Source organism: Arachis ipaensis, chromosome B5 (genome assembly GCF_059453495.1).
Source record: "Arachis ipaensis isolate K30076 ecotype BB chromosome B5, ASM5945349v1, whole genome shotgun sequence".
NCBI lineage: Eukaryota > Viridiplantae > Streptophyta > Magnoliopsida > Fabales > Fabaceae > Arachis > Arachis ipaensis.
This window is the reverse complement of record NC_142440.1, coordinates 136,977,315-137,049,403: the sequence shown is the minus strand read 5'-3', so window position 1 is coordinate 137,049,403 and position 72,089 is coordinate 136,977,315. Positions and strand designations below refer to the sequence as shown.

General features: G+C 33.8%; 1 protein-coding gene across 2 annotated transcripts; it reads left to right on the top strand.

Moving 5' to 3' along the window:
- Positions 1–17,280: 17,280 nt before the first annotated feature.
- LOC107644064 (putative cyclic nucleotide-gated ion channel 20, chloroplastic) lies at positions 17,281–29,181 on the top strand. Of its 2 annotated transcripts, none has more exons than XM_016347850.3 (13): positions 17,281–17,640; positions 18,284–18,795; positions 19,939–20,130; positions 20,324–20,422; positions 20,766–20,903; positions 21,649–21,897; positions 22,252–22,494; positions 22,927–23,072; positions 24,098–24,175; positions 24,535–24,664; positions 24,970–25,216; positions 25,338–25,500; positions 28,834–29,181. In XM_016347850.3, the coding sequence occupies exons 2-13, from the start codon at positions 18,304–18,306 to the stop codon at positions 28,934–28,936; spliced, it is 2,280 nt and encodes a 759-aa protein (XP_016203336.1). In that variant the 5' UTR covers positions 17,281–17,640; positions 18,284–18,303; the 3' UTR covers positions 28,937–29,181. The 2 variants fall into 2 exon arrangements, with proteins under 2 accessions (XP_016203336.1, XP_020980126.1); XM_021124467.2 differs by having other exon boundaries at positions 17,332–17,640; positions 18,291–18,795.
- The last annotated feature ends 42,908 nt before the right edge of the window (positions 29,182–72,089 follow it).

The window sequence follows — 72,089 nt, the reverse complement described above, 5'->3', positions numbered from 1 at the left end:
CTTTATTATAGACTTCTTGTTTATGATCTATAATATTTTTTCCAAAAAATTCTTTATATAGAATCATCATTATATATAATATCTTATCATAAGCTGTTGTTTTTGTTGCTAATTCTTCTATTATTTGGTTTTCTATTGATGTCATATAATCTCTTATAGTTCCTTTAGTATGAAACCCTATGTAATTCCAAATGTCTCTTCCAGACAATTCACTAAGTTTTGGGTTGGTAAAGGCTTCTAATAAAAAGGAATTTAACCAGTTTTCGAAAATTTCTTTTTCATTCTTTTTACAGTCTAAATCGAGCATTCTATCTCCTTCCATTTCCTGGATTTTAGGAACATATTTTGATGGTATTTTTGTATATTTTGAATCTTTATTTATAAATCCTTTTTTAAAAGCATAATTATCAAAACCTGTTTCCCATTTAAATTGAGATTGATTATCCTTAGATGTTCCAGCTTCATTTTTTACTTGTATTGGAATTGCTGGTTCTTCGTCACTTGAATAATCTAGGATGTGTTCTTCATTTTCTATATTTTCAGGATTTAATTCTTCTTCTATTTGAAATCCCTGTTCCATAATATTATTTTCTTGAGCCATTTTTAATTGTTTAAAAAGCATTGTAACTTCTTCTAATTTTTCTTCAATATTCATAATTTTAGTGGTGGTTTTACTTTTAAATCTGTTATGTTGATTTGAAATTTTTCTTTTTTGGGATTCTCTTTTTCCTTATTTCTCTGAAGTTTTATGGATACTAAAATTTCTTCAAGCATGTCTATTATAGAATTTAATTGTGGGTTAAAGGTATGATAAAGATGTGGTGAATCATTTCCATGGTAACATTTTTTAGAAATTCCGTGTGAAAAATAAGTTTTTTCAGGTTTTTGAAGTCCTTCAATAAAACTTATAGTAAAATAAAGATTTTGAGAGAAATCATTTTGTATTGATTTTAAGAATTCGGTGTCATTACAGTTAACATTAGTTAAAATCATTAATTTTTGATCTATTAATTTTGATAACTTAATTATTTCTTCTCTTAAATCTTCTAATTTACTTTTTTCCATTAAGTGACGCTTTTCTTTGTGAAGAGTTATGGTTTTAAATGAAAAGTGTGGCTTTAGAATGTGTGATTTAGATTTTGCCACGTAGACAAATCTTTAAATCTGTACAGATTTAGATTTGTACCATATAATTTTCCATTATGAAGAACTGGTGGTGCTCACTTTACTAGCAACTATAAATAATTAAAATAATACAAGAAAGATCAAAATATTTTGTAATGGTTACTTACCGTGTTTGTTGGAGAGAAATCCCAATAAAATATGTAACTAACTTTATATTGATGTTCTTTTTCGTTCTGATCAATAGAGTGAAGAGGGAGTGAAACAAGATGAAATTAATTGATGAGTTCCAAATTAAATTAGTGATGATCAAATATTATTAATATAATTAATTACAAAATTATTAATTCGATCTTTAATTCATATGTGCTAATTAATAATTTTGTTACTTGCAGATCTTTGTTTTGGGCCGAAAAATAGCAAGTCTAATGGAATATAATATTTAGCCTTGATGCAAAATTATTTTGATTATGGTGGCTGAGACAATGTTTTGTTAATTGGGCCAGAATGAATGCAAACAAGCCTAAAATAACATCTTGGTGCAAGACCAAAAGGCTTGGTTCGAATTAAAAAAGGAGAAGGAGAGAACTTTGCATGCTTAGTTCGGTTACCCTCTTTCAATCTTTAGATGGATTTCAAATTTATTCAACTTGCTTTAATTGCATTGGAACCATAAGAGAGAAATAGTAATTGATTTGATTGTCATCATTAATGACACACGCTACTAAGCAAAAAGGAAGTGGGAAACTTAATTCATTTCATTCTCTTTCCTAGTTACATTGAAAGTGTGTCAATTTCTCTCTTCTCTCTCCTTTCTCTCATAACTTTCGGTCATGTCACTGAGAAATGGAAGAAGCAAGTTATCAGAAATTAGCTATGTAGCAGTGGAGCTACAAGTAAGGAAAAAGCCATTTTGATGATGGCATTATCAGAAAGAAGATCCACAGTAGGGTGTGGCTGAGATCTTTGCCACTTATGGTAAGAAGTGGTGAGGAAGTATCAAGCTGTCCATACCCGAAAATGGAGAAGATCAACTCGGTCAGAAGAAGAAGATCCCTTGGAAGCATGGCTCGTCTCTACTTTTGATCAACCACCACAGGAGGTAGCTACTGTAACTACGTGGAGGATGAGACAGAAGATAAGAGCAGGAGGAGCTGTCAAGCATCAAGGACTCATCAAGGGCTAGGAATACTTCTTGAGGAGCAAGTCAAGATGGAAGGCCCGGATTGATGAAGATTGGTGTAAAGGGATGACACAGAGGTAATTGCATGTTGGGTTTTACATTTGGTTTCCTCTCCTCTCTCTCTCTGGCCGAACTGGTTTTTGGTTTGAAGAAGAAGAAGATTAGCTCGGTTTAAGAGTTTCAACTTTGGAGGCTTCCCCTTCAATAAATAAGGGAGAACAGCCAAGGCTTGAAGCAATGAAAAGAGAAAAAGTACAGTGTTTTATAGCTACCCAAGCTAACAGAAGTTCTTCTCCTTCAATGTTCTTCATTTTGTATTTTTTTTTTGTTTAATTTTGTCTGTCTTGAGTCTCATGTAAAAAGGCAAACAGTAAGGTTTGTAAGAAAAAGTCATAGAGCAGAAAAAGGCAGAGTGCACAAAATTAAAAGAAAAAGCCATAGATGTCCTTAGAGGTCCTTTATACATCTGTGTTGTGTTTCATGATTCTGTGGGAATTCCCTTGCAAGTTGGGTTAGCACTTAGCAGTTAAAAGCTTTGTGGGTTACCAAGTCAAGTTCTGGATTGGGGTTAGATTCTGGACTTGTCCCGGATAGGAAGGGTAGTTCCTAGAGAAAATTGGTGTATGTAATCATGATTATAGTGAAATTCCATCATTGTTGTGATGGAGACTGGATGTAGACTGCATTGCACTTAGCAACTGAACCACGATACATCTTAGTGTGATTTTCTCTCTCTTCTACTTCATTTCTGATTCTGCTGCATAGGAGACAAAACTGAAAAATATCTCTTGGATGGTTACGAGAAAAAAAGAAAAAGTCTCTTAACTAGGCACGAGACAAAAATAAAAAATATCTCCTCAAGTGTTTTAAAAGGATAGCAAGTGTTATTAAGCAAAAAAGGGGCTAAGATTCAACCCCCCCCCCCCTTTCTCTTAGCCACTGATAAAATATCAATTGGTATCAGAGCTTGGTCTAAAAGAGATCAAGCTTTGCAGTTTGGAGAAAAGATCCAGATGGCAGAGAACAGTGGCTTTAATCTGGTGTCCTACAATTTGACAGAAGGACAGTCAAGCAACAGACCTCCTCTTTTCAATGGGAAGAACTACACCTATTGGAAGGAGAAAATGAAGATTTTTGTGCAAGCAGTATATTACAGACTCTGGAAGATCATCTTGGAGGGTCCTCAATTTCCAACCACCACAAGTGCTGAAGGAGTAGTCTCTCTTAAAGCCGAAGCCAGTTGGACCGAAGAAGACAGAAAGAAGGTGGAGCTCAATGCCAAGGCTATCAACTTGCTCAACTGTGCAATCAGCTTCGAGGAATACTGACGGGTATCACGATGCACAACGGCAAAAAAAATTTGGGACAAACTTCAAGTCACTCATGAAGGAACCACCATAATGAAGAAGACCAGGATAGACATGCTAAACAGAGAATATGAAATGTTTCCAATGAAGGAAGGAGAATCAATAGATGAAATATTTGAAAGATTCAACATCATCATTGTTGGCTTGGATGCTATGGGAATCAAGTATCCAGAATCTGTGCTTGTGAGGAGAGTTTTGAGATGTCTCACAAAAGAATGGAAAACTAAGGCATTAATCATATCTGAGAGTAGTGGTCTTGATTCCATGACATATGATGACTTGAGAGGAAATTACTTGCTTTCGAAAACACTTACTTGAAAAAGGATTCAAAAAAGAAAGGAATAGCTCTTACATCTGTTATTAACCCCCTGGATGATGAATCCAGTAATAATTCCTCTGAAAATGAATTTATATTGTTTGCCAAAACATTCAGGAAAATGGTGAAGCTCAAGGAGAGAAGCAAGGGAAGCAGCTCAAGAAAACAAAAGAAAGATTTCAGTAAGGTGACATGCTACAACTGCAAAGAGAATGGGCATTTCAAATCTGGTTGCCCTAAGTTGAAGAAGGAGGAGAAGCCAAAGAAGGGAAAGAAAAAGGGACTGATGGCTTCTTGGGAGGACTTGGAAAATGACTCAGAAGATGATGAAGAATCAGAAACCAAGTCCCAACCATGTCTCATGGCAGATCACGTTGAACAGGTAGTCTTTCATAACCCTGACACTGAAGATCTTCATCTTATGATAGACCACCTTTCTGAAAAAATTAGATGCTTCTTGCTTGATGACCAAGATCTTGAATCACAAATCACCATTCTTAAAGTTGAAAATGGTTTTCTCAAAGATAAGTTAAGGGAAGCTGAAAATGCCGTTGAACTTATTGAAGAAAACAAGCAGTTGAAAGCTCAACTTAAAAGCTGTGAATTTCACCATTCTGTGACTGCAAATCTAAATTACTTTGAAGAAAATGATTAGTTGCATAAAGAGATAAGAAGACTTAAAGAAGACTTAGCCAAGTTTACTCAAAGTTCTGAAAATCTAAATCAAATCTTGGCTAGTCAAAAACCTCTTTATGATAAAGCTGGTTTAAATTTTCATAAAACTTTGAAATCTGTTGAGAAATCATCTTTTGTGAACATGGCTTCATCTTCTAATGATACAAGGTTTCAAAACCCAACAAGCTTTAACAAAACAGCAACTCCAAGGTTTTGTAGATTGTGCAACCAGAATTGTCACTTTCCCATTCAATACTTTTTTATTGAAAGAATGATTGAAAACAAAGTTTGTAAAGTTGTTTGTGATTACAATGGCTTGGGACAAAGGAGATGGTTTAACGTTAAAGGATCCAAAAAGATTTGGATACCTAAGGTCACTTGAGCTCATTTTGTAGGTGTGCCTAGCATCCAAGCGGAAGGACAATATGTGGTACATGGACAGCGGATGCTCTAGGCATATGACCAGAAAGGCAACCTTCTTCATTAAGCTTGATGAGTATGATGGAGGATTTGTCACTTTCGGTGATGACGGTAAAGGAAAAATAGTGGCCATTGAAAAAGTTGGTAAAAGTTTCTCTTCTTTCATAAATGATATTCTTCTTGTTGATGGTTTGAAACACAATTTACTAAGTGTAGCCAATTATGTGATCTTGGATATAAAGCCATTTTTAGAAAATTGGTGTGCTTAGTTATTTGTGAAAAATCTGGAGATATTTTGTTTGAAGCTAAAAGGTATAATAATGTGTATGGATTAACACTTGAGGACTTAAAGGATAAAAAAGTAACATGCTTCACTTCACTTGAATCTGAAAAATGGCTATGGCATAAGAAATTGGGTCATGCAAGCATGTACCAAATTTCTAAACTTGTCAAGAAAAACTTGGTGAGAGGAATTCCAAATATCAAATTTGATAAGGATATTACTTGTGATGCTTGTCAATTAGGCAAACAAGTAAAATCCTCTTTTAAACCAAAAGATGGAATCTCTACCAAAAGGCCATTAGAAATGTTACACATTGATCTTTTTGGTCCCACAAGAACTCAAAGTTTAGGAGGTAAACACTATGGTTTGGTGGTGGTGGATGATTACTCTAGATTCGGTTGGGTACTTTTTCTTGCTCATAAGAATGATGCTTTTCATGCTTTCTCAACCCTTTGCAAAAGAATTCAAAATGAAAAAGATTTGAAAATTGCCCACTTAAGAAATGATCACTGAAAAGAATTTGAAAATCAAGATTTTGAAAAATTTTGTGATGATTTTGGAATTGCTCATAACTTTTCATGCCCTAGAACTCCTCAACAAAATGGGGTGGCTGAAAGAAGGAATAGAAGCCTTTAAGAGATGACTAGGGCTATGTTATGTGAAAATGAGGTTCCAAAATTTCTATGGGCTAAAGCTGTAAATACAGCTTCTTATATTTTGAATAGAACTATAATTAGAAAAGGGTTAAAGAAAACTCCTTATGAGCTATGGAAAGGAACCCCTCCTAATCTTAAGTATTTCTATGTTTTTGGATGCAAATGCTTTGTTCTTAACAATAAAGAAAATCTTGGTAAATTTGATCCAAAATCCTATGAGAGAATGTTTGTTGGATACTTCACCACTAGCAAGGCTTATAGAATTTACCTCAAAGAACATAGAACCATAGAGGAATCCATACACGTATCTTTTTGTGACTCTAATTTAATTCCCAGTGTTGTGGTAGAAGATGATACAGATTGTGAAGATGCTGTCAACAAGAAAGCCAATGAAGAAAATCTCAAATCGGCCCCAATTGAAGAATCTGTCCGTCTAATTTTGTCTCATCAGGATGGATGAGACATTTCTGTTTTATCTCCTAAGCCAGCAAGAGAATCTGGAACAGAACAACCTGCTGAAACTCATCAAAGTTCAACATCACTCCAGAAACCAAGAGAATGGAAGTCCATGAGGGGTTATCCTCATGACTTTATCATTGGTGATCCCTCACAAGGTGTAACAACAAGATCCTCAACCAAAAAGCAAACCGAACAAAGCAATCTTGCTTTCTTGTCACAAATGGAGCCTAATAATGTGAAGCAAGCTCTTGAAGATCCTTCTTGGGTCAAAGCCTTGCAAGAAGAGCTGGCTCAATTTGACATGAATGAGGTTTGGACATTGGTACCTCATCTGAATGGTAAGAAGGTAACGGGTACTAAGTGGGTTTTCAAAACTAAATTGGGAGAGGATGGTAAGGTTGTTCGTAACAAGGCTAGATTAGTGGCCCAAGGTTACGACCAAGAAGAGGGAATTGATTTTGATGAGTCTTTTGCTCCGGTAGCAAGAATGGAAGCAATTAGGTTGCTTCTTGCCTATGCTGCCCATAAGGGATTTAAAATGTTCCAAATGGATGTCAAATGTGCTTTCCTTAATGGCTTTATTGATAGAGAAGTGTTTGTGGCACAACCCCCCAGTTTTGAAGATAAAGAATTTCCAAATCATGTTTTCAAACTTTCAAATGCCCTTTTATGGCCTTAAGCAAGCTCTAAGAGCTTGGTATGAAAGGTTTAGTGCCTTCTTATTGGAAAATCAATTTCAAAGGGGTACCACCGATACTACTCTATTAATTAAAGTATCTAATGATGATATTCTTCTAGTTCAAGTTTATGTGGATGATATAGTGTTTGGATCGGCCAATGAATCCTTGTATGAAGAGTTTGGAAAACTCATGACTAGTGAGTTTGAAATGAGTTTAATAGGAGAACTAACATTGTTTCTTGGTCTCCAATTAAACAAACTCCTAGTGGCACTTTTATTCACCAAGAAAAGTATGCTAAAGAATTAATCAAGAGATTTGGCTTAGAAAATTCCAAACCTATGGGAACTCCCATGTATCCAAACACTAAGCTTGAAAAGGATGATGATAGCAAAGATGTGGATGAAACACGGTATAGAGGAATGATAAGTTCACTCATGTATCTTATCTCCTCTAGACCGGATATAGTTCAAAGTGTGGGTGTATGCTCAAGATTTCAATATCACCCAAAGGAATCCCATCTTTCGGCCGTTAAACGCATCATTAGATATATTAAGGGAACATGTGAATATGGCTTATGGTATCCTAAATCTGATGATTTTTGTGCAGTGGGGTTTTGTGATGCAGATTACGCGGGAGATCGGGTGGATAGAAAGAGCACATCCGGCATGTGTTGTTTCCTTGGAAGCTCACTTAACATGTGGTCAAGCAAAAAACAAGCCACAGTGGCTCTATCCACAGCCGAAGCTGAATACATTTCTGCATCTGCATGTTGTTCACATTTAATTTGGTTGAAAACTCAGTTGGAAGATTACAAATTAAAAATCAATAGTATACCCTTATTTTGTGGCAATATGACTGCTATAAACATTTCAAAAAATCCTGTTCTGCACTCAAGAACCAAGCACATTGAAATTAAATATCATTTTATTAGAGAACATGTGCAAAAGGGTACTATTGATATTCAATTTGTAAAATTCGAAGAACAACTTGCAGACATTTTTACTAAACCCTTGTGTGAAGACAGATTCTGTACTCTGAGAAACAATTTGGGAATGGTAGAATTAAAATCTGTTGATAATATATGAATTTTCTGATTCTGTTTGGTTTTGTCTCGTAGGAAAGCAGGAGACAAATTTCAGGTTGTGATGAACGGGCCATGATACAGGGGGAGACTGAACTGATGTTAATTATCTTGGGCCCCACCAAATCTCTTTGACCTTACTCTGACCCGTTTTGAGTTCCTCAATTTTTTAATCATGTTTTTTGGAAAGTTGTCATATCAAATCTTATAGGAAAGAGTTGTTGTCACATCAAAATCTTTTTCCTTCCCTCATCCCTTGATTCTAGGAGCTAACCTCTCAAGTTTTAATTTTAAAAATTCCTTCCTTGGATAACCGCGCCTCTTAATGGTCCATTACTCATTTAACCTTCTCTCTCCACTCAGCATTAAATGTCCTCATAACCTCCCACCTCTCTCCACTCTCTTCAGCCTCTCTTCATCTTCCCTCTCCCTTCTCCATTTTTGATAACATGAAAAAGAAGGTTGTACCAAAGAGAAGTAGCCGAACTCCTCTCACCAAAAATCCTCCATTTACTTCTACACCCCAAACACATACTCACATCTACATACACTCTACATCTTCTTCATCTCCTTCACTATCTTCCAAACAAACCGAAACCATGAGAAGAAAGGTTATTACCCAGAAAACTTCGTCTCGAAGGAAGATTGGAAAGGACAAAGAACCAGTTGTAGAAGAAGAAGAGGAGTCTCAATCATCTCTGCCTCATTCACCTCCAAAGAAAGCAACTCCTCATGCCTCGGGTCGCAGCTCTCAACGTGGGAAAGGATATACACTGCGCAACACTAAGGAACCACCAAATTTGGAATCACTTGATTTCAAAAACAAATATAACAAGGGCCACTCACACTTTGATCCAGGCAGATTTGACTCATGTGCCTCATATGAGTTTCATAATGAAGTTTTGAAAAAGTGTCACTTATGTGCCTCCCACATAGTAAACTTGGAATACCTTGCTGCAAAAGGAATCAACTTTGTCACTCTCTTTGAAAATCTGAAATGGACTCCTTTGTTCAATATTCAGAAACCTGTGTATCCTACCTTAGTTCGCGAGTTCTATGCGAACATGAGGTTTATTGATAGTGCAATCCATTCCTATGTCAAGCGGGTTCACATGTCTCTGAACAGAAAAATAATAAGTGCTACCTTGGGATATGTTGATGAAGGAGCAGTCGCTTATATGATAGAAAAATGGGATTCACAAGTTGGGGTCACATATCAGATAGTTCTGAACCAAATCTGCGAGAACTTCTCCGGTCTGGATGGCACGGTTCCAACCCATAAGGCTCTTGGCCCTGAAAGAGCGCTTCTTCACAGAATCATCACTCACATTCTGATGCCTCAGAGTGGTTCATACCGCAGAGTAACTATTTCTGATACCTTAGTACTTTTTGCTATTATTACTTCATCTCCTATCTCTTTTGCATATCTCATGGTGAGACACATGTGGGAGTGTGTTAGAAGTAACAAAAAGGCTAATCTTCCTTATGGAATCTTTCTTACATGTATCTTTGAATATTTTAATGTTGATCTAATAAATGAGGATGTAGAAAATAAAGTTTCCACAATAAGGGGAGGAGGAGTTTCGGGCTCTATGAAAGGCGACAAAGAAAAACACTCTGTGCCAACTGCATATTCTGATAGTGATCTCGAAAGCTGCCCTACCGAGCCATCAAAGGTTGGAGAATTAATCAAAGAGGTCATCACTAAATTCTCAAATATGTCAAAATTAATGGTGCAATCCTACAAGGCTGCTCAAAAACAGGCGTATGAGAATGAAAAAGCCTAGACCAAATGCAAAGAAAGAGTCTCTCTGATGCTTCAGAATCTTGAAAAAGACATGGGGGCTGTAGATGAGGATGCTGAATCTGGCTCTGAATATAATCTTTCGGATGATTGATCCATTTGTCACTTGTTGAACTCTGGTTATGTTTTGTTATTTTGATTTTTTGTATGCTGATGGATACTCTGAACCTGTGTTATTTTGTTAAACTCTTGGATATTTTGGTTATATTTGTTTGCATACCATTGTCATCTGTTTTTTGTAGGTTTTCTATTGATGACAAAAGAGGGAGAAAAAGGTGGAAAAATTGAAAGAAACAGGGGGCTGAAATCTTTTTTTGATTCATGATCACCCCTGTGGATAAAATCCATGTTCCAATGATTATGATCTGTTGAAATGTTTGCTATTCTTGGAACTTAATTATGTTTTGATAATTTTCTTATGCTCTGATATGTTGAACAAATGTTGGATAATTTTTTGTTATGCTCTTATATGATTATGTTTGATTGAAAATGTTTTCCTTGCTATAAACTGATATTTTTTCTCTGATATGATGGCTAGAAAATGTTGTTTATTTGATCAAATGATTAGGCAACAAATTTTTTTGGAATTATCAATTGAATTTTTTATTGAAATGTACTCTGTACTCAGGAGTTTATGTTTGTATTGAGCAGAAAATTATTTATATGATAACAAATTAGTTTTGTTTATCACTCTACTTCTGCTCATAAATCAAGCCATTCAACATTTTCAAAATACCATATGTTGAATGCATGGTGGCTTTAGGCTTGATAAAAATATTACAGGTAATGCTTCCCTTGATAAAATGGCATATACTAAAGGGGAGCTATGTAACAATTGGAAAGGGGGAGGAATCCTAATTTTCAATGGGAAAACTTTTAATACTTACTCTTTTTATTTCAATTTTTAATAATGTTTGTCATCAAGGGATAGATTGATGAGTTTGGAAAACTCCAAATTAAATTAGTGAGATCAAATATTATTAATATAATTAATTACAAAATTATTAATTTGATCTTTAATTCATATGTACTAATTAATAATTTTGTTACTTGCAGATCTCTGCTTTGGGCCGACAAATAGCAAGCCCAATGGAATATAATATTCAGCCTTGATGCAAAATTATTTTGATTATAGTGGCTGAAACAATGTTTTGTTAATTGGGCCAGAATGAATGCAAACAAGCCCAAAATAACATCTTGGTGCAAGACCAAAAGGCTTGGTCCGAATTAAAAAAGGAGAAGGAGGAAACTTTGCATGCTTAGTTCGGTTACCCTCTTTCAATCTTTGGATGGATTTCAAATTTATTCAACTTGCTTTAATTGCATTGGAACCATGAGAGAGAAATAGCAATTGATTTGATTGTCATCATTAATGACACATGCTACTAAGCAAAAGGGAAGTGGAAAACTTAATTCATTCCATTCTCTTTCCTAGTTACATTGAAACTGTGTCAATTTCTCTCTTCTCTCTCCTTTCTCTCATAACTTTCGGTCATATCACAGAGAAATGGAAGAAGCAAGTTATCATAAATTAGCTACTGTAGCAGCGGAGCTACAAGCAAGGAAAAAGCCATTGTGATAATGGCATTATAAGAAAGAAGATCCACAGTAGGGTGTGGCTGAGATCTTTGCCACTTATGGTAAGAAGTGGTGAGGAAGTCTCAAGCTGTCCATACCCAAAAATGGAGAAGATCAACTTGGTCAGAAGAAGAAGATCCCTTGGAAGCATGGCTCGTCTCTACTTTTGATCAACCACCACAGGAGGTAGCTACTGTAGCTACGTGGGGGATGAGGCAGAAGATAGGAGCAGGAGGAGCTGTCAAGCATCAAGGACTCATCAAGGGTTAGGAATTCTTCTTGAGGAGCAAGTCAAGATGGAAGGCCCGGATTGATGAAGATTGGTGTAAAGGGATGACACAGAGGTAATTGCATGTTGGGTTTTACATTCGGTTTCCTCTCCTCTCTCTCTGGCCGAACCGGTTTTTAGTTTGAAGAAGAAGAAGATTAGCTCGATTCAAGAGTTTCAACCTTGGAGGCTTCCCCTTCTATAAATAAGGGAGAATAGCTAGAGCTTGAAGCAAGGAAAAGAGAAAAAGCACAGTGTTCTTATAGCTACCCAAGCTAACAGAAGTTCTTCTCCTTCAATGTTTTTCATTTTGTATTTTTTTATTTAATTTTGTCTATCTTGAGTCTCATGGAAAAAGGCAAATAGTGAGCTTTGTAAGAAAAAGTCATAGAGCGGAAAAAGACAGAGTGCACAAAATTAAAAGAAAAAGCCATATATGTCTTTAGAGGTCCCTTGTACATCTGTGTTGTGTTTCATGATTCTGTGGGAATCCCCTTGCAAGTTGGGTTAGTACTTAGCAGTTGAAAGCTTGGTGGGTTACTAAGGGGTTAGATTCTGGACTTATCCCGGATAGAAAGGGTAGTTCCTAGGGAGAATTGGTGTATGTAATCATGATTATAGTGAAATTCCATCATTGTTGTGATGGAGACTGAATGTAGGCTGTATTGCACTTAGCAGCTGAACCAAGATATATCTTGGTGTGATTTTCTCTCTCTTCTATTCCATTTCTGATTCTGCTGCATAAGAGACAAAACTGAAAAATATCTCTTGGCTGGTTACGAGACAAAAAGAAAAAATCTCTTCACTAGGCACGAGACAAAAATAAGAAATATCTTCTCAAGTGTTCTACAAAGACAGCAAGTGTTATTAAACAAAAAAGGGGCTAAAATTCAACCCTCTTCTCTTAACAACTGATAAAACATCGTTAATAATATAAATGGAGGAGTGGAAGAATTTAGTCTTTAATAATTACACAAACGGCATCATTTTATATCAAATTAACCCTTACAAATCAAAATTGCGCCATTTTAAGGGTGGTTAACGTTCTGGATGATTTTTGTTAACGAAAATTGTTAAGTCATCAAAGGAAGGACAAATGCATTTTAAGTTTAAATCTTTCAGGGCTAATTTGATTGAAAAAATTATTTTGGGATAAATTTGACAAAGAGTCTATCTTTTAGGGATAATCTATAGATACTATTTATAAAAATATAGTTTTTTTTTTTAGAGTAATTATCCAAATCAATCTCCAATAATTTTAAAAGCGAATTTTTTAGTCCAAAAAAAAATTAATACACAGATCAATCCCTAAGGTTTTATTTTGACAGAAAAATTAGTCTCTAATTTATTTTTCGGTTGAGTAATTACCAAAATCAGTCACAAAGATTTTAAAAGCGAATATTTTAGTCCCCAAAAAAAATTAATACACAGATTAATCCCTAACATTTTTCTCTGTCATACATAATATAGTCCCCCGTCCATTTTACTTTTATATGTCAACTTTTATTATTATTATTAACTTAGTTTTGTGCATGTGGACAATGACATTAGCATATTAATACACTCTTTTCGTTAAAAAAAGTAAGGTGAATAATGATGCTTTGAAATCCAAATTAAAATATTTTCTTTTAATACAAACATATTTTTTAAAATAGGACATCTTTTAATTATATTAAATACAAAAATATCAAATAGCTTCTTGAATTTCTTGTAGAATAATCTAATAATTTTATTGAACATTATTATTATTATTATTATTATTATTATTATTATTATTATTATTATTATTATTATTATTATTATTGAGTGACTATATATATATATATATATATATATATATATATATTATAAATACATATATAAGAATTTAATGAATAAATTTATCATTATTTTTGTCCAAAAAATTATAGTACAATATTATTGTGCAATTAATAATAATAATAATAATAATTTTATTTTACTTTTTTTTATGAAGGACTGTTATGTACTTATGTCTGACAGAAAAAAAAAGTTGGGGATTGATCTGTGTATTAATTTTTCTTAGAAACTAAAATGCCTTTTTTTAAAATTTTTGGGGACTAATCTAGGTAATTATTCTGCTGGAAAATGAATTGGAGGCTGATGTGTCTGCCAGAATAAAATCTTGAGCTGTTTTTGTGTATTAATTTTTTTAAAGACTAAAATATCCACTTTTAAAATTCTTGAGAACTGATTTAGGTAATTGCTCAACTTTTTATAATGTAATTATGTACTAAATAGCATCTTTATTATGAAATTTTATTTTATTTTTATTTTATTTTAATTTATCTTTCATGATTTGCATGCCATGAAAATTGTTTTTAAGCGAAAAAGTTTCTCCCACACAACTATTTTGATTGAATAACTTTTGCCATTCAATTATTTTTTGAATAAATACCAATATAATAACCCAACTAAACTTGGGCCTCACCATATTATTATTCAATTATCTTTTAACAGAATTATAACTCATTTTATTATATGATCGACTGACAAAGTTTGAAGGCTGTGATCTACTGATCCGTCACTTTATAGCTCGGTTTTTATTGTGCATTATAAGTCATAACTCGACTTTATTTGCCTTCATTCTAAGTTTATAAGGGTATGTCTAAAACGAGCACAACAATTATGTATTTATTGGATGCGCCATATTTATATAAACTATTAGATTTGATTAGATGAAAATGAAAGGCTAATATGAAAGAAGAGCATTGATGGATTCTAATAAATACAGAATATTTTAGTACATAAATAAATGTTTTAAATGACAATACTTTAATACATGATACTTTAAAGGATAACAGAATCTTTTATTCTTAAATAATTAAATATAAAGCATATAAATACAAAAATATGAGTATTTTTTATTTTAAAAAGATTAATTATTATGCAAAAAAATTTTTATGATATTAAAAAATTATATTAAAATAAAATTTTAAACTATAATATAAAAATATAAAATAATTAAAATTTTATTTTATATTATTTGACAAATAATTAGATTATTATATTTAAAATTTATTAACTATTTAACTTTATTAAAGATATTATTATATAATATAATTTTTCATCAAAATATTTTAAAGTATAATTTATTTAAAATATTATATATAATACATAAAAATATTAACCTTTTTATTTTTTTAATTTTTTTTTAAAAACAGAATAAATAATATAATTCTAAAAATATGCTTATCAAATTACATATTTACTTATATTAATAAGACTTAAACTAATCAAATTTACGTAATTAAAAATATAAAATATATAAATACAAAAAATATATTAAACTTTATTTTAATATTATATAAATTATTAGCTCCTCATAATATTATTTTTGGATCGGTTCTTGTCTGGAACCTATCAAATGGGCATCCTCTGCGAAGTCCAACAAGGCTATTGCAAACACCATATAGGCGGTAAGTCTTTAGCATAGAAACTCACAAGAGCAAGCTATTACTGACCCATCATGAACCAAGATGCACTCCGACTCATAAATGCAATCCATAAGGCTTCACCCAAGGACCTAACTTCTATCAACGACAGACCCTTCTCTAGGTGGAACGTTAACTTAATGGACCCATTTCTCGTCACGCTGAGACAACTCATGTTTCTCATTGTTGCAATAGACTACTACATGGATCAAGGCCGAAGCTTTCTTGACCATCACAACCTGAAGGAAGTTCTTCTTCAAACATGTAATCACATACTTCAGTATCTCTCGAGTTGTCATCTCTAACAACAATACCTTATTCATAAACAAGTGCGACACCAGATCCTGAGCATGTTAGGTATTGTAAGAACTCAAATTTTTAAAAATTAAATAATTAGTTAATTATGAATCATTATATTTATTAAAATTTTATTTAAAAAAAATATTTTATAAAAATTAATTAAATAAAATTTTATAATTATTAAAATTTAACTTAATTATAAGTTATTCTATTAGTTTAAACTATTTATTAAAAATTATTTTATTAAAAATATTATTATATAATATAATTTTTTATCAAAATATTTTAAAAATATAATTTATTTAAAATATTATATATAATACATAAAAATATTAACTTTTTTATTTTTTTTAATTTTTTTAAAAACAGAATAAATAATATAATTCTAAAAATATGCCTATTAGATTACATATTTACTTATATTAGTAAGACCTAAACTAATCAAGTTTACATAAATTAAAAATATAAAATACATAAATACAAAAAAAAATAAAAATATTTTAGAAATATTATGACATTTACACTAATTTTTCACACACACATATAAATATTTGAAAATAATAAAAATAATAAAAAAATAAATGATCTTATTATAAATATTTATTTTTTTTGTATTTATATGTTTTATATTTTTAATTACGTAAGTTTGATTAGTTTAGGTCTTACTAATATAAGTAAATATATAATATGATAGGCATGTATTTAGAATTATATTATTTTTATCCTTTTTTTTTAGAAAAAAATTAAAAAAATAAAAAATATTAATATTTTCATGTATTATATATAATATTTTAAATAGATTATATTTTCGAAATATTTTGATGAAAAATCATTTTATATAATAGTATCTTTAACAAAATTAGTTAATTAATAAATTTTTGAATATAATAATTTAATTATTTGTAAAGTAATATAAAATAAAATTTTAATTATTTTATATTTTTATGTTACAGTTTAAAATTTTATTTTAATATAATTTTTTAATATTATAAAAATTTATTGTATAATAATTAATCTTATTGAATAAAAAATACTCATATTTTTGTATTTATATATTTTATATTTAATTATTTAAGAATGAAAGATTTTGTTGCTATTTAAAGTATTTATTTATGTACTAGGATATTCTGTATTTATTAGAGTCTATCAATGCTCTTCTTTCATATTAGCCTTTAATTTTTATCTAATTAAATCTAATGGTCTATATAAATGTGGCGCATCCAATAAGCACATAATTATTGTGCTCATTTTAGACATACCCCGTTTATAATGGACGATATTAATAACCATTATTCTGACTTAATAACCAATGGTCATAATATCAACTTTATTCATCAATTCTATGTCTATAAATTTTTACTAATTTTTTTTACCAAACATACTAAAAAGATCTAAAAGATATGTTTCACTTAAAAAAAATATTTTTTAATCGAAATAAGAAAGCAAAAACGTTAAATCTTAATATTTCTTTAGAAAAAGTTTTTTTTTTTTTATGTTTTGATGCAGTTTTAAAAAATATTTTTAATTTCTTTGTAGCACCTGATAATCAGTATTCACTAGTTTTGTTTATTTATTTATTTAAAAAACCTCTTTATTGAAACAAAAGAAAAACAGAAAAGAAAAGAAAAGGGGCTTTATTCTGCAAAAGCCAATCTAAAGAGTAAAGACCGTCCTTCGTAAGTATGACAGCGTCAATTAAATAGACAACAATGTACCAAGTCACCACACCAACAGTATCACATTCGCACACTGACAAACAACTTGTTTTTCATTCAAGTCTTCCCATTGACTTTGTCAAAGTCTTTCTCCCTCACACTCCTAACGCACCGCACACGAAGACAAGACTGTGTCACTGTCTCCCTCTCTCACACATGTTCATGTTTTAACTCTTTATGTTGAAGGCTCCCTCTTCTTCTTCTCTCATTATCAGCTACCTCCCAATTCCCAATAATGCACGCTTTTAGCTTTACTTGAAAATCTCTCCCCACACCCACAGGTAAGGTCAAATTCTTTCCGGGCTTCTCTTTCTTTTCATTGCATTTCTTTTTCATTTTCTTGTTTCTGGTCATTTGTGGACGAATTATGCTTGAATTCTCCTACTGATTCGTAATTCAGTTGTAACTGATCGCTTTGCTACTCGTAACACTACACAAACACCTATCTATAATTGTAGAGATAGAAAAGATGGTGGGAATTGGGATGGACATTGATGCGTTTGCTTACTCTTTATTTGAAATTAGTGCCTGGATGCTACATGCACTCGAGTTATTGTGTTGTTAATTTAGGTCAATTGTGTCTAGTTCTATTCTTCTAAGCTTCGTCAAGAAATTTTCCAATGTATACACAATTCTACACAGGGTCTCCCTTATGATGCATTATGTTTGGATTTTGTGTTTGAGACAGAAACTTAAACACAGGGAGACAAGACTGAAAATTTTGTAGTCTTTGATTTGGTTTGGTTACTGAGTCGTTAGTCTTTGGCTTTCCCTGCTGCATTGGTTATTTCTGTATTTCCGGTTATATATAATTGGCAAGGCCCCGTTCTTTTCAAATATAAGTTGAATTGAACTGTTACATTTTGAAATAGTTGAGATGATTCATAAATATATGTATTGAATGTGTTGTTTGCTTGATAAAAGATTACAGTTGTCAAGGAAACATGGCTAGCTTTGAGAAAGATGAGGAGCCAATGCTGTTAGAAACACGTGGGCCGCGATCTGATGAACATGTGGATTCTAATTTCCGGAGGCTTGTGACAAGGACACGAAGTGCATCAATGTCGATTCCCATGGTCTCCATGGAATCATCCGACAGAGAAGCTACTTTTGTGGGGCATACTGGTCCACTACGTACTGTGAGAAAAACCCCTTTTCCTCAAATGAGTGGTCCACTCTATCCCACCCAAGGAACTGGAAATCCTTTACAGCGTAGCAGAGTTGTGGCAGGAAACAATGTAGGGGAGAGCAGGACAGAAAGGTTCCGCAACACAGGTGAAAGTCATTGGAATAACAACAATGATAGGAAGAATGAACACTTACTGAGGTCTGGGCAATTGGGAATGTGTAACGATCCTTATTGTACTACTTGCCCTGCTAACTTTAAGGCTGCCCAACAAGGAAATTCAAGAACTTTGTATAGACGTGATCCCGTGGTATCTTTCGTTCTTAAATATATTAATTTCTTGCCACAAAATTATTGTCATGTATTGATATTTTAATCTCAATATGTTTTGTTTTGCTCTATATCTTTATTTTCGTACATGTCTGTGTTCTGAGTTCATTTCAATGATTTTTTGTTACTCTTAATAAATTTATAGGTAATTAGCTAAATTATAGTGCATTATGTGCTTATCAAGTATAAATAGTTTATAATTGCATAACTTTGATGCATTTTTTTTTTATATTTTTTCCATCTCAGTCACATTGATCTGCATTATTTTCCAATTATGTAGTTATGGGTTTCTGAACTTGTATATCATCATATGTAATCATATTCAAATATTTTTATTCTATCAAATCAAGTGATTCATCTATGAAAAACACTCTGTTTAAATTGTGTCCTAAGGCATGAGTTCAAGCCTAGCTTCTAAGGTTCATTTGATATGTGATTTTGGTTTATCATGATACATGAGTAACTAGTGTCAACAGAATTGATTGGATATTTTGGCAAAATATTGATAGAATATCTACCAGTATATTAGCAGAATATTTGCTCATTCAAATCTGCTAATTCTGTGATTGTGCATCTGTAATTATGTAATCAAACTCTGGGATTGTGCAGCTGTGATTGTGTACTTATATCCTAGATTAGGTTAGCCTAGCTATAGGTAAGCATATGAAATTAGCATGTGTTTACTCTATTTAATGCTGTAGAAAATTCAGAATACATAAAAAATAATAGTTTGCAAAATCTCTTGAACCTTAAGAGTAAGACTAATTCTCATTATGGAATTGATTTAATAAAGCTGCTGTGTTCAAGGTGCATAATTACATTTTTTTTTCTATTAAAGTTTAGGATTTAGGGTTCAAGGTACACAACTATTGCTGTTGTTATTATCATTGCTCAATTTGAGGGGCAACAAAGTGTTGTCGATTAACAATTTCTGGTGGTCTTGTTTATTCAATACTTACTTTTCAAAGGCCGTTTTGACAAGGGCCTGTGTGTAGTTTGATCATCTTGTAATCTTTTCCTTTTCCATTTCCCTTTTATGAACATCTATTAGCAATTTAGCATCACCTTTAATAACCAAGAAATTTACTTTCTGTTGTTTTTCTATCATATTTTGTGTTCATAGTTCCATAATGTTCTCTATGGAGATGCCAAGGGTTTCGCTAGAAAAGTTTACTCATTTTTCTCTTCTCATATTCCTGGAGTTATGAATCCTCACAATAAAGTTGTGCAACAATGGAACAAGGCTTTGGCTATTTCTTGTTTGGTGGCAATTTTTCTAGATCCATTATTTTTCTTCTTACTGAATGCGCGGGAGGTATGATTGTTTACCTTTTATTTAACTACAAAATTCCACTAGTTGACACTGATAATCTTTTCTTGATACTATTTGTAAAATGTTTACACCCTTTGGGTGTGGCTGTTCTCCAGGGACCTGTGTTACGGGATGCTTGTCCATCGGGCTGCCCCTTTTTATTTTTAAACTATTCTCTACATTTTTTTTTCTGCAGGATTTGAAATGTATTGTTATCAACTGGCCAATGACAGCTACACTTGTTTTGTTTAGAAGCTTGAATGATGCCATATATTTCTTGAACATTCTTCTTCAGGTAATTTCTAATTGATGATCTGTTTTGAAATATTCTGATAAGTATATTTCAGAAGAGTTTTCTGGCAATAAATAATCGGGTTTAGAAAATCTTTCATCAATCAGAATTTTCTAACCAACGATGTTTGTGTTGCATATACTTACAACGATGTCTCTTATGATATGAGTACTTAATATCTCCTTTACCTCTGAAAGAAGGCTTACATAAAATTTTAATTGATGGCTTGTATGTATTTTGTAGCAATATGATGTGTATAAAAAGTTCCTCTGAAATTTTATGTTATGATAAATATTAAAATGCATTCATCTTGCTTAAATAACTATACCAAGTTGCATGTTTGCAGTTTAGGTTGGCTTATGTTTCTCCCGAGTCAACAGTGGTTGGTGCCGGAGATTTAGTTGACCATCCGAAGAAAATTGCTTTACATTACCTATGGGGCTATTTTTTGCTTGATTTATTTATTGTGATTCCCCTTCCTCAGGTAAGTTTCTTGTCATCATTTATTTCTCATGGAAGCATAGCTTTTGGTACTTCTCTTCTGCATCCTTTTTGCTGGGTTTCTTCTTTTCATTTTAGCTTCATATTTCGGGTCTCCGTTTGAACTTAATACTTATTCGTGTTTTCTCTCCACATCTTTGTTATATGTATTCTTGTTATGGTATATTTTTTTATTGTCTTATATAATATGTATGTAAACGGTTTCACTGTAAACATGATATATGATAGGACACAATGACTTTGCTTGATCCATCTAGCCGATCTCACATAGTGGGATAAGGCTTTGTTTTTGTTGTATAATCGATATCAAAAGAAAATGTCAAGGTCCTTAGTTTGACATTTTGTTGGGATTATCATTTGAATCTATAGTGTGTCAAAATATATGAAAAGGCTAGAGATTCATATATTTTGATGCTACTGTAGAATAATACTCTCAGGAACATCTGTATATTGTTTGTTCTCTTGTTACTATATCCTCATTTCTACTATTACTTGTACCCTGTTATCATTTTTAAAGTTTAAAAGTGAACTACAACTTTTACTCTGCTTTGTGTGGCACTACAAAGAATAAATTGTCTATGAAGTATGAACATGAACATTTGCATGAGAACATGTGATTGGAAGATAAAGGAAAAACGGTTTTTTTTTTTTTTTTTGGTAGAAGCAACTATCGTTTATGATGAAATAATCGATCAAAGACCTCTCCTGACACGTAGTGAATTGTGCAGATAATGCTTTATTTCATTATACCAACCTACTTGGGTTTCTCAGGGGCAAATTATGCTAAGAATCTTCTGCGTGCAGCTATCCTTGCGCAATACATGCCTAGACTATTCAGGTTTCTGCCTTTGCTAATTGGCCAGTCTCCAACAGGGTTCATATTTGAGTCGGCATGGGGGAATTTTATTATAAATCTTCTTATTTTTATGCTATCGGGACATGTTGTTGGCTCTTGCTGGTACCTCTTTGGCCTACAAGTGAGTAAAAACATTGTTAGGCTTCCCCTCTCTTCTTTTATTAAATGCTTATATAGATTCAAGACATCGATCATGAATATAACATAAAAGAAAAAATAATAGAAATATTACCTTTTAATTGGAAAAAATGAAGTTCTTTTTCATTATGATAATTGTGTGTGATGTGCTCAGATATTTAATTCTTCTATTTTATTACAGTTGATTATGAAATTCAACTATTAAAGTTTTTTTCATACCTTGGAACACTCAATCATAAATCATGAATGTATTTAGAATCAAGAATTTGATTCTGTAAATGAAAATTATTGTTCTATTACTAACTTTATACACTTTTTTCCCTCTTACTTGTTCCAGAGGGTTAATCAATGTTTTCGAAACGCCTGCTCTAATTCTACTCTTCCTGGATGCAAGAATTACATTGATTGTGGCCTGTCTACCGACACACCAATTGAGTGGCATAATAATGAAAATGCCACTAATTGTTTGAACTCCAGTTCTGGTGTTTTTGAATATGGGATTTATGCCAATGCTGTAAGACTTACCACAGAAACTAATGTGGTCAAGAAATATGTGTATGCTCTGTTTTGGGGTTTCCAGGTATGCAAATTATGTCCTATACTAGTAAGTTTCATGTGCAAATTTCCATTTTGATTATTTTTTTGGTTTGTCTCAACCTTGGCTTTTTTTTTGTTAACCTATTTTAGTAATTACATGATGTACATTCCTGCGGTGAAAAAAATTGAATAATCCTATTTTATATACATCAAACCCCGTCTTTCATATTATTACTTTTTTCCATCTTTGATCTCTTTCTCTAAAACTCATGACCAGTTCCCTTAGGTTTGAAGGAATACTCGGCACATAGTTTATGTTGTGCTGGAATTTTAATTTAAGAATTTTTGGGGTGACAATTCATGAACGTGTGCTCTGATATCATGCCAAGCAACTTAGATCAGTAGTAACTTAAAAAAAGCTCTATGTGAAGACACATTTGATATTCCTTAACTTGCTTTGTGATCTTTAATACAGCAAATAAGTACTCTTGCTGGTAATCAAACCCCAAGCTATTTTGTGTGGGAAGTCCTGTTCACAATGGCCATCATAGGGCTAGGACTCTTGCTTTTCGCACTTCTTATTGGAAACATACAAAATTTTCTTCAAGGCCTTGGGCGAAGGTAGAACTTTTTTTTCTTTCATGCCTAGTCCCCTTAGTTGTTTTATGACAATATTGCTCATATTCATCTGTTTACCTTAAATTTATCTTCTGTTTACAGTACTCTCCATGTGAAAATTTACGAATGATGTTGGGATTGTGGCTTTTAGATAGTGAAGGGGGAGATCAGAGATAAGATAATGAAATAATATGTATGAAAATCACTAATATTATTATATTGCAGTGTAATACAAAAGACAAATTCCCATTTTTGTTTATAATTCATACCCTAATACTACTGAATAATGAAATAGTCATAAATAATGTCACAGCCAATCCTCAATATCATCTCTAGTAGTCTTTGATATTCTAAGATATATATTATATGCTGTCTTTGTATCTAAGAAATGATACAGGTGGGTGAATAATAGCTGCACTCGTGTTAACAATTAACATATCTAACTAGGGTTTTTTACACCCTGCCATGATTTATAAACAAACCAAACATGTCTAATTATTCATAAATAGCTGACTTCTCGGTTTTCCAATTTGTTCATAAAACCTTCTAGAGTGTAAATCGTGACAGGATTTAAGGTTTGTCTTTTTATTCATAATAACTAAGATCGCTATATGTATTATCTCTATATAGTTGTTCCCCTAGTGGGTTTTATGATCAAATTGAAGAACCCACTAGTCTATGTCAATTTATGAGTATTAAAGGTGTTTGGTTTGTTCATAAATTGTGCCAAGGATGTAACAATTTATGAAGATATTGTAACACCTAACTGGTTGCAATGATTTACATAGAAAGTAAACCGGATATATATTAACTATCTCGTTTTGGACAATTCCCCCCCCCCCCCCCCCCCCAAAAAAAATTTTATTTTAAATTTGACATAGGCTAAAAACCCTATCTGAAGTTATTTGTTAACTCTTTATAAGGCATTTTCTGTTTTCTTGGTCAGATTTTTCATCTGCAACATTAGTGATGAAGTGCACTATGTTTAGGCGTTGTACTTGATATATTCTCTTCTATCTTGCTTACAGGAGATTGGAAATGCAACTTAGAGGCCGTGATGTTGAGCAATGGATGAGCCATCGTCGCTTACCAGAAGGTCTAAGAAGGTACAAAATGTAGTTCTTTTGACAATCATTCTTGCAACGGTAGTACTGTACATTGTCAATTGCTTTTTCTATTCATTCCTCATGAATCCCTACCTCTCTTGCCATAATTCTTTTCTTCACAATGTGCATGAGAAATTCACTATTACAATGACCATAGTTATCATGCATACCAAAATTTTTTAAATTATACTTCTGAGAACTTATTTTAGTTCTTGAAAGAGGTAAAATTGTGGGGCTCTACAAGGATGTATGCTTGGATGCTACGAAAATATTATTCCTCCAATGTTTCATTTATATTGCATGCAACTTGAAGTCATTGATAAAATGCGTAAGTGACACAGAATATTCTTGTATTGCAGGAGAGTAAGACAAGCTGAACGATATAATTGGGCTGCAACAAGAGGGGTAAATGAAGAAATTCTTCTAGAGAATATGCCAGAAGATCTCCAAAGAGACGTAAGACGCCATCTGTTCAAATTTATCACGAAAGTAAGTATTAAATATTCGTGGCATACGACTAGTTATATTCACCAGTGTAACATTCTTACATTTTGAGTGGAATGTAATATGTCATTTAGATGCTTGTTATACTTAACAATCTCAGCTAATATGTATAATATAAAATTCTTTTTTACCTTAGGTTTCTCTACTTACATCCGGCTGGAATTAGACAAACATTGATTGTGAAAACCATTTCAAAGGCTAATGATTTGCATATTCATCATGAAATATAACCATGTATTAAACAACCCTGAAAATTTTGTTTAATGATGAGCTTGAGGGTCTATTTGCAGGTTCGAATTTTCGCCTTGATGGATGAGCCCATCTTGGATGCCATTTGTGAGAGGCTTAGACAAAAGATATACATAAAAGGAAGTAATATCTTGTATCAAGGTGGTCTAGTGGAGAAGATGGTCTTTGTTGTGCGTGGGAAATTGGAGAGCATTGGAGAAGATGGAACTAAAATTAACTTAACCGAAGGGGATGCTTGTGGTGAAGAACTCTTGAGATGGTATCTAGAGAATTCATCAGTTAGCACAGGTATAGTAGATTTTGATGCTATGATAAGTCATGTCTCTTAAATATTTTAAATCACTAATCAGCATCTTGGTCTCTATAAATTAAGAAACAATACGGTTTATACATATAGTTTCTCTTGCAGATGGTAGAAAAGTAAGGCTACCTGGACAAAGGTTGCCGAGCAGCAGGACAGTAACGTGCATAACAAACGTGGAGGCATTTTCACTCCGAGCTGCTGACCTTGAAGAAGTAACGATCATTTTCACTAGATTCTTGCGGAGTCCACGTGTTCAAGGAGCTCTAAGGTCATTCGTTTCTGTTTTTTTTTTTTTAATCTCATTTTTTGCCTTCATATAATCTTTGATTTTTTTTTTTATTATTGTTAGAAATCTCGACCCAAAGGGGAAGATTGTTCAGACAAATTACAAACAACACATAATCTCCAAAAAGATTATCTCCTAACCACCTATTATTCTTAATCACCTAAGGGGACATTTTCCTTAGTCAAACCACAACCATTTCATTAATCTCCATAATGTCCCTTTGGCATTACCATCAAGACACTAGAAGACTAAATATATATGTAAAATTATAGCTACTAAATCTATACAACACACCATTACTAGTTATACCAGATCATACAGAATTCATCACTATTTTTTGCTATTTGTCTCCAATTCTCAATCAAAGAAAATTCCTTGGGCTTTGTCCATATAAACTCGATGTTTCTGACCTCTTGCAGCAAATTCCTTAGCGTGTTTCTTTCAAAGTTTTGTCTCCAGAAACTCCTAGTGTCCTCCCTTTGCCATTTGATGATACTTTCCTCTGCAGTTCTTATTACAAGTTCCTCAGGTTGTCCTAGTGATTCTTCAATGACAAATTGTACGACAATTTCAACACCCTGGACCACCACCATTAACCTGTTACCTGCATATATTAATTCACTTACAATGGCCAGCAACTTGTTATTAGTACCATGAACATATTCACCTACTGCATATCTCTGTTTTTCTGGAATAAATTCAACACATAGCCACCAATGTAATTGATGAGCCGATTGTGCTATACAAAGAGAAAAAGTTGGACTCACTTGATTTTTTGTACACCCAAACTTCTTACTTTGAATCTTTTCCCACTCCTTCCAATGACTCAATATCTCCTCCCATGCCTCCTCTTCCTTCGTTTCTTTCAACTCAAAGACTCTACGATTTCTAATCCTCCATGTCACCCATATAATTGCAAAGAAAAGATTAACCCATTTTCTAAACCCCATGGCCATACCCTTTTGCACACACCAAGCTTCAAAAAACTCTCTAATACTACTCGGACTTACCCACACCACACCCCCCAGCATTAAAGCTAAACACCACAACTTGTAAATGAATTTACAATGCACAAACAAGTGATCCTCAACCTCTTCCTCCGCATTACACAGAATACATTTAGATTCATCTCTACTTATAATATTAATCCTAGCTAGCCTTCCTTTTGTATTTAGTTACCTAGTAAAGCAAACCACCCCATCATCTCCACTCTAGGTGTACCATTCCTCTCCAAATATTGCCAAAAAATGCTTTGATTCTGCCACCCCCAACTTTTCTCCCATGGAGGTACTTATCAGTGATTTCACCGAAAAGCACCCATCCTCAGAAAGAGACCAAATAGTATCATCTTCAGTACCTGCATTAAGAACAACATTATGTAAAATAGTATGTAATTCCTCACAGTGTTTACTCTCCCACTCAAAGAAATGCCTTCTCCATAAAAGGTTCCAGCTCCAACAAAGACCATCCCAGAAGCCACAATTTGAGATCAACTCGGATTTTTGCAAAGAAATAGAATACAACCTTGGAAACTTATTTTTCAGACACCATTCGCCCAACCAGACATCTTCCCAAAATTTTGTTTTACCCCCATTTCCCACACGCATTCTGAAGCCTTTCATTACTATTTCTTTAAAGAAATTGTCTTCATTTACCACTTGTACAATATCTCTCCACGGTCCATTCGATTTTGGCAAACCACTTTCCACAACATGGTTATTCAGATGTCCATCATTACAAGAGATAACTATCTTTTTCCGTAGTGGTTTATTTTCCTTTGCAAACCTCCACCACCATTTGAACAATAATGCCGCATTCTTGATGGTGATATCACCCACCCCTAAACTGCCAAACTCCTTTGGTTTTTGGATGTCACTCCACTTTATTGTTGGCATCTTCTTCCTTCCATCTTTGGAACCCCAGAAAAAATCTGATTGAAGAGAGATGATCCTTTTCGCCACCGTCTTTGGTAGTTTGAACAAACTCAGATAATAAAGCGGTAGGTTATTGATCACCGCTCTTATCATAGTTATCCTCCCTGCCCTTGATAATAAGCCTGATTTCCACTTACTTAATTTCTTCTCAATTTTATCTAATACTGGTTTCCATGTTTCAACTCTTCTCGGATTAGCCCCTAGTGGAATCCCCAAATACTTCATTGGTAAACAACTTATAGGACATTTCAATTCTTAGGCTAGACATCTTGCTTCAGAGTCTGAAATCTTTATTGGAATAAGCACAGACTTCTGATAATTGATTACTAATCCTGACATGATACCAAAGCATGCCAGAATTCTCCTGTAGTTCCTCAAGGTTCCCTTTTCCGGTGAACAAAATAGGATAATATCATCAGCGAATTGGAGATGGGAAAGCGGTGTTTTATCTTTACCCACCTCCAATCCCTTGATGAGACCTTTTTCCTTTGCCAACTCTAACATCCGATTCAACACTTCAGCCACTAATATAAAAAGAAAAGGTGATATGGGGTCACCTTGTCTAAGTCCTCTCTTCATAGGAAAAGGATCCGACGGTGAACCATTGATGATAATCGACATGGCAGCAGTTTTGAGAAGTCCTTGTATCCATCCTCTCCAAGCTACTCCAAACCCCATTTTTTCCAAGATATGATCTAGAAACGACCACCTTACCGTGTCATACGCTTTTTTGAAGCCTAGCTTCACAATTACTCCATTTTTCTTTTCTTTTTTCAGCCATGCAACTGTTTCGCATGCAATGAAAGCATCATCCAAGATTTGCCTGTCCTGAATAAACACTGATTGAACCTCACCCACCAAACAATTCATAACTCCCTTCATTCTCTTGGCCAGAATTTTCGATATGACTTTGTAGATACTTCCAATCATACTAATTGGCCTGTAGTCTTTCATCTCTGAAGGCACATCCACTTTTGAAACCAAGGTTACCCATGTCATGTTGAGATTTTTTGGGAGGTAGCTTGTTCTGAAAAAGTTCAACACGGACTCACTAAACTCAACCCGGATGATATTCCACGTGTTCTTGAAGTTGAACATATATTACTCACAGATGCCTCACGTATATTTCTTTAGTAGACCAAATTTTATTTTATTTATTTATTTTTTAGTCTTAATTATCCTTGTTAGTGAAAGATTTTTGCGGATAAAGTTTCGGTTAAGTTTATTTGTTGTTAAGGTACCAACGAGCATATCAGTAGTATGGAGGTCTTATATATTTATTGATGACTATATCTTTGAGATTATTATCGTAACAGTCTTAGATAGTAAAAGCTTTTATTAAATCCATGACTGAAATTGTTTGATAATTTTGAAATTCTAGATACGAGTCGCCTTATTGGAGATCCCTTGCAGCAAGCCGAATTCAGGTTGCATGGAGATACAGGAAGAAACGACTAAACCGTGCCGCGTCACAACTAGATTAGGGTGTAGATTGTGTTCTATTTTATCAATTTTTTTTTTTTTTTGTATAACCAAGCTGTGTCATAGGTTAATATAGTATGTGTTGCTAGCTACCACGTAGAAAATATTTCTTGTTCACTCAAATGATGAATGAATGCTTCAACATAACATGAGGTAACCACGTGCAAGGGAACAGCGGATTTATATTATTCCAATTCGTTCCTAATATATTTTAACTGGGTGAAGAAAACTTGTTATTTGTGACAAAGGAATAGAGATGTTCTTGCGGATTACATTTGCCTCGGCCATGAATCTTTGTAATGAAACATCGCACCAACTGAAAAACCCATATTATCGTTTGCTTCCAATACTGCTCTCGTTCGGCACACCTTAACAATGGCGACAAGGACATAATTGCCTCACCAGGATGCAAAAACATGTTGACAGCAGCAAGAGACTTCAACTTGATTCATCACATTCACAAAAATATACCAAGTACACCGTCTAATTTGTTTGGGAAAACAAATTTTTTTATTTTCGTTGAGTGTTTTTTGTTATCCGTTCTTTGTGAAGTGAAAGAAAAAAAAATCATGAGAATAGTGAAAATGAAAACCAATGAGACATTGCAAATTACAATTTTATGTAACTCTAGTCTCTGCCACTAATATGACAATTTTCTCTAACCCCATACATCTAAATTACTCCTTCATCAAAACTAACTGCTATTCTCTAACCCCATACAACATTCTAAATCATAATATATTAAACCAACTTGAAACTATTTCATAAAACTAACAAACCTCCCTTAATAGGATATTTAATATTTTTTACATTAGATCGATACCTTCTTAGTAACAGAGAAAAACCGATGCCTTGTTAGGTCTCTCTGGATATCCGCTGGCATATTCTTCATCAGCTCTTCTTCCTTCATTCCTCTTGTTGTAATCCGATTCTGAATTTCAGCCTCTAGTATTCTCCTGCATGACGAAATGAAAAACAGAATAAAATCCTATCATATAAATTAATGATCAATTCATCAAATGGAATAATTAATACAAAAGTGTTCTGCCACACATTGTTTCTCTCCTCTAAGACTTCCATCCACCCGTTCTATTTTCTATAAATTCAATTCATACCTTCTTAATTTTTTTGGTAGGCGACGATGCCTTGACCATTGTTCAACTTCGTTGTATCTAGTTAGCATGTTTGTGTTCCTGCAAACAATATTGAAGCATCAAGGACACTGTAATAAAGATAAAAGTAGTGGAACTTTACTATCAAATAAGATATAACAATTAGAATGAACTTCTAATCTTCATTCTACATAGTAAAGGCCCCATTGAGAAATATTTGCAATATAAGTTACATACTAGTTACAAATTTACAATCAAACTTTAAATCATTATATAGAGGAATTGTTTACATAAGTTGAATTAAAATAAAATTGATGAGTTTTATCAAATAATTAAAATAGTGGAGACACAATATTATTTACCTCCGATTAAGGCCTTGAAGAATGCTTTGTATGTTTCCAATAAAAGATACAAAAAGTGAGAGTCCCATTACTCTGAATGGCTTCTTGCACTTCAAAAATGCATGAGGTTTGAATAGAAATACTGATAATTTGCTGCATTAAAATAACAGTTAGTTATATGACAATTAAGCAATATATCAAACTATTCATGTATCATCATTTAATTAATAGTTAAAATTATTCATAAGTGATAAGCTTTGTGTGTGAAGGTATTCATAAGTGTGCTGATAACTAATTTAACAATAGCATAACTACGTCCTAACAGTAGAGTAACAGCTATCATAATCTCTAACTAACTTTCTCTAACTTGGTTAATATCCCTAACATTGTAAGCAGAGTAGAATGCCGAGGAATCAGAAACTGAAGATTTAAGGAGGAGAAGATAGTGGTTGACAGAGAAGTGAGCTTGGAACTTAGAGAGAGAGAAGTAATTGAATTGGTGCAGCAAGAAAGCAAATTGATTGTATCCACATGTCAATATACAGCTAACTGTCCATTTATAAATCAACTACAATTAACTAACTAATAGCCAGTTATGGATTAGTCTAACTATTTAACCAATTGGTAAAACTACTACTCTCATTGTCTCCCAAATTCGAACTCTTATGATTAAGTTACAACTGTAGCATAAACTATGTATGTGCTTGTATCGACATGAAACTCGGCCACACTTTCATAGAGAAATCAAAGAGGCCGAATGACTTCAAACATGAAAAAATGATCACAAGAGAAAACACTTTGATTTATATTATAAAATTCTTGGCTGTTACTATTCATGTCATATATATATATCCAACCTAAACTGCAACATGAAATGCAACTTGGTAAAATTATCAGGTAGATTCTAACATTTAATTAGTAATTTTTTAGTGGTTAATTACGTTGGATACAGGATTCTCTAAAACCTTCTATTTAGTGTCAAAAGTCTCTTCCGAAAACACATGTTCAAACTAATTTTAGAAAGGTCATTAGTAGAAACTACCTGGAGAAGAATGCTGAATAAATAAAACAAGTCAATCACCATTCTGCCGTAGAAAACATATGTTTCTACGGTGATCGAATTGACTCCGATACATTTCGAGTCTTGCAGATAAGCATAAAAAATAGTGAGAAAGAGAATGTTGTTGAACCATTGGCATTCCCATTAAGAGCATTGGAGTGTTGCTATTCAAAATATGTGAAGACAAATAAATAAATAAATAAATAAATAAATAAACAAAATTGTTGATGACAGTCATATATTTCTAATATTTTCTGAATTTCCCAAATCTATTACTACTAACATAGTCACATGTCACAATAACTAACTTACATAGCAAATAAACTTTATAAACTTAAAATCTCACTGAAGTAGGACATAGGATGCACAATATTTTTCCGTTATCATAAGAGTATAGATATAAATGAATAACATTTGAACCAAAGTGCTTTCAATAGATGTATCATAGAAACTTGATAGCTAAATAAATGAAATACATATTGACACTTCTCATTAAACTATATAATTTATTATCGTTTTTATTTTTACCTATACTTAATTACTTATGAACATGACCATATAATAATATATAACTTTGAAAAATAAAATAAAACAACTATATAACCAAACCGTACATCACTAATAGTAAGTGACACAAAAATAATAATAAAAGCAAACCTACTCATATTTCACATACATGAAAATTATAAGATACTTATATAAAAGTACACACTCTAATCTAACTAATTCATTCAAATCTGATGGTTATCAGTGGCTAAGAGAAGGGGGTTGAATCTTAGCCCCCTTTTCGCTTGACAATGTTTGCTGGCCTTTGAACTTCTTCTGGAAACTTTTTGTCTTTTTCTCTCGTAACTAGCCACGAGACTTTTTCTTTTGTCTCGTCCCCAGCCACGAGACTTTTCTTTTTGTCTCGTCAGTCAGCACGAGATATTTTCAATTTTATTTTCTTGGGCAGTAGAAACAGAAATGGAGTAGGAGAAAGAGAGAATTACACCAAGATATATCCTGGTTCAGCTGCTAAGTGCAAGGCAGCTTACATCCAGTCTCCATCACAACAATGATGGAATTTCACTATAATCATCCTTGATTACAAACACCAATTCTCCCTAGGAACTATCCTTCCTATCCGGGACAAGTCCAGAATCTAAACCCAAACTGAACTTGACTTGGTTACCGCCAAGCTTCCAATGTAAAGTGCTAACCCAACTTACAAGGGGATTCCCACAGAATCATGAAACACAACAAAGATGTACAAAGGAACTCTAAGGACATTTATGACTTTTTCTTTTAATTTTGCACTCTCTGCCTTTTTCTGCTCTATGACTTTTTCATTACAAACCTCACTGTTTGCCTTTTTCATGAGACTCAAGACATGACAAAATTAAACAGAAAAATACAAAATAAAGAACATTGAAGGAGAAGAAATATGTTAGCTTGGGGAGCTATAGAAACTATGTGCTCTCTATTTTCTTTTCCTTGAATCAACCCTAATTGTTTATCCTTACTTATAGGAAGAAGCCTTCAAGGTTGAAACCAAACCAAACCAAGCCAATCTTCTTCTTCTTCAAACAGAATCGGTTCGGCCAGAGAGAGAGAAAAGATAACCCATGCAAAACCCAACATGCAATTACCTCTAGTCCTTCCTTGGTCACCACTCTTCATCAATCCGAGCCCTTCATCTCTTCCTTGCTCTCCAAGATGAACTTCTAGCCCTTGATGCTTCATGATGATAGTAGCTTCATCTGCTCCAATCTCTGCTTCTTCCATCACATAGCCACTGTAGCTATCTCCTGTGATGTTAGAGCAGAATCAGAGACAAGCCATCTTCTCCAAGATCTTCTCCTTGCTGGCCGAGATCTTCTTCTTCTTTTTAGGTATGAAGAGCTCGAGATTACCTCACCAAATCTTACCATTCTTGGTGAGAATCTCAGCCACTACATAGTTTTTGTTTGCTTTTTCTTGCCATCATTTTGATGGTCTTTAGGCGTGCTTCTTCTTCTTTATGGTAGCTTGCCATAGCTTCCATGGTTGCTGAGTGATATGACCGAAAGAGAAGAAAAGCAATTAGAGAGAGAAGAGAGAAATTTGAACAGCATTAAATTAAGAAAGAGAATGAGATTAAATGAAATGATTCTTCCCTTGCTGAGTTGCATGTAGCATTAAGTGCTGCAATCAAATCAAATGCCTTTTTCTCTCTCATTGTTCTCATGCATTTATTAACTTCATTTTAATGAGATTTGAATCCCATCACATGGTGACAATTGAGATCCGTTGGAAGCAATGAAGCAAAACAATTTGCTTTCATTTTTTTTAGCATGATTCGGACCAAACATTGGATCACTTAGCAAAGATCATAGTTGGGCTTGGAGCAATAAGATTCATTCTGCCCCAATAACAAGAATAATAATTCAGCCACAATAATCAAAGCACTTATGCATCAATGCTGAATGTATTTATAAAACACTTGGACTTGCAACATTTTTTTTTATTTTCGGCCCAATGCTAAATCTGCATATGAATTAAGTTAATAATGTTTAGTCATCATCAATGTTAATTTAGAGTTTTTCAAACTCATCAATCTCCCCCTTGATGACAAACATTATTAAAATTGAAATAGAAAAAAATTAAAGATTAGAGTATAGAATACTCCCTTTGAATATTTGAATTTCTCCCCTTTTCTAATTGTCACATAGCTCCCCCTTAATGTATGCTATTTTACCAAGGGAAGCATTAAACCTGTAACAATTCTATCAAGCCTAAGGCAACAATGTTATTCAACATATTCATTATGTAATGTTGAATGGCTTAATTTATGAGCAGAACTGAATGATAACCAAAACTTATTTGTTATCAATAATTTGATTTTCTGCTCAAACATACATAGAACAACAAGGTTGATGTGTCCTTAAAACTGCTTCTCAAGCTACTTGAAAAATAGTTTTCAATCAAACCAGAGCATATTGATCATAGCAGCGAAACAAAACAAGTTGATCATATCAATTATCAAGCAATAAAACAGAACAAGTTGATCATATTAATTATCAAGCTTCATATATCTCAACTTAAAGGAACTGCTAAAAATAAATCCAAAACAGCATTCATGTTATCAAGCATCAAGCATCATAATTATAATCAAACTAATTATCTAAGATAGGCATCAGGCATCAGCAGCAATCAAAAGAAAACAAAATACATTACCAACATGCATTATCAACATGCATTATCAAGTATTAACAAGGGTGATCATGAACTCTCAAAAGAGTTTCATCCCCTATTTTTCAGTTTTCAATTTTCAGAATTATTCCTTCCCCTTTTGGCATCAAGGGGCACCTGCAAAATGATTGTGACATAGCAAACATAATGTCCAAAATATTTTTCAAAAGTATCCACAGAGTATCACAGAGTTATAGTAGTAACAGTATCCAACCAAACAAAACAGAGTATCAAATTGAGCCTAAACATGCCAATATCAAAGATTAAAAAAAAAACAGTTTAATCATAAGATAAATGAAATCAGATTCCTCAGCTCCTTCGTCACTAGTCGCTCCGAGATCCTCCTCAAGACTTTCTAGCATCAAATTGACCCTGTCCTTGCATCTCATCCAAGCTCTTTCATTTTCATAGGCTAACTTGCGTCCTGCCTTATGGAATTGTATCATGAGCTCTGACATATTTGAAAATTCTGTAAGAATTTCTTTGGCAGATTCGGTTGCTTTGGAAGATTCGGGACAACTTTCAAATTCACTATCTGAAGCCACAGATTTCTTGTCCTTTGTTCCCTTAACCGCTCCTCCTCCTTTGATCATTGACACTTTGTTTTCTACTGCCTCATTCAGAAGATCAATTTTGAAATGTTCAAAGATACTAGTTAAGAACATACCATAGGGCAGATTTTCCTTTTTGGTGCTCTTGACCGATTCCCACATGTGTCGAATCATGAGATAACCAAAAGATATAAGAGTAGATGTAACAAGTGCAAATATGATGAGAGAGTCAGAGAATGTTACTCTATTATGGGAGCCACTTTGAGGAGTCAAAATGTGGGTGATGATCCGATGAAGCAATGAGTTGGTGGGACCAAGGGCTTTGTGGGTAGGAGTAGTGCCATCCAAGCCAGAGAGATTCTCACAAATGTGTTGAAGAACAACTTTATAAGTGAGGCCGACCTGTGAGTCCCACTTTTCGGCCATGTAAGCTCTCGGCCCTTCCTCTTTGTAGCCCAAGGCCATCCCAATGGTGGCAGTGTCAAGAGTGATGTGAACTCTCTTCACATATGAATAGATGGTGCCATCAATTAATTGCATGTTGGCATAAAACTCACGAACTAAACCTGGGTAAACCGGCTTCTGGATGTGAAGCAGAGGAGTCCATTGAAGCAGTTCAAAGAGAGGAGATACATTTATCCCTTTGCTGGTCAGAGAGTCAAGGTTGACAAGGTAGGTTGCACAGAGATGACGCTTTTTCAGGACTTCTTTGTGGAATTCATATGAAGTGCAGGAGTTGAATCTGGCAGGGTCATAGTGAGAATGTGTTTTGCTGAATTTGTTCTTGAAATCCAAGGATTCCAAGTTTGAGGGTTCCTTGGTGTTGTGTAGAGCAAAACCCTTTGACTTCTGAGCACTCTTTCCGGGTGTGGCTTTCTTCTGTGGAGATGGTGGTGGAGACGGAATAGGTGATGTGTGAGATTCTTCCTCTTCCTCCACATGAACTCTTTCTTTCTTCTTCCTTGAAGAGGTTTTCGTGGCAATGACCTTCCTTCTCATGGTGTCGGTTTGCTTTGAGGGAGGTGAAGGAGAGGATGATGATGTAGAGTGAATATGGATGTGGGTATGAGATTGTGGTATGGAGGGTTTTTGAGAGAAGAGAAGCCGTTCGCTTTTTCTAGGAGCAGTTTTCTTTTTCATGGTAGTGAAAAATGGAGAAGTGGTAGATGAGGGGGTTGAATAGGAACCGAATGGAGTGGGGAGGAGGGAGGTTAGAGGATCATTAAATGTGGAGTGGAGAGAGAAATAGAGGGAATTAAATGACCATTAAGTGGCGGTTAATACCCAAGGAGTTCTCTTTTATTTGAAATCCATTGAAGAGTGGTTTCTTAGAATCAAGGGATTAGGTGAAGAGAAGGATTTGATTTGACAATAACCACTTCCAATAAGATTTGATGAGACAACAAAAAGAGATTGTGAGTTACATAGAGAGAAACTAACAAAACAGTCAGAGTGGGGTCAAGAAAATTTGGTGGGGCCCATGAAAATTAATTTTGGCGTTATCTCCCCCTTGATCACAGCCCTTCCATCACACTCTTATTTTTATCTCGTCCATTCCTACGAGACAAAACTGGTCAGAATAAAAAAAAATTCACAAGTTATCAATAGAACTTAAATCAATCATTCCCAAACTTTTTCTCAAAGTGCAGAATTTGTCTTCACAGAGGGGTTTTGTAAAAATATCAGCAAGTTGGTCTTCAGATTTCACAAATTGAATATCAATAGTACCCTTTTGCACATGTTCTCTAATGAAATGATATTTAATTTCAATGTGCTTGGTTCTTGAGTGCAGAACAGAATTTTTTTGAAATGTTTATAGCACTCATATTATCACAAAATAAGGGTATACTATTGATCTTTAATTTGTAATCTTTCAACTGTGCTTTTAACCAAATTAATTGAGAGCAACATGCAGATGCGGAAATGTATTCAGTTTCAGCTGTGGATAAAGCCACTGTGGCTTGCTTTTTGCTTGACCACATGTTGAGTGAGCTTCCAAAGAAGCAACACATGCCGGATGTGCTCCGTCTATCCACTCTATCCCCCGCATAATCTGCATCACAGAACCCTACTGCAGAAAAATCATCAGATTTAGGATACCACAAGCCATAATCACTTGTTCCCTTAATGTATCTAATGATGCGCTTAACGGCTGAAAGCTGGGATTCTTTTGGGTGAGATTGAAACCTTGAACATACACCCACACTTTGAACAATGTCCGGTCTAGAGGAGGTAAGGTACATAAGTGAACCTATCATCCCTCTATACCTTGTTTCATCCACATCTTTGTCGTCATCATCCTTTTCAAGTTTTATGTTTGGATGCATTGGTGTTCCCATTGGTTTGGAACTTTCTAGGGCAAACTTTTTGATAAGTTCTTTTGCATACTTTCCTTGATGAATAAAGGTACCACTAGGAGTTTGTTTAATTTGGAGGTCAAGAAAGAAAGTTAGCTCTCCCATTAAACTCATCTCAAACTCACTAGTCATGAGTTTTCCAAGCTCTTCACATAAGGATACATTGGCCGATCCAAACACAATGTCATCAACATAAACTTGAACAAGGAGTATATCATCATTAGATGCTTTAATAAATAAAGTAGTGTCGGTGATGCCCCTTTGAAATTGATTTTCCAACAAGAAGGCACTAAGCCTTTCATACCAAGCTCTTGGAGCTTGTCGAAGACCATAAAGAGCCTTAGATAGTTTAAAAACATGGCTTGGAAATTCTTTATCTTCAAAACCGGGGGGTTGTGCCACATACACTTCTCTATCAATAAAGCCATTAAGGAAAGCACATTTAACATCCATTTGAAATATTTTGAAACCCTTATGGGCAGCATAGGCAAGAAGCAACCTAATTGCTTCCATTCTAGCTACCGGTGCAAAAGACTCATCAAAATCTATTCCCTCTTCTTGATCGTAACCTTGGGCCACTAATCTAGCCTTGTTACGAACAACTTGTCCATCTTCACCAAGTTTATTTTTAAATACCCACTTAGTACCTGTAACTTTCTTACCATCCGGATGGGGTACTAGTGTCCAAACCTCATTCTTGTCGAATTGAGCATGCTCTTCTTGCATTGCTTTGACCCATGATGGATCTTCAAAGGCTTGTTTGACATTGTTGGGCTCCATTTGTGACAAGAGGGCAAAATTACTTGGTTCAGATTGCCTTTTGATTGAGGATCTTGTTGTTACACCTTGAGAGGGATCACCAATGATAAAGTCATGAGGGTAACCCCTCATAGACTTCCATTCTCTAGGCTTCCGAAGTGGTGTTGAGCTTTGATGAGCTTCAGGTGGTCTCACTGTTTCAGTTTCTCGTGCCTGCTCAAGAGACAAAATGGAAATGTCTCCTTCAATCTGACGAGACAAAACTGGGCTGGCAGATTCTTCATTTTGAGCAGATTTGGAATTTTCTTTACTTGTTCCAGCTTCTTCACAATCTGAATCATTATCTATCACAGCACTGAGAATTAAGTTAGAATCACAAAAAGTAACATGTATGGATTCCTCTATGGTTCTATGTTTTTTGAGATAAATCCTATAGGCCTTGCTTGTGGTAGAGTATCCAACAAACATTCCTTCATATGATTTTGGATCAAATTTACCAAGGTTTTCTTTATTATTAAGTACAAAACATTTGCATCCAAACACATGAAAATACTTAAGATTTGGAGGGGTTCCTTTCCATAGCTCATAAGGTGTTTTCTTCAACCCTTTTCTAATAATTGTCCTATTCAAAATATAGCATGCTATATTTACAGCTTCAGCCCATAGAAATTTAGGAATCTCATTGTCACAAAGCATTACCCTAGTCATCTCTTGAAGGCTTCTATTCCTTCTCTCAACCACCCCATTTTGTTGAGGGGGTTCTAGCACATGAAAAGTTATGAGAAATTCCAAAGTCATCATAGAATTTTTCAAAGTCTTGGTTTTCAAATTCTCCTCCATGATCACTTCTCAAATGGGCAATTTTTAAATCTTTTTCATTTTGAATTTTCTTGCAAAAAGTTGAAAAAGCATGAAAAGCATCATTTTTATGAGCAAGAAAAAGTACCCAACCAAATCTAGAGTAATCATCTACCACCACAAGACCATAGTGTTTACCTCCTAAACTTTGAGTTCTTGTTGGACCAAAAAGATCAATGTGTAACATCTCTAATGGCCTTTTGGTTGAGATTCCATCTTTTAGTTTAAAAGAAGATTTTACTTGTTTGCCCAATTGGAAAGCATCACAAGTAAGATCCTTGTCAAATTTGATATTTGGAATTCCTCTAACTAAATTTTTCTTGACTAGCTTAGAAATTTGGTACATGCTTGCATGACCCAACTTTCTATGCCATAGCCATTTTTCAGATTCAAGAGAAGTAAAACATGTTACATTTTGTTCTTTCAAGTCCTCAAGAGTCAATCTATACACATTATTGCACATTTTATCTTCAAATAGAATATCCCCAGTTTTCTCACAAATAACCAAACACACAAATTTTCTAAAAATAACTTCAAAACCTAAATCACACAATTGGCTAATACTAAGTAAATTATGTTTCAAACTATTTACAAGAAGGACATTATTTATACAAGATGAAAAGCTTTTACCAACTTTCCCAACAGCCACTATCTTTCCTTTAGCATCATCACCAAAAGTGACAAATCCTCCATCATATTCATCAAGCTTTATGAAGAAGGTTGTCCTTCCGGTCATATGCCTAGAGCATCCGCTGTCCATATACCACATATTCTCCTTATGTTTGGATGCTAGACACACCTACAAAACAAGCTTAAGTGACCTTAGGTATCCAAATCTTCTTGGATCCTTTCACGTTAAACCATCTCCTATGTCCCAAACCATTGTAATAAAAAACTACTTTGTAAACTTTTTCACCAATCATTCTTTCACAAAAAAAATATTGAATGGGAAAGTGTCCATTTCGGTTGCATAATCTACAAAACCTTGGAGTTGCTGTTTTGTTAAAGTATGTGGGGTCTTGAAACCTTGTATCATTAGAGGATGAAGCAAAGTTTTCAAAATGAGATTTTTCAGCAGATTTATAAAACCCTAACCCAGCCTTATCTTAAAGAGATTTTTGACTAGCCAAGATTTGATTCAGATTTTCAGAACTATGAGTGAATTTGGCTAAGTCTTCCTTAAGCATTTTGACCTCTTTAAGCAACTCTTCATTTCTTTTAAAACAATCTACATATGCAACAACTGAATGGTTACTTTCACAGCTCCTAAGTTAGGCTTTTAACTGCTTATTTTCTTCAACAAGATCACAAGCAGTTTCGGCCTCCCTTACTTTTTTTTAAGAAAACTGTTTTCAGCTTTAAGAATTGTGATTTGTTGTTCAAGTTCTTGATTTTCCAGCAAGAAGCATCTTATTTTTTCAGAAAGGTGGTCTATCATAAGATGAAGATCTTCAGTGTTAGGGTTGTGAAAGACTACCTGATCTATATGATCTGCCATGAGACATGGTTGTGACTTGGTTTCGGATTCTTCATCATCATCTGAGTCATTTTCCAAGTCCTCCCATGAGGCCATTAGCCCCTTTTTCTTCCCTTTTTTCGGCTTCTCTTCCTTTTTCAACTTAGAGCAGTCATATTTGAAATGCCCTATTTCCTTACAGTTGTAGCATGTCACCTTGCTGAAATCTTTCTTCAGTTTTCTTGAGCTGCCTCCTTTGCCTCTCTCCTTGAGCTTCACCATTTTCCTGAATTTTTTGGCAAACAACACAAATTTATTTTCAGAATCACTGGATTCATCATCCAGGGGGTTAGTCACATAAGTAAAAGCAATTCCTTTCTTTTTTGAATCTTTTTTCAAATAGGTGTTTTCAAAAGCAAGAAGATTTCCTCTCAAGTCATCATATGTCATGGAATCAAGACTACTACTCTCAGAAATTATTAATGCTTTTGTTTCCCACTCTTTTGTGAGACATCTTAATACTCTCCTTACTAGCACAGATTCAGGATACTTGATTCCCAAAGCATCCAAGCCGACAATGACGGTGTTGAAGCGCTCAAACAGTTCATCAATGGATTCTCTTTCCTTCATTGCAAATATTTCATACTCTCTGTTTAACATATCTATCGTGGTTTTCTTAACAATGGTGGTTCCTTCATGAGTCACTAGGAGTTTGTCCCAGATTTATTTTGCCTTTGTGCAACGTGATACCCGTCGGTATTCCTCGAAGCTGATAGCACAGTTGAGTAAGTTGATGGCCTTGGCATTGAGTTCAACCTTCTTTCTATCTTCTTCGGTCCAGCTTGCTTCTGGTTTAAGAGAAACCACTCCTTCGGCACTTGTAACGGTTGGATATTGAGGACCCTCCAGGATAATCTTCCAAAGTCTCTAATCCACTACTTGCACAAATATCTTCATTCTCTCCTTCCAATAGGTGTAATTTTTTCCATTGAAAAGAGGAGGTATGTTGCTTGATTGTCCTTCAGTCAGATTGTAGGACACCAGATTTGAGCCACTGTTTTCTGCCATCTGGATCTTTTCTCCAAGCTGCAAAGCTTGATCTCTTTGAGACCAAGCTCTGATACCAATTGATGGTTATCAGTGGCTAAGAGAAGGGGGGTTGAATCTTAGCCCCCTTTTCGCTCGACAATGTTTGCTGGCCTTTGAACCTCTTTTGGAAATTTTTTGTCTTTTTATCTCGTAACTAGCCACGAGACTTTTTCTTTTGTCTCGTCTCCAGCCACGAGACTTTTCTTTTTGTCTCGTCAGTCAGCACGAGATATTTTCAGTTTTATTTTCTTGGGCAGCAGAAACAGAAATGGAGTAGGAGAAAGAGAGAATTACACCAAGATATATCCTGGTTCAGCTGCTAAGTGCAAGGCAGCTTATATCCAGTCTCCATCACAATAATTATGAAATTTCACTATAATCATCCTTGATTACAAACACCAATTCTCCCTAGGAACTACCCTTCCTATCCGGGACAAGTCCAGAATCTAAACCCAAACTGAACTTGACTTGGTTACCGCCGAGCTTCCAATGTAAAGTGCTAACCCAACTTACAAGGGGATTTCCACAGAATCATGAAACACAACAAAGATGTACAAAGGAACTCTAAGGACATCTATGGCTTTTTCTTTTAATTTTGCACTCTCTGCCTTTTTCTGCTCTATGACTTTTTCATTACAAACCTCACTGTTTGCCTTTTTCATGAGACTCAAGACATGACAAAATTAAACAGAAAAATACAAAATAAAGAACATTGAAGGAGAAGAAATATGTTAGCTTGGGGAGCTATAGAAACTATGTGCTCTCTATTTTCTTTTCCTTGAATCAACCCTAATTGTTTATCCTTACTTATAGGAAGAAGCCTTCAAGGTTGAAACCAAACCAAACCAAGCCAATCTTCTTCTTCTTCAAACAGAATCGGTTCGGCCAGAGAGAGAGAAAAGATAACCCATGCAAAACCCAACATGCAATTACCTCTAGTCCTTCCTTGGTCACCACTCTTCATCAATCCGAGCCCTTCATCTCTTCCTTGCTCTCCAAGATGAACTTCTAGCCCTTGATGCTTCATGATGATAGTAGCTTCATCTGCTCCAATCTCTGCTTCTTCCATCACATAGCCACTGTAGCTATCTCCTGTGATGTTAGAGCAGAATCAGAGACAAGCCATCTTCTCCAAGATCTTCTCCTTGCTGGCCGAGATCTTCTTCTTCTTTTTGGGTATGAAGAGCTCGAGATTACCTCACCAAATCTTACCATTCTTGGTGAGAATCTCAGCCACTACATACTTTTTGTTTACTTTTTTTGCCATCATTTTGATGGTCTTTAGGCGTGCTTCTTCTTCTCTATGGTAGCTTGCCATAGCTTCCATGGTTGCTGAGTGATATGATCGAAAGAGAAGAAAAGCAATTAGAGAGAGAAGAGAGAAATTTGAACAGCATTAAATTAGGAAAGAGAATGAGATTAAATGAAATTATTCTTCCCTTGCTGAGTTGCGTGTAGCATTAAGTGCTGCAATCAAATCAAATGCCTTTTTCTCTCTCATTGTTCCCATGCATTTATTAACTTCATTTTAATGAGATTTGAATCCCATCACATGGTGACAATTGAGATCCGTTGGAAGCAATGAAGCAAAACAATTTGCTTTCATTTTTTTTAGCATGATTCGGACCAAACATTGGATCACTTTGCAAAGATTATAGTTGGGCTTGGAGCAATAAGATTCATTCTGCCCCAATAACAAGAATAATAATTCAGCCACAATAATCAAAGTACTTATGGATCAATGCTGAATGTATTTATAAAACACTTGGTCTTGCAACATTTTCTTTTATTTTCGGCCCAATGCTAAATCTGCATAACAAAAATTAACTTGATCACCAAATATGAATTAATATTTTTGCAATTAATTAAGTTAATAATGTTTAGTCATCACCAATGTTAATTTAGAGTTTTTCAAACTCATCAAAATCTTCTTTATGTTTTACTTTTTTTTTAAAAGCTCAAATATTAGATTAATAATAAAAGAAGTTTCTATTTTTTATAAAAAAAATATCAAATATTGTATTTAAGGTGAATTCTATCTAATCCTCTCTCAAATAAAGGATAAGTTATCCCCTATAGTATAACATGACTAATTACTATGGAATGAAATGAATTATATTATCATGGTTAACATTAAATCTTAATTTAACTTGAATTTTGACAATTAAACTAATTAAATATAATAAAAAAATTTGTAAATTATAAAAGTTACAAAAAAAACTTTATTTTATAATTTTTTATTTTTTTTAAAACCACACATATATTAATTAGATCTAACAATACAAAAAAAATAGAAAATTAAAAAGAACAAATGAAAAGAAAAACCAAAAGGCTTAATCACAAATTTAAAATAAAAAAAATAAATGACATGTTAATTGAGTAAGGGTGAATTCCATAGTTATTAATGGAGTTGACATATGAATGGTGTGATTTTGTAGGCATAAAATTCAAGTGGTTTTACTATAATTAATTAGTTTAGTTGTCAAAACTTAAATTAAATTAAGAGCTAATATTAATCATCTTGATGACATAATTCATTTCATTCAATAACTATTAGATTGATCATAAAGGGTAACTTACCCTTTATTTATAAAAAGGTTGGTGGGTAGAATTTACCTATATTTAAACACCTTTAAATTTTCTGCTTCTTTTTCATCTTGCTCCTAAACTCTATTGATATTGACTACCTCTTCAACTATTTCTTCGACGATCTCCATTTCTGCCATCCTTCTTGTAATATTATGCAATTTAAAAAAAAATCACATTTTATACATGTATCACGTTATCAATTTCATAACAAAATAAATTAATAGTTCAAATAATATACTTGTCATTATATAAATTAAAAATTACTAATATCACAATAAGATTTTAAAAATAAAATTTCAACTGAAAAATAAATATTAAATATTTTAAAATATAAAAGAACATCATACATAATTTATTGATCCATATTAAAAATATACAATTATGGTTTAATTACTGTAGTCCTAATAATATTTGGTAAAATTATAAAGATTTAAAAAAATATTAGATTGTAAAATAAAATAATATTTTTTAAAAATAGATGAAATGATAATTATTTGTGAAACTGCTCAATGTCATTTATTTCATTTGATCACTTCATGTGCATAGAGAGAATAACTCAAAATAAAATAAAGAATAGCAAGGAAGAAGATGGAAGGTTGACTTAGAAAATAATGGAGAAGAAAAAAAAAAGAAAAAACATGTATATTGTGTTTCTGAGCACATTAAATCATCAATATGAAAAAAATATGCCATTACATTAATAAAACAAGAAATAATACGTGTTAAAACTTAAAACTATAGATATAATTGGGGAAATAATATCTATTAAAAAAAGCACAAAACAACAGAGTTAAAATCATGATTATTATTATGTCCAACTACTTGATTATGTAGGAAATGATGATTAATTAGTTTATGAAAATATTTTCTAGTTTTGTTTTCTATTTTTATATTTTCATACTGTTCTCTTTGGTCCCAAAGCTACTCTAATTAACAATTTTCTGCGATTATTTTCATTAAAATGGTGGAAATAAATTATGCACCATACAAGCATAGAATAAAAGATATCAAACCAATGGTTTGAACGGACAGACACGATATTTTCATTAAAAAATATTTTTAACAATTAAAACAAAAAATTATTAATAAAAAAAAAATTATATCTTAAATTATTCAAATTATAATATTAATGATTTGAAAGAGAGAGGAAAAATAAAAATTGAAAAAAGGAGAAAAATAAGTTCTTTTAAGTTTTAAAATTTTTAAATTAATGAAAATAAAAAATTTAAAAAAAATATTTTTTGATAGTTAATCTTATGTACTCTTTATATACTCCTATTATAATTAATTACTATCAATATTAAATTAATAAAAAATAATTTAAATAACAATTAAAAAATCCTAAAAACGTGCTAATTTTTTTTTAACTTGTGTATCTTTCTAAGACTAGTAGTATAAGAATACTATTATAATCAAAGAAAGTTTAGAGTAAAAAATCATAAAAATGAAAAAAATTACCTCAATTGAAGCCTGAGCCTTCAACCATTTATCTAAAAATACACTCAAATTTTACTAGTATTTGTACTCTTTTTTTTAACTATCAATAATATAATTATTAATTTTTTCATACAATTAATCTAAACTACTTCTTCATCAAATTCATTTTTACTATTCTTATTACAACATTCAAGTTCATAATTATAAAACTCACATATTTCTACCATATGTAAGAATCCAACAAGATGTCCAATAAGTACATGGACGACAACATTCTTCGCATAAACAATCCAAATAGTCCCATCCATGTCAAATAATTTTTTAGGGAAATATCTCACTATTTGGATGACATGCTGCACAATCAGCATTATACGCATCCAAGAATTAAGACATCAAAAAAATGTAGGCACAACTTCATTTTTTGTAACACCATGTAGCATCACCTAAAGACATTTTACCACAATTATTTATAACTATGATTTATTATGGACTTTAATTTCCTAATTTAAAATTAAATTTATTTTTTAAATGTTAAATGAACAAATTCATTAAAGACAAGAATATGATAACAAAGTAAGAGAAGAGAAAAAATTTAGAGACAAGTATTTTTATTAAAATTAAAATTTGGTCAGTATTTGACTAATGTTATCTAGATAATTATTTTATTAGTTTAATATTAATGGTAATTAATTATAGTAGGAGTACATACAGAGTACATAAGGTTAATTATAAAAGAAAAATAAGAAAAGATTGAAAGAGAGAGAAAAATAAATTTTTTAAATTTTGAAAAGAATGATAAAAATTTTTAAAAAATATTTGTTAAGTTATTACACCTTATATACTATGTACTCTTTATGTACTCCCGCTATAAAAAAATTACAACAAATAAACTTACATCTATTATTAATAAAACAAAATAGTTCAATAATTCAAGTAATATATTGGTCATTCTATTAACTAAAAATTACTAATCACACAGTAAGATTATAAAATAATAAAACTTGAATTTAAAAATGAATCTTAAATTCTCTAAAGCATGGATGAAGATAAAGGATTGGATATATAATTCTGTCCCCACTATGTTTTTTTACCTTATATGAGTTAGAAATTTTGCTCTGAGATCTAACTTGAATGGTCAAGGTTAAAGATATATAATTATGGTTTAGTATTTCAATCTTAATAGTTTTACCAAATTTTTAATTAGAATAAATTATCGAGCTAAGATCTAAGAGCTGTACTATTTTTGTTCTTCCTATTCCAAGAGCTAAGAGAGCACAGAATGATGAATGTAAAGAATTAGCTTGTTTTATTTTTTATTCATGTAATCATGTTAAATGAATATAGTATTAATATATTAAATACATGTTATAATTTTTTTATATATAAAATTAGTACAATTTTACTCTAATGAATCAAATCCTTTTGAACAAATATAATTTTAATTAATATCATCTAAACAATATTTAGTTTTAGATAAAAGATATTTTAAATACAAATCACATTATTATCAATATAAAAATGAATCTTAAAAATTAATTTTAAATTCTCTAAAGCATGGATGAAGATAAGGGGTTGGATATATATAACTCAGTCCCCACGATATTTTTTATCTTGACATGAGTTAGAAATTTTTTTGAGATTAACTTGAATGGCCAAAGTTAAAGATATATAATTATGGTTTAGTTACTTCAATCTTAATAATTTCACTAAATTTTTAATTAGAATAAATTATTGAGCTAAGATCTAAGAACTGTGCTATCCTTGTTCTTCCTATTCTAAGAGCTAAGAGAGCACACAAATGATGAATGTAAAGTATTAACTTTGTTTTATTTTTTATTAATGTAATCATGTTAAATGAATATAGTATTAATATATTAAATACCTGTTATAATTTTTTTATATATAAAATTAGTATAATTTTACTCTAATGAATCAAATCCTTTTGAATAAATAGAATTTTAATTAATATCATCTAAACAATATTTAGTTTTAGATAAAAGATATTTTAAACACAAATCACATTATTATCAATATAATTTTAATCAAAATTAATTTTACAAAAATACATTAACTTCAATTGTTACTTATAAATGGTAAACCAACCACACAGCAAGAACTTTTGCTCTAAAGATACTTACAGATGTGGTGGAAAAAACAACAATGCAGATAAAAGAAAAATGTCTGCTAGAGTTAATAAGAATATAATTTTCAACTATGAATATATATAATGATATTTTTTTAAGGAATCTTTTAGAACTAAACAATATATATTACGATGGTTTTCAATGGCTAAGAGAAGGGGGTTGAATCTTAGCCCCTTTTTCATTTAATAACACTTACTGGTCTTTGAAACAATTTCTAGAGACCTTTTTGATTTTTGTCTCGTACCCAGCCACGAGACTTTTTCTTTTCATCTCGTGACCTGGCACGAGATATTTTTCAGTTTTATCTCCTGTGCAGTAGAAACAGAAATGGAGTAGAAGAGAGAGAGAATTACACCAAGATATATCCTGGCTCAGCTGCTAAGTGCAATGCAGCCTACATCCAGTCTCCATCACAACAATGATGGAATTTCACTATAATCATCCTTGATTACAAACACCAATTCTCCCTAGGAACTACCCTTCCTATCCGGGACAAGTCCAGAATCTAAACCCCAATGCTGAACTTGACTTGGTTACTGCCAAGCTTTCAACTACTAAGTGCTAACCCAACTTGCAAGGGGATTCCCACAGAATCATGAAATACAATACAGATGTACAAAGGACCTCTAAGGACATCTATGAATTTTTCTTTTAATTTTGCACTCTGCCTTTTTTCGCTCTATGACTTTTTCTTTACAAACCTCACTGTTTGCCTTTTTTCCATAAGACTCAAGACAGACAAAATTAAACAGAAAAATACAAAACAGAAAACATTGAAGGAGAAGAAATTCTGTTAGCTTAGGTAGCTCTGAGAATCCTGTGCCTTGCACTCTCACTCCTTACTTCAAGCCCTGGCTGTTCACCCTTATATAGAGGGGGAAGCCTCCACGGTTGAAACCAAATAAACCAAGCTAAATTTCTTCTTCTTCATGCAAACCGGTTCGGTCAGAGAGAGAGGAGAGATAACCGAATGCTAAATCCAACATGCAATTACCTCTGTGTCTTCCTTTTGCACCAAACTCCACAAATCCGAGCCCTCCATCTTGTCTTGCACACCAAGAAGGATCCCTAGCCCTTGATGAGTTCTCTGATGCATGACAGCTCCTCCTGCTCCACTTTTGCTTCCTCCTTCACGCAGCCACCCTAGCTACCTTCTGTGATGAGTGAACACAAAAGCAGAGACGAGCCATCCCTCTGAGATCTTCTTCCTCTGACCGAAATCTTCTTCTTCTATTTTTGGTATGGAGAAGCTAAGATCTCTTCAACAAATCTTACCATAAGTGATGAAAATCTCAGCCACAACATACTTTTTGTTTACTTTTTCTTGCCATCATTACAATGGTCTTTAGCTTGCTTCTAACTTCTTCTTGATAGCTTGCAAAAGCTTCCATGGTTGCTGTGATGGAAGTGACCGAAAGTGAGAAGCAAGTAGAGAGAGAAGAGAGAAGGAAGATAAATTTGAACAATAATTAATGGATTTGATAAAGTAAAACAAGTTTCCTACTTCCCTTTGCTTTAGGTAGCGTGCCTCATTAAGGCAATCAATCAAATCAATTACAATTTCTCTCTCATGATTCTAAGGTCTGCATTAACTCCACTTAATAAAATTTGGATTCCATCAAAGAATAAAAGTGATAAATGTTGGAGCATGTAGCAATATGATTAAAGGAATGGGTTTCATTTGTTACATGGATAAAGCAATATATTGTGCCCCATCTCCTTTTGATTTTGGACCAGCCTCTTTGTTGGGATTTTAAATTGATTTTTCTGGTCCAATAAGCATAGCAATTCAGCCACCATTCACATAACAAGTTTTTATATGACTGAAAATATATATATATATATATATATATATATATATATATATATATAAGTTGGGCTTGTTATATTTTTCTTTCTTTTCGGCCGAATCAAAACCTGCATAGCAAAATTATTTTAATCAACATATTGAAATCAAATTAATAATTTTACAATTAATCACATTAATAATGTTTGATCATTACTAATTTAAATTAGAGTTTTCCAAACTCATCAATCTCCCTCTTGATGACAAACATTATTAAAAAAATTGAAATGGAAAGAGATCAAAAGTTAGAGTACTCCCTTTGTGAATACTTGGATTCCTTCCTTTCCAATTGTTACATGGCTCCTCCTTAATATATGCTACTTTACCAAGGGAAGCTTTATACCTGTAACAATTTTTATCAAACTTAAGGCAATAATGTTATTCAACATATTATATGTAAGATGTTGAATGACTTGATTTATGAGCAGAATTAGAGTGATAAACAAAACTCATTTGTTATCATAAATTGATTTTCTGCTCAAACACATATGAAGCAATTGAGTACATATCAACCAAAAATATTTTTGATATTTCAAGAAGTTGCTATTCAATCTATTTGAAAATATTTTCCAATCAACATATCAGAGCAAAAATCAGAGCAAAGAGAATATTTTTAATCAAGCATGATCATCTCAAAACATAGCAACTATTAGAATTTATTTACATATCACAGCTTAAAGGAACTGCCAAAAAATTATTCCTAATCCAAAATACAGCAAACATATTCACCAAGGTAAATCAAATGTGTAAGACCCTAAATTTTTAGAAATTAAATAATAAATTAATTATGATTTATTTTATTTATTCAGGATATTAATTTTAGAAATTTATATATTGATTGGACATTTTCTTATTATTGATTTGAAAGCTTGAGTAATTGAAAAATAATGAGGATTTCAGATAAATGGTTTAATTTGAATAATTAGATTTTGAACTCTATTTTATGATTTTAAAGAAAATTAATTGTTATCTTTAATTATTGAATTAGAATATTTATTTAAAAATAAATTAAGTTAATAATTAAATAGTATTTTTACAGATATTATTATTATTGGATTAAATTTGGTTTCAAATTATTACTTTATCCTCCTAATTTTATAAAATCACCAAATTATCCCTAAATCCAATTATACAAAACCCTAATTGAGACCCTAACCCTAAATTCCCTAAACTAGCCGCCTTTACCCTTTTACCCTTTCCTTTTTTTTCCTAATCTAGCACACACTACACAACAGCAGTAAAAAAAAAAAAGAAAGAAAAGAGAGACAGAGAGATGGAGTGAGGGAGCTGAATGGAAAGGGAAAAGAGAGAGAGCATTTGGGAACCGAGAGAAAGAGAGCGACGGGGAAGAGGAGAGGGATTGGAAGGGAGGAGACCGCATCTGCCGCGCCAGCCACCGCCGCTGTCGGTGATGAAGCCTGTCGCCACCATCCGCGCCTCCATGGTCGCCGCCGAGCTTGCTCCCTGGTTGCGGATGAGCTTGCCGTTGCGGAGGAAGAGATGCGCGCGAGGAGAAGGCCGCGGGTCACTGTCCTCGAAGCTTCCGTCGTCACCGTGCAGAGCTGCCGCCATCTCATCATCGCGGGTTGCTGCTGCTGCGCATGTGATGTCGCTGCCTCTGGGTCCGTCACCGTCGAGGCTGGTCGCGGGCAGAAGGAGAAGAGACCTCTGTCGCCGCCGAGCCAAACGCAGGAGGGAGAAGGAGCCCGTGGGAGAGGAGCTTGTTACCGCCGCTTCTGCCGCTGGAGAAAACCTCTGCCGCCACTGAGATCTGCCGCCGGTAAGGTTTTAAGTTGGTTTTTGTTTCCTTTGAATTTTCGGGAGCTTAATCATTGCTGTATGTCTGTTTCAGTCGCCATTGCCGGTCACCGCTGTCGTTCAAGGTGGTTGCCGGAGCTGCCGCCAAACCGGTTCAGCGACCGTCGCTGTTTCATTTTCTTAGTTCGGTGAGTATTTGTTTCAAAAACCCGTGTTAATATTCTGTTTAGTTATAAACTGTGAGGTTCTGGTAATGTAGGGTCGTGTTTTGAGCGTTGCATGTCGCTTTTAAGTTGCTGTGAGTGCTGCGAAAGTAATCAGGGACCGAGTTGCGGTTGCTGTTGGTTTCGAGTTAAGCGAAATGGTTTCGTTGACGCGTTTTGAGTTATGGTTTCGACGAGTCGAGGTAGGGGTTTTTCTTAAATTCTATTTTATATTACAGAGTTGTTATAAATAGATATTGACGCAGAAAGATATACTTTTGTGATTATATTTGTCTTGTGAATGTGATGATTTGTTAGCCTGATTTATTGGTTGCTTGATTGCTTGAGTGAAGTACGGTTGTTGATAAGAAATAGGTTTGAAAAGTTATTTACTTAATTATTATGAAAAGTGGTTTTTCTTGGTTTGGATTTAAAGCGGTTTGATTTTGAGTCGGGCTGATTTTATAAATGATTTAATACTTGAGCTTGTTTGATTTTAAAAAGAGTTTTATTATTGGAATTGGTCTGATTTGAGAATAATTTGATATTGGAGCTGGTTCAACTCTAGAAAATGTTTGGAATTTGGAAATGGTTGAGAAAAGGTTTGAGAAATGTTTGGGTGGGACCCGAAAAGGGTGGCAGTGTCCGAGTTTTAGAGATGCTGCCGAAATTTTATGAAATTGAAAGTTTTGCCTGAAGTAATGATTTAAAAGGATTTAGTTTTTGAATGTTATATGTTTTAAGATTGATTTATTCAGAAAAGAAAGAATTATGTATTGAATTGAGATTGTTGATTAACGGAAAGAAGGATGATAAGGATTGATTTGAAATATGATTTTTGAATGAATTTGGAAATGGGATATGGATTGACGAATGATGATGATATTGAGAATGGCTTAGATATTGATGAATGATGAATGAATTATTTATGTGGCTTATGAGTTTGAAATATCTGAGATACGAGGTTCTCTGGATTAAGTGCCGTGGCTTGCCACCACGTGTACCAGGTTGAAAACTCGATACTCTGTTGACCCTACGACGTAAGTGTGTGACCGGGCACTATATAAATTCCCGGGAATGTTACCCCCATTGAGTAATATTGATTATTTGAGAAAAAGCTATGCATAGACTCTTGAGGATGCACGTCGGGGGACAGTCTAAGTACAATTCAGACTTGTCGGGTTGGCTGGATAACCGACAGATGAGCCTCATCAGCCATAGGACAGGCATGCATCATATGCATTTGTATGCTTTGTTTGGGTTTGAACTTGTTTTGGTTTGCCTAATTGCTAAACTGTTCTTAACTGCTACTTGAACTATTTGCTGTAACTGCTACCTACTTGTGCTTTCCTTGTCTGTCTTGCCTGTGTTTGTCCTGGCGTGCTACATTTGAGAATAAACTTTGGTGCTGAATTAATGATTGTGTTGTTTGATTGCGTGGTTGGTTTCTGATTGAGATTTTCTTTTAAGAAAGGAAAAGTTTCAGATTTCTGAAAGAATAAATATTGTTTCTTTGAAAAGGTTTTGAACGATTACCTATTGGTTTTTAAAAGATTCATAAGGCAATGATAATCACTGAGCTTGAAAATAGTTTTCTTATAAAATATCTTCTTATGACAACTTTGAAACTCCGTGGTGAGACCGTGTGGTTAGGTTCTCACCCCCTACAGCTTTATCTTTTCAGGAACCGGATGAGGAAGCATTAAGAGGAGTTAAAATCCGTTCGGTTTTATATGTTGTTGTATTAATTAGATTATTTTCTTCCCTCGTCTTTGTTATTATAATTTTTGTAAGAGGGATAGCAGTTGTATGATTTATATATATATTATATTATAAGATATTATGAAAAGTCTTGTATATGAATCTATGCCTGCTTGTTTTTTTTTAAAGATTAAGTATTTATTTCTGATTTTTTTAAAGGAATCAGCGATATGGTATTGAGTCACAGGCTCCTATTTTAATATTAGTACGTAAAGTAGTCGTAATACTTCTTGCTATCAGAGTGGTGCAGCCGGAAGCGTGACATTTTGGTAGTAAGGGTGTTACATTATGGTATCAGAGCGGTCCTTCCTGTAGAGCCTGAGGAATGGACCGATTATGCTTTAGTTGCATACTCTGAGCGTCTGTCATGTAATAGGTTTCGTTCAGATAACGAGAATTAGAGCTTATGCACATGACGGTTTATTGATCAACGTTGTTAGTTTACCATTGCATAACTGCTGATGTTAAGTCTGGCCAACTTAATATTGATGGTTTATGTATATGGAAAAGTTAACAGGTTATCATAGGCGTAATAGAAATAATAGGTAACGCATATCGCGCGGTTTGGGGACGTTAGGAGTGATTTCTCGAGGTTACTATGTTATGTGTCTCGAAATTCTATTGATAACCTATTACTTGTTCTTTCATCATATACCTTGAAATCTTTGTTTGGAATTATCTTCCAACCCTATCCCGTTGTTCACATGTATTTTCGTTTTATCCTAACTGAATATATATGCTTAATTTTCTTGGGGTACATGTCTTTATCTGTTTAAACTCTTCTTTTGGGTTCATGTACTCTTGATATAATTTTGAACTTGTTTGATTTGTTATGCATTGTGAGCCCTGTCTGAACTTTTTATTTATTTAAGTTTCTTTCTCGGAATGTGAGAGGATTTCCTTCCTTTCATCTTTCAATTTGCTTGAATATTTTTATGAGGTTTTGATTTCAAGAAAACACTCAGAATTTTGGTTTTAAACATTTTTTTAAAGGAATTTCGGATTCTCTTTTAAGAAATTTCAAGTAAATCTTCTCTTATTTGATTGTATCCATAGCCATTCTTCTATTTGATGAAAATGTTTTGAATTTGTCATGTCCTTATTTACATAAATTTTGAAAGCTTATGTATTTAAGACCTTCCCTTGAAATCCTCCTTTTCGAACGGAATTTGAATTCTTTTCAACTTTATCGCAATTTCATTACATACCTCTAATTAATTAATTGCTTGATTGTTTTTTTGAAATTTTTGAGAAATTACTTTTGGTCCTTAGCTCAATTAAATTTTATTTTTCAAACTTTGCATATTTTATCTTTACCTTAGAAATAGTTTTGGTGAAAAACATATTAATTTCCTACCAACCTCACTTTGTTTTTATGCAAATTCTTAATTGATTATGTAAAGTACCTTTAAGGTTGTCGAGAAAACATTTCACCCTTAGCCTAGGTAATTTTCATTTTTACAAATCTTGCATAATTTAGTTCGACTTGAATTTGTTTTAAGATGACACAATATTTACGTTTTTAATGATTCTCTTGAATTTTGTAAAGCAATGACCCTGTTCTCCTCTATGGTTTCTATTGGAGTTCTTTAAAACTAAAATTCTTTCCTATTTGCATTTTGATTTTTTCTTCCGGCATATTTTATGACTTTTGACCATTCTTATTTGTTGGTAATTTGAACCATTCCTTCATATTCTTGTGAGCCTTGTGTTCCTATGATTTGGTTTTAGTTTATTTTGATCTAATTTACTACTACCCTTTTCTTGTACCTTTTAGAGTTCCTAAATTAAATATTTCTTGTTATGATGTGAAATGACTCTTTCCGAAACGTTTTCTCGTGCCTATACATCGTTGCTTAGTTGCAATCTTATACTTCCTTCCGAATTCATGAAAACATATTTTTGTCGCTTATTTTTCTCTTCTTGCGAATTATATCTCTTTGAACGTACTTGTACTTATTTTAATGTTACACGTGGCCCTTGGAGGTAAAAACGGATGTGTTAGTTCTTTAGGGAACGACCGGTAGAAAAGAAGGTTTAAGTTTTCAGTAGCTCAATTGAAAGTTTGTTTAATATCTTATGTCTAGTTGATCTTGTTTGAACTCCCTTGATTTAAGATCCTTTTTCGTATGACCTGATTTCTTTTTTTAAGTGCATCTTAATATTCTTGAATATTCTTATGTGATGGCAATTTCGTTTTGATATGAATTTTTAAAAAAACAAGCTTTGGATTCTCTTCTTAAGAAAGTTAAATCAATTTTTCTCGCTTAAATTGCATCCATAGCTATTCTTTAAATTAACAAAGTTATTTTGAAGTTGGTATACACTGTTCTAAATAAAGTTTTAAAACTGACTTATAAGCAAATTTTTACTTCAGAGTTTTTCTTTTAAATAAAGTTTAACTTCTTCTTCTTCTTCTTCCACATTTGCTATAATTTTTATACACGCCTGATTGAATATAAATCTTGAGAATTAAAAAAAAATAATTTTTTTACAACCTTGTCACGATTTCACTGTATACCTTTATTTGATTGAATACCTAAATATCTTTTAGAATTCTCGGAAAAATTGTTCTGGTCTTAACATAATTAATTTTTGTTTTTTTTTTAAACCTCACCAACCTCACCTATTTTGTCTTTTACTTAGAAACTGTTTGGAAGAAATGCAATTAAATTTTCTTTTGACCATATTGCAGTCCTGATATATGTTTTTGTCATCCTTTTGCAAAATGCGAGTTACATATCTTTTTTGAACATGAAGTGATCTTCCTTAAATTTTTCATTTTTTTTATATTCAAATGAATTAGGTGTTTTAAATCGTAAATTTTTTTTTAAACCTTGTGAGCGTTATTACTCACTCTAGTTAATCTTCTTCTATGATTTCATACTTCTTTAACTCAGCTTGATTTTGTTTCAAACTACCACACTGTTATTCCTTTTGTTGTTCCCATCGCTCTTCTCTAATTCGGGGATTGTTCCTGAGGTTGCCAAACTGATTTTTCTTTCTGACACTCTTCATTCCTTGTGCATCTCTGATTACTTGTGACCCCCAACAACTCTTTCAAATTATTGCGGGTATTGTCCTTGTCGCTTGTCCTTTTCTAAGGTTTAGTATCCTTTTGATTAAACTCGAAGATTGTTTTAATGTCACGTGTGACCTTTAGGTATAGTAGTGCGATGCGTTGATTCTTGTAGAAGTGGTTTGTGAATATGGAAGATGAAGCGGTAAGTGTGTAACATTATAAGAAATTGTGAGAGTTTTGTTCCCTGCAAACGAGTTTGCGGGTGTTAGGTTTATGATTGGTTATGGGGTTGAAAAGTGTTTGATGGAGTTGGGAAGTTGAAGTTCTAAAGTGGGTAAGAGATTTATGAGAGGACGTTATAGCCGTTGTTTTAATACCAACCTGCTTTGTAGCCTTTTTGTCACATTAATTACCGCTTCACTTTGTGAACACCTACCTTGGCTTACACTCTATTTTGTTCCTCCAAGCTTTTGTAAAGTTTTAAATCCATATAACCTTTTTACATCGAGCCTCTCTTGTATCTTCTGCTTTGTCATACACTTTTTTCCTATAAATGTTTTAAGTCATAAGAACATCTTAGTATTTGAAACTCTATATATATATATATATATATATATATATATATATGTATGTGTGCCTATGTGACGAGATTTTTGTTCCTCCATGAAATGTTTAAAAATAAAGAATTGAGACTTTATAATGTTTTGTATGTAATGTTAATTTTCGAGGACGAAAATTTTTATAAGTGGGGTAGGATGTAAGACCCTAGATTTTTAGAAATTAAATAATACATTAATTATGATTTATTTTATTTATTCAGGATATTAATTTTAGAAATTTATATATTGATTGGACATTTTCTTATTATTGATTTGAAAGCTTGAGTAATTGAAAAATAATGAGGATTTCAGATAAATGGTTTAATTTGAATAATTAGATTTTGAACTCTATTTTATGATTTTAAAGAAAATTAATTGTTATCTTTAATTATTGAATTAGAATATTTATTTAAAAATAAATTAAGTTAATAATTAAATAGTATTTTTACAGATATTATTATTATTGGATTAAATTTGGTTTCAAATTATTACTTTATCCTCCTAATTTTATAAAATCACCGAATTATCCCTAAATCCAATTATACAAAACCCTAATTGAGACCCTAACCCTAAATTCCCTAAACTAGCCGCCTTTACCCTTTTACCCTTTCCTTTTTTTTCCTAATCTAGCACACACTACACAACAGCAGTAAAAAAAAAACAAAAGAAAGAAAAGAGAGACAGAGAGATGGAGTGAGGGAGCTGAATGGAAAGGGAAAAGAGAGAGCATTTGGGAACCGAGAGAAAGAGAGCGACGGGGAAGAGGAGAGGGATTGGAAGGGAGGAGACCGCATCTGCCGCGCCAGCCACCGCCGCTGTCGGTGATGAAGCCTGTCGCCACCATCCGCGCCTCCATGGTCGCCGCCGAGCTTGCTCTCTGGTTGCGGATGAGCTTGCCGTTGCAGAGGAAGAGATGCGCGCGAGGAGAAGGCCGCGGGTCACCGTCCTCGAAGCTTCCGTCGTCACCGTGCAGAGCTGCCGCCATCTCATCATCGCGGGTTGCTGCTGCGCATGTGATGTCGCTGCCTCTGGGTCCGTCACCGTCGAGGCTGGTCGCGGGCAGAAGGAGAAGAGACCTCCGTCGCCGCCGAGACAAACGCAGGAGGGAGAAGGAGCCCGTGGGAGAGGAGCTTGTTACCGCCGCTTCTGCCGCCAGAGAAAACCTCTGTCGCCACTGAGATATGCCGCCGGTAAGGTTTTAAGTTGGTTTTTGTTTCCTTTGAATTTTCGGGAGCTTAATCATCGCTGTATGTCTGTTTCAGTCGCCATTGTCGGTCACCGCTGTCGTTCAAGGTGGTTGCCGGAGCTGCCGCCAAACCGGTTCAGCGACCGTCGCTATTTCATTTTCTTAGTTCGGTGAGTATTTGTTTCAAAAACCCGTGTTAATATTCTGTTTGGTTATAAACTGTGAGGTTCTGGTAATGTAGGGTCGTGTTTTGAGCATTGCATGTCGCTTTTAAGTTGCTGTGAGTGCTGCGAAAGTAATCAGGGACCGAGTTGCGGTTGCTGTTGGTTTCGAGTTAAGAGAAATGGTTTCGTTGACGCTTTTTGAGTTATGGTTTCGACGAGTCGAGGTAGGGGTTTTTCTTAAATTCTATTTTATATTACAGAGTTGTTATAAATAGATATTGACGCAGAAAGATATATTTTTGTGATTATATTTGTCTTGTGAATGTGATGATTTGTTAGCCTGATTTATTGGTTGCTTGATTGCTTGAGTGAAGTACGGTTGTTGATAAGAAATAGGTTTGAAAAGTTATTTACTTAATTATTATGAAAAGTGGTTTTTCTTGGTTTGGATTTAAAGCGGTTTGATTTTGAGTCGGTCTGATTTTATAAATGATTTAATACTTGAGCTTGTTTGATTTTAAAAAGAGTTTTATTATTGGAATTGGTCTGATTTGAGAATAATTAGATATTGGAGCTGGTTCAACTCTAGAAAATGTTTGGAATTTGGAAATGGTTGAGAAAAGGTTTGAGAAATGTTTGGGTGGGACCCGAAAAGGGTGGCAGTGTCCGAGTTTTAGAGGAGATGCTGCCAAAATTTTATGAAATTGAAAGTTTTGCCTGAAGTAATGATTTAAAAGGATTTAGTTTTTGAACGTTATATGTTTTAAGATTGATTTATTCAGAAAAGAAAGAATTATGTAATGAATTGAGATTGTTGATTAACGGAAAGAAGGATGATAAGGATTGATTTGAAATATGATTTTTGAATGAATTTGGAAATGGGATATGGATTGACGAATGATGATGATATTGAGAATGGCTTAGATATTGATGAATGATGAATGAATTATTTATGTGGCTTATGAGTTTGAAATATCTGAGATACGAGGTTCCCTGGATTAAGTGTCGTGGCTTGCCACCACGTGTACCAGGTTGAAAACTCGATACTCTGTTGACCCTACGACGTAAGTGTGTGACCGGGCACTATATAAATTCCCGGGAATGTTACCCCCATTGAGTAATATTGATTATTTGAGAAAAAGCTATGCATAGACTCTTGGGGATGCACGTCGGGTGACAGTCTAAGTACAATTCAGACTTGTCGGGTTGGCTGGATAACCGACAGATGAGCCTCATCAGCCATAGGACAGGCATGCATCATATGCATTTGTATGCTTTGTTTGGGTTTGAACTTGTTTTGGTTTGCCTAATTGCTAAACTGTTCTTAACTGCTACTTGAACTATTTGCTGTAACTGCTACCTACTTGTGCTTTCCTTGTCTGTCTTGCCTGTGTTTGTCCTGGCGTGCTACATTTGAGAATGAACTTTGGTGCTAAATTAATGATTGTGTTGTTTGATTGCATGGTTGGTTTCTGATTGAGATTTTCTTTTAAGAAAGGAAAAGTTTCAGATTTCTGAAAGAATAAATATTGTTTCTTTGAAAAGGTTTTGAACGATTACCTATTGGTTTTTAAAAGATTCATAAGGCAATGATAATCACTGAGCTTGAAAATAGTTTTCTTATAAAATATCTTCTTATGACAACTTTGAAACTCCGTGGTGAGACCGTGTGGTTAGGTTCTCACCCCCTACAGCTTTATCTTTTCAGGAACCGGATGAGGAAGCATTAAGAGAAGTTAAAATCCGTTCGGTTTTATATGTTGTTGTATTAATTAGATTATTTTCTTCCCTCGTCTTTGTTATTATAATTTTTGTAAGAGGGATAGCAGTTGTATGATTTATATATATATTATATTATAAGATATTATGAGAAGTCTTGTATATGAATCTATGCCTGCTTGTTTTTTTTTAAAGATTAAGTATTTATTTCCGATTTTTTTAAAGGAATCAGCGATATGGTATTGAGTCACAGGCTCCTATTTTAATATTAGTACGTAAAGTAGTCGTAATACTTCTTGCTATCAGAGTGGTGCAGCCGGAAGCGTGACATTCTGGTAGTAAGGGTGTTACAAAATGTACATTCCTAATCTAAAACAGCAAACATATTTACCAAGGTAAATCAAATGCATCCACAAGATAAATCAAGATAAATCAAATGCATATTTCTAATCCAAAACACAGCACCCAAATGCATCACTAACATCAAGCAGATTACCACAACAAGTAATTAAAACAAGGGTGATCATAAATCCACAAAGGATTTCATTCCCTTTTTTCTTAATTTCAATTTTTTAGCCATTTCTCCCCCTTTTGGCATCAAGGGGCACCTGCAAAAAATTGACATTGGAAGCAAGATATATAAAATATAATCAAAGTACCAAGGATTTATCACAGTGTCATAGGTCTAAAGTATCCAAGCAAACTACTACAATATCAGATTGAGCCAAAACAAGCCAACATCAAATATAAGAAAAACGGTGATCAATCATCAGATAAATTGTACTCAGAGCCATCTGCCTCATCATCACTGGCCGCACCCATCTCCTCCTCAAGACTCTGCAGCATTAGACCCACCCTCTCTTGGCACTTCACCCATGCCCTTTCATTTTCAAAAGTTTGTTTACGTGCAGCCTTGTATGAATCCACCATTAGTTTAGACATATTAGAGAACTCAGTAAGGATGTCTCTCATCGATTCTGCTGTCTTGGAATGCTCAGGTGGCCGGCTCTCAAACTCGCTGTCAGAGGGAATAGACCTTTTCCCTTTGTTACCTTTCATACCTCCTCCTTCCTTGATGAGTGAAACCTTGTTTTCTACAGTTTCATTGATTAGATCAACTTTAAAATACTCAAAAATACTGGTGAGAAACATGCCATAAGGTAGATTTGTCTTTTTGGTACTTTTAACAGATTCCCACATATGCCTTATCATAAGGTATCTAAAAGAGATAGGAGAGGAAGTGACAATAGCAAAAAGTATGAGAGAGTCAAAAACAGTTACTCTGTTATGTGAACCACTTTGAGGGGTCAGGATATGAGTGATGATTCTGTGGAGCAATGAGTTTGTGGGGCCGAGTGCCTTATGAGTCGAGATGGTGTCGTCCAAGCCAGACAAGTTCTCGCAAATATGTTGAAGGGCAACCTTGGATGTGACTCCAACCTGCGAGTCCCATTTGTTAGTCATGTACGCTCTTAGTCCTTCATCTGTGTAGCCTAGGGCAGCGTCGATTGTCTCCAAGTTCAGAGTCATGTATACCCTCTTTACATAGGAATGAATGGTACCATCGATCAACCTCATATTAGCATAAAATTTACGTACCAATCCAGGGTAAACGGGTTTCTGAATATAGAGCAGAGGAGTCCATTTCAGATTGTCAAACAGATGAGAAAAGTTAATTCCTTTGGCTGCCAGTGAGTCCAGATTCACTAGGTATGAGGCACATAAGTGGCGTTTCTCCAATACTTCCTTGTGGAACTCATAGGATGCACACGAATTGAACCTGGCTGGATCAAAGTGTGAATGAGATTTGTTGAACTTATTTTTGAATTCCAATGATTCCAAGTTTGCTGGCTCCCTCGTGTTGTGTAACACAAAGCTCTTGGTCTTCTGTGAACTGCGTCTGGGGGTGGTCTTCTTCGGTGGTGATGGCGGCGGTGATGGAGGTGGTGAGGCGTGGGATTCTTCTTCCTCTTCAGCCACGGGTTCCTTCTCCTTCTTTTTCCTTGAGGAAGTCTTCGTTGCTATCACTTTTCTCTTCATGGTGTCCGTGTGCTTGGATGGTGGTGAGAGAGAGGATAAAGAAGTAGAATGAATGTGTATATGAGTGTGGGTTTGAGGAGTGAAAGGTTTTTGAGAGAGGAAGATTCGTTCACTTTTCCTTGGAGCAGTTTTCTTTTTCATGATAATGAAAATGCAGAAGTAAAAGAAGGAAGATGAAGAGAGAACTGAATTGAGTGGAGAGATGAGGGAGGTTAGAGACGCATTAAATGTTGAGTGAAGAGAGAATTGGAGGGAGTTAATACCCATTAATGAGCGGTTATTAACCAAGGAAAGTTTCCTTTTATTTGAAATTAAAACTGAAAGTTTGGTTCCTAGAATCAAGGGATGTGGAGAGGGAAAAGATTTGATTTGACAATAACCTCTTCCAACAAGATTTGATGAGACAACAAAAGGAATTGTGATTTACACAAAGAGAAACTCAAAAAACAGTCAGAGTGGGGTCAAAGAAATTTGGTGGGGCCCAAAAGAATTAATGTCTGTGCAGTCTCCCCCTTGATCATAGCCCTTTCAACACATCCTGATTTTTATCTCCTGCTTTCCTACGAGACAAAACTGAACAAAATAAAAAATTTCATAAGTTATCAATAGAGCTTAAATTTATCATTCCCAAACTTTTTCTCAGAGTGCAGAATCTGTCTTCACAGGGGGGTTTTGTAAAAATGTCAGCAAGTTGGTCTTCAGATTTTACAAATTGAATATCAATAGTACCCTTTTGCACATGTTCTCTAATAAAATGATATTTGATTTCAATGTGCTTGGTTCTTGAGTGTAGAACAGGATTTTTTGAAATGTTTATAGCATTCATATTATCACAAAATAAGGGTATACTATTGATCTTTAATTTGTAATCTTCCAACTGCGTTTTTAACCAAATTAGTTGTGAACAACATGCAGATGCAGAAATATATTCAGCTTTAGCTGTGGATAGAGCCACTGTGGCTTGTTTTTTGCTTGACCACATGTTGAGTGAGCTTCCAAGGAAGCAACACATGCCGGATGTGCTCCTTCTATCCACCCTATCTCTCGCATAATCTGCATCACAAAGCCCTACTACACAAAAATCAAAAAATTTTGGATACCATAAGCCATAATCACTAGTTCCCTTAATGTATCTAATGATGCGCTTAACGGCTGAAAGATGGGATTCTTTTGGGTGAGATTGAAATCTTGAACATACACCCACACTTTGAACAATATCCGGTCTAGAGGTGGTAAGGTACATGAGAGATCCTATCATTCCTCTATACCATGTTTCATCCATATCTTTCCCATTATCATCCTTTTCAAGTTTACTGTTTGGATGCATTGGTGTTCCTATTGGTTTAGAATTTTCTAGGCCAAATTTCTTGATTAGTTCTTGTGCATACTTTCCTTGGTGAATAAAGGTACCACAAGGAGTTTGTTTAATTTGGAGGCCAAGAAAGAAAGTTAGCTCTCCCATTAAACTCATCTCAAATTCACTAGTCATGAGTTTTCCAAACTCTTCACACAAGGACTCATTGGCCGATCCAACCACAATGTCATCCACATAAACTTGAACTAGGAGAATATCATCATTAGATGCTTTAATAAATAAAGTAGTGTCGGTGGTACCCCTTTGAAATTGATTTTCCAACAAGAAGGCACTAAGCCTTTCATACCAAGCTCTTGGAGCTTGTCTAAGGCCATAAAAAGCCTTTGAGAGTTTAAAAACATAGTTTGGAAATTCTTTATCTTCAAAACCGTGGAGTTGCGCCACAAACACTTCTCTATCAATAAAGCCATTAAAAAAATCACATTTTACATCCATTTGAAATATTTTAAAACCCTTATGGGCAGCATAGGCAAGAAGCAACCTAATTGCTTCCATTCTTGCTACCGGAGCAAAAGACTCATCAAAATCTATACCCTCTTCTTGATCGTAACCTTGGGCCACTAATCTAGCCTTGTTACGAACAACTTTTCCATCCTCACCCAATTTATTTTTGAACACCCACTTAGTACTCGTAACCTTCTTACCATCCAGATGAGGTACTAGTGTCCAAACCTCATTCTTGTTGAATTGAGCAAGCTCTTCTTGCATGGCTTTGACCCATGATGGATCTTCAAGAGCTTCTTTTACATTGTTGGGCTCCATTTGTGACAAGAGAGCAAAATTGCTTGGTTCGGATTGCCTTTTGGTTGAGGATCTTGTTGTTACACCTTGAGAGGGATCACCAATGATGAAGTCATGAGGATAACCCCTCATGGACTTCCATTCTCTTGGCTTTCGGAGTGATGTTGAGCTTTGATGAGCTTCAGTGGGTCTTACTGTTTCAGATTCTCTTGCTGGCTCAGGAGACAAAATGGAAATATCTCCTCCATTCTGACGAGACAAAACTGAACTGACAGATTTTTATTTTAGGCAGACTTGGGATTTCCTTCACTGGTTTCCTTGTTGACAACATCTTAACAATCTGTATCATCTTCTATCACAGCACTGAGAATTGAATTAGAATCACAAAAAGAGACATGTATGAATTCCTCTATGGTCCTATGTTCTTTGAGATAAATTCTATAGGCCTTGCTAGTGGTGGAGTATCCAACAAATATCCCCTCATAGGATTTTGGATCAAATTTACCAAGGTTTTCTTTATTGTTGAGTACAAAGCATTTGCATCCAAAAACATGGAAATACTTAAGATTTGGAGGGGTTCCTTTCCATAGCTCATAAGGAGTTTTCTTCAACCGTTTTCTAATAATGGTCCTATTCAAAATGTAACAAGCTGTATTTACAGCTTCAGCCCATAGAAATTTTAGAATCTCATTCTCACAAAGCATGGCCCTAGTCATCTCTTGAAGGCTTCTATTCCTTCTTTCAACCACCCCATTTTGTTGAGGGGTTCTAGGGTATGAAAAGTTATGAGCAATTCCAAAGTCATCACAGAAATTTTCAAAGTCTTGGTTTTCAAATTCTCTTCCGTGATCACTTCTCAAATGGACAATTTTTAAATCTTTTTCATTCTAAATTTTTTTGCAAAGGGTTGAGAAAGCATGAAAAGCATCATTTTTATGAGCAAGAAAAAGTACCCAACCAAATCTAGAGTAATCATCTACCACCACTAGACCATAGTGTTTACCTCCTAAACTTTGAGTTCTTGTTAGACCAAAAAGATCAATGTGTAACATCTCTAATGGCCTTTTGGTTGAGATTCCATCTTTTGGTTTAAAAGAGAATTTTACTTGTTTGCCTAATTGGCAAGCATCACAAGTAATATCCTTATCAAATTTGATATTTGAAATTCCTCTAACTAAATTTTTCTTGACTAGCTTAGAAATTTGGTACATGCTAGCATGACCCAACTTTCTATGCCATAGCCTTTTTTCAGATTCAAGAGAAGTAAAACATGTTATATTTTGTTCTTTCGAGTCCTTAAGAGTCAATCCATACACATTATTGCACCTTTTAGCCTCAAACAAAATATCCCCAGTTCTTTCACAAACAACTAAGCACATAAACTTTCTAAAAATAACTTCATATCCTAAATCACACAATTGGCTTACACTAAGTAAATTATGTTTCAAATCATTTACAAGAAGGACATCATTTATACAAGATGAAAATCTTTTACCAACTTTCCCAACGGCCACTATCTTTCCTTTACCATCATCACCGAAAGTGACAAATCTTCCATCATACTCATCAATCTTTATGAAGAAGGTTGTCTTTCCAGTCATATGCCTAGAACATCCGCTGTCCATGTACCACATATTCTCCTTTCGTTTGGATGCTAGGCACACCTACAAAACAAGCTCAAGTGACCTTAGGTATCCAAATCTTCTTGGATCATTTCACGTTAAACCATCTCTTATGTCATAATCCATTATAATCAAAAACAACTTTGTAAACTTTATCACCAATCATCCTTTCACCAAAGAAGCATTGAATGGGAAAGTGTCCATTTCGGTTACATAGTCTACAAAACCTTAGAGTTGCTGTTTTGTTAAAGCTTGTTTGGTTTTGAAACCTTGTATCATTAGAAAATGAGGCAATGTTTTCAAAGTAAGGTTTCTCAATAGATTTATAGAAACCCAAGCCAGCTTTATCATAAAGAGGTTTTTGACTAGCCAAGATTTGATTCAGATTTTCATAACTTTGAGTGAACTTGGCTAAGTCTTCTTTAAGCCTTTTGACCTCTTTAAGCAACTCTTCATTTTCCTTAAAACAGTTTACATATGCAACAACAGAATGATCACTTTCACAGCTCCTAAGTTGGGCTTTTAACTGCTTGTTTTCTTCAACAAGCTCAACAGCAGTTTCGGCCTCCCTTAGTTTTTCTTTGAGAAAACCATTTTCTGCTTTAAAAATGGTGATTTGTTGTTCAAGTTTTTGATTATCCAGCAAGATGCATCTAATTTTTTCAGAAAGGTGGTCTATCATAAGATGAAGAGCTTCAGTGTCAAGGTTATAAGTGACTACCTGTTCAACGTGGTCTGCCATAAGACATGGTTGAGACTTGGTTTCAGATTCTTCATCATCTTCAGAATTGTTTTCTAAGTCCTCCCAAGAAGCCATCAGACCTTTCTTCTTTCCTTTCTTTGGCTTCTCTTCTTTCTTCAACTTAGGGCAATCTAACTTGAAATGCCCAGTTTCTTTGCAGTTGTAACATATCACCTTGCTAAGATCTTTCCTTTGTTTCCTAGACCTGCTTCCCTTGCTTCTCTCCTTGAACTTCACCATTTTCCTGAATTTTTTGGCAAACAACACAAATTCATTTTCAGAGGAATTATCACTGGATTCATCATCCAGGGGGTTAGTAACAGATGTAAAAGTAACTCCTTTTTTTTTTGAATCTTTTTTCAAATAAGTGTTTTCAAAAGCAAGTAGGTTTCTTCTCAAGTCATCATATGTCATGGAATCTAGACCACTACTCTCAGATATGAGTAAAGCTTTTGTTTCCCACTCTTTAGTAAGACATCTTAGAACTCTCCTCACAAGCACAGAATCAGGATACGTAATTCCCATAGCATCCAAGCCAACAATGATGATGTTGAATCTTTCAACCATTTCATCTATTGATTCTCCTTCCTTCATTGAGAAAATTTCATATTCTCTGTTCAACATGTCTATCTTTGTCTTCTTTACTATGGTGGTTCCTTCATGAGTGATTTGAAGTTTGTCCCAGATTTCCTTTGCCGTTGTGCATCGTGATACCCATCGGTACTCCTCGAAGCTGATAGCACAGTTGAGCAAGTTGATAGCCTTGGCATTGAGCTCCACCTTCTTTCTGTCTTCTTCGGTCCAGCTGGCTTCTGGTTTAAGTGAGATTACTCCTTCCGCACTTGTAGTGGTTGGAAACTGAGGACCCTACAAGATAATTTTCCAGAGTCTGTAATCCACTGCTTGCACAAAGATATTCATTCTCTCCTTCCAATAGATGTAGTTTTTTCCATTGAAAAGAGGAGGTCTGTTGCTTGACTGTCCTTCTGTCAGATTGTAGGACACCAGAGTTGAGCCACTATTTTCTGCAATCTGGATCTTTACTCCAAGCTGCAAAGCTTGATCTCTTTGAGACCAAGCTCTGATACCAATTGATGGTTTTCAGTAGCTAAGAGAATGGGGGGTTGAATCTTAGCCCCTTTTTCACTTAATTACACTTGCTGCTCTTTGAAACAACTTCTGGAGACTTTTTTATTTTTGTCTCGTACCCAGCTACGAGACTTTTTCTTTTTATCTCGTGACCCGGCACGAGATATTTTTCAGTTTTATCACTTGTGCAGCAGAAACAGAAATGGAGTAGAAGAGAGAGAGAATTACACCAAGATATATCCTGGTTGAGCTGCTAAGTGCAATGCAGCCTACATCCAGTCTCCATCACAACAATGATGGAATTTCACTATAATCATCCTTGATTACAAACACCAATTCTCCCTAGGAACTACCCTTCCTATCCGGGACAAGTCCAGAATCTAAACCCCAATCCTGAACTTGACTTGGTTACTGCCAAGCTTTCAACTGCTAAGTGCTAACCCAACTTGCAAGGGGATTCCCACAGAATCATGAAACACAACACAAATGTACAAAGGACCTCTAAGGACATCTATGGCTTTTTCTTTTAATTTTGCACTCTCTGCCTTTTTCCGCTCTATGGCTTTTTCTTTACAAACCTCACTGTTTATCTTTTTTCCATGAGACTCAAGACAGACAAAATTAAACAGAAAAATACAAAACAAAAAATATTGAAGGAGAAGAAATTCTGTTAGATTAGGTAGCTCTGAGAATCCTGTGCCTTGCACTCTCACTCTTTGCTTCAAGCACTGGCTGTTCACCCTTATATAGAGGGGGAAGTCTCCACGGTTGAAACCAAATAAACCAAGCTAAACTTCTTCTTCTTCATGCAAACTGGTTCGGTCAGAGAGAGAGGAGAGATAACCGAATGCTAAACCCAACATGCAATTACCTCTGTGTCTTTGTTTTGTACCAAACTCCACCAATCCGAGCCCTCCATCTTGTCTTGCACACCAAGAAGGATCTCTAGTCCTTGATGAGTTTTCTGATGCATGACAACTCCTCCTACTCCACTTTTGCTTCCTCCTTCACGCAGCCACCCTAGCTACCTTCTGTGATGAGTGAACACAAAAGCAGAGACGAGCCATCCCTCTGAGATCTTCTTCCTCTAACCAAAATCTTCTTCTTCCATTTTTGGTATGGAGAAGCTGAGATCTCTTCAACAAATCTTACCATAAGTGATGAAAATCTCAGCCACAACATACTTTTTGTTTTCTTTTTCTTGCCATCATTACAATGGTCTTTAGCTTGCTTCTAGCTTCTTCTTGATAGCTTGCAAAAGCTTCCATGGTTGCTGTGATGGAAGTGACCAAAAGTGAGAAGCAAGTAGAGAGAGAAGAGAGAGAAGGAAGATAAATTTGAACAATAATTAATGGATTTGATAAAGTAAAACAAGTTTCCTACTTCCCTTTGCTTTAGGAAGCGTGCCTCATTAAGGCAATCAATCAAATCAATTACAATTTCTCTCTCATGATTCCAAGGTCTGTATTAACTCCACTTAATAAATTTTGGATTCCATCAAAGAATAAAAGTGATAACCGTTGGAGCATGTAGCAATATGATTAAAGGAATAGGTTTCATTTGTTACATGGATAAAGCAATATATTGTGCCCCATCTCCTTTTGATTTCGGACCAGCCTCTTTGTTGGGCTTTTAAATTAGTTTTTCTGGTCCAATAAGCATAGCAATTCAGCCACCATTCACATAACAAGTTTTTATATGACTGAATATATTTTTCTTTCTTTTCTACCCAATCAAAACCTGCATAGCAAAATTATTTTAATTAACATATTGAAATCAAATTAATAATTTTGCAATTAATCACATTAATAATGTTTGATCATCACTAATTTAAATTAGAGTTTTTTAAACTCATCATATTATGTTCTAAATCAAATAAAACTTATATTATATACTAAAATTCACATTTTCTTTCGTATTTCAAAGGTCTGGTGGGTTCCAATTTCGTATTTTAAAATCTCATAGATCCCACCAAATTTAAAAGGTTTAATAAGTGTTATGTATTATATTAGTAAACTTTTTAACTTAAGAGTATGAATATAATAATAGATTTTTTTAACTTTTTAATATATTAAATGTATTAGGAATATAAAAAAATATTTTTATAATTTTTTTAGTAAAATATTTTTTATAATATTTTTAAAATATATTAAAAACATAAAAAATTATCATTCAAATAATTTTGTAACATTTTAAAATAAATTAAAAATATAAAAAATTATTTTTAATAATTTTTAATAAAATATCTTAGAATGTGTATATGCATTAACTACAACTAGTGACCTCAACAGACATTACTACCAGTCAAACCACCGTTCTATTGTTATTAGAGGCCTGCTACACATATAAGTCTTTTTGACTTACAAGTCTTACAAGTTGGCACAAGCCCAACAAAAAACAGGCATTACACTCTCACATTCAAGAGTAAATAAACGCACGTTATTCAACCACTTCCTGTTTCCAAAGCGCACTACTCACCATGCATTATAAACGACTCTTCTTCTTCTTCCTCCATGAAAATGAATTTCTTGCCAAATTTGAAGATAATGGAACTTCAGAAATACACTCAAACGATTACAGAAATATACCCAAACGGTTACAGGAATTCACCCAAACGATTATAGAAATACACCCAAAGGATTACAGAAATACACCCAAAGGATTTAAGAAATACACCCAAAATTCGTTGAAGTACTCCTTATGCATAATTCAAAACTCTTTCTCTTTCTCCTCCTCATCTTCTACTGCTTTTTCTTCTTCAAAAACGATTTCAGAACTTGATGTCAAAAAACAATGAAAATCGAGAATAACGACGAAGAAAGAAAATAGAGAGAAAAGCACGTAAATGAAGAAGGAGAAAGAAAAGGCAAGAAACGAAAGAAAAGAAGAAGAAGAAGAACGTGCAGCAAGAAGAAGAAGAACGTGCAGTGAAAACGTGGAGAAAGAGAAGGCAAGAAACGAAAGAAAAGAAGAAGAAGAGGAAAAGGATGAAGAATGTGCAGCAAGAAGAAGAAGAAGGTGCAGTGAAAACGTGCAGTAATTGGAGAAGGAGAAAGAGAAGGTAAGAAACGAAAGAAAAGAAGAAGAAGAGGAAGAGGAAGAAGAACGTACAGCAAGAAGAAGAAGAACGTACACTTGTAAAGACTTGTATAAAAAAACGCTTATATGCATAGAATTTCTCTTGTTATTAAGTGGCATTATGTATAACAAAAATAGTATAAATTATATAATCAATATAAAACCGTAATGTTAATTGTAAGAAATGTAACAATGCAAATCTATTTTGAAAAATAATAATAATATTGCTAGAAATACATAAATCTATGAATTTCTAACAGAGTGGAAAAAACATTAGATAAGAAATTTCTTCATTTCCATTCTCTTCTTTATCTTCTTCAGAATAAAGAGCCAGTAACATCTCAAGAAGAATTCAAAGTCCATTCTTCCCATTACATGAATAGAACAAAAAATAATATATGTTAAAACTTAAAACTACAGATATAATTGGGATAATAATATTTATTAAAAGGGGCATAAAACAACACGGTAAGAGTTAAAATCATGATTATATGCCCAACTACTTAATTATTTAGGAAATGATAATTAATTAGTTTTTGAAAATATTTCCGGTTTTGTTTTCTATTTTTATTTTTTTCATATTGTCCGCTTTGGTGGAAACAAATTATGCACCATGCAAAGCATAGAATAAAAAATATCAAACCAATTGTTTAACGGATAGACACAGTATTTTCATTAAAAAATATTTTTAACAATTAAAACTAAAAACTATTGAAAATCTTGAAAACATACATCTTTTTAATTTTTTTTAACTTGTGTATCTTTCTAAAAATATCTTTAATTTTCTTTTTCACAGTTCCAAGCTCTCAAACTTTCAACAGGGACGTAAAGAAAAAATAATATGTATAATCAAATAATAACTTTAGTGAACTGATCACTTTTCTTTATTTTTCTTGTTTTTTAACCCTTTAGACTCGAGAGAAACTAGATAGAGAGAATGTTAGTAGCCATATATACATGCGAGATGAGCTGAATTTTATTTAAGAGAGGTCATCGATCATGTTAAAATATTCAGATATTGATATATGTTTAATGTTTATGAGTGTAGCTAAGTTTGTGAATAGGCTATACACTATTATAAATAAAAAAAAAGGTGATGATTACTTACGAAGTTCATGCATTACAAACATTTTTGCATGGGATTTGTTTCGTTTTTTTTTTTTTCAAATAATTTGTTTCAGCTACATTATAGATTTATAGGACTTATATGTTTAAATTTTTCACAAAAAATATATGTTATCTTG

What these genes read in the sequence shown, in the direction of transcription:
- LOC107644064 (XM_016347850.3), top strand. Translation starts at nt 18,304, where the DNA reads ATGGCTAGCTTTGAGAAAGATGAGGAGCCAATGCTGTTAGAAACACGT. An exon ending in GAATTCATCAGTTAGCACAG is followed by an intron (nt 25,217 to 25,337) that starts GTATAGTAGATT and finishes TTTCTCTTGCAG; the next exon opens with ATGGTAGAAAAGTAAGGCTA. An exon ending in CGTGTTCAAGGAGCTCTAAG is followed by an intron (nt 25,501 to 28,833) that starts GTCATTCGTTTC and finishes TTGAAATTCTAG; the next exon opens with ATACGAGTCGCCTTATTGGA.